Source organism: Rattus norvegicus, chromosome 7 (genome assembly GCF_036323735.1).
Source record: "Rattus norvegicus strain BN/NHsdMcwi chromosome 7, GRCr8, whole genome shotgun sequence".
Classification (NCBI taxonomy): Eukaryota; Metazoa; Chordata; class Mammalia; order Rodentia; family Muridae; genus Rattus; species Rattus norvegicus.
The window spans coordinates 102,134,179-102,206,267 of record NC_086025.1 but is presented as its reverse complement, the minus strand read 5'-3'; the positions used below and the strand labels follow the sequence as shown (position 1 = coordinate 102,206,267).

Genomic DNA, 72,089 nt, shown 5'->3' with positions numbered 1-72,089 from the left:
TACAAGAAGGAATGAATGAACAAACTAGTCAATCAATCAATTTTGAGCCAATCTCATTAAGTCTCAGCTCTGAGCTTGGGAATGACAAAATGTATAGTTGTCTGAACTATGTGATTGCAGAGAGATCAATAGCTCTTGCTACACCCCAAAATAGCTTCCCTCAAATCCCATTATGGTGCATGAAATTCTCACCACTGGTTTACTCATTTAATTCACTATGTATTGATTTCCACAAGAGTGATATAAGATAAACTTGAAACTGTAGTTGGATCTGGTCTAGCATTTTCCTATGAGCAAGGCTTTGGGAGAAGCAACTTTTCCTATAAAAAGAGACAGTTAGCTGTGGATGGCTTTCCAGATGACTTTCCAAAGCTTTGGATAATCTGTGGTCCCACTCTCTGGAAGAGAGATGATCTCAGAAGGTGTAGGTAGGGTGGATAGAATAAGATACTGAGTAGCTCATTTGGGATTATGCAGAGTTGAGAGCCTCTGCCCCATGGGAGGTGCCTACAGAGTCTGGAATTCAGCAACTGGAGCACAGAGGAAGTGTGTCCTGGAGACATTCATAGAGATGCTGCCCAGTAAGTCACCCAGACACAGACCATGCAATCAGGTAAATGCATTACAGGAGGAAAGAGTCAACATAGGAGGAAAGATGGCGCAGGACCAAGCATAGGGGAAAACTCTCAAAAGAAATACCTGGAACTTAAGATCTTCAGGGTAAGCACACCTAGTACTGAGCCTGACTCATCACCATGCTTAGTCAGTATCTGGCAAATGAAAGGATGGCTAGATATGGTGTTGAAATTACTACTGCCATTCCCATAGTCTTGCTGAGCCAATCAGAGCCTGGAAGACAAAAATGGTTTAAAAAGATTGCAATTAGAGGTGAAGTCAAAATTCAAACTTAGTCTTGCCTGACTTAAGGATTCAAACTCTTGCTGCCCTTAATGTGTCATTTAGGGTATGATCTGTAGCCACTCTGTGGGTTCCTGATCACTCCTTGAAGAAGTTGTTGTGCTGCACCGTTCCCGACAGATTGTCAATGCCAACTCCAATCCTGCAGACAATGACTCAAGGTAGCTGCCGCTGAGAGTATTTATACCACAGACATTGGCTAATGCTGCAGATCGTGGGGAGATTTTGTTTGCTTGTTTGCGTTTAGTTTTGTACCTGGCTTGCTTGAGAGCCAGTTTTTAAATATTTGCCTGGGCCCCACTGGAATGAAGACAGAATATAGTCTCCCATTTCACAGCTGGAACAGTCCTGTGGTTCAAAAAATTACATGCTCAGGCAGACAAAATGCGTGTCATTTGTTTACGTTATACATGAGGAAACTGAAATCTTCAAAATAAAACGACTCTGGGAATGTGACAAAGCTCCTGAGTGGCCCACTGCTGTGTACAGCTGGTATTCTAAATTTTCTTTGCACTCAAGTACCAAGATAGAGGGGTAGGAAAGAGATGGCCTCAGTCTTTGTCCCCAGTTGCAGGTAAAGAAGGGTTTTCTGTATATATTTTGATATGGACAGAGAGACAGAGACAGAGAGAAAAACAGACAGAGAGACAGACAAACAGAGAAACAGAGAAACAGAACAGAGACAGAGGGAGAGTGAGAGAGACAGAGACAGACAGAGACAGACACAGAGAGACTGAGAGAGAGAGAGAGAGAGAGAGAGAGAGAGAGAGAGAGAGAGAGAGGAGTAGAAAGAAGAAAGCATGTACAGAAGCACACAGAAAAAAAGAAATTGAAAATCAGATTTCCCTTTGTCTCTGGTCTCGAACTCATTACACTGCCCCATGCTCCTGAGTGCTAGGATTCAGGTTTGCACCACCATTCCCAGCTAAATAAGTGTCTTTAACTGTGTTTTCTTCCTGAACACACGTGTCCAGAGATGTCCGATTTGGATTTGATGACATGACTCTGGGTTTGTTTTCCATGCCACTCAGCTGTGTTTCTGTCATTACTACTCCATTCAGCTTGTTTGTCTGCTGTGTCTGATTCCTTTTATGACTTCTTAAACGCAAATCTCTGTGAAATCTAGCACTTGTAGTACAAGTATTTAAACCTAAAATTTATACCTCTCAGTGTCCATTTCGATGTATCCCATAAATGATTGGTTGAATATTTTCATCTCATCCTAAATATTCCTCCATTAATTCATGAATGGCATTAAAATAAGAGGTTTATTTTTTTGAACATGTAAGGTTTGGTTAGTTTGGCTATTGATAATCTCTGTGTAGTCTCATCAAAGCTGGAATACATGATCTTCAGGCCGTCTAGTATCAGAATTCCAGTCTTGTTTTGTAGTTCGATATGTGGTCAATTTCACATGCGTTCCTTGTATGATTAAAAAGTGATAACTTCACAATGGTTGGGTGGAATTCTCTAGGTGTCTCTTTTAGATGAAGGTGAATAACTGAACTGTCCAAATCTTGGCCTTGCTGATTATTTGGTTATTTATGTTATCAATTATTGAGAGAAAAGTGTTAAAAACATTCTCTTGTGATGCTGGAATTATCTTTTCTCTTCCAGTTCTGTCAATCTTGGTTTGAATATATTGAGGCTGTGTAATTAGGTGCATAAAAGTTTAATTGGCTGTATATCCATAGGAATGGAAAGTTATTCCTTTGTATAGTGAACCCCTTCATTTCTAACAAGATTTCACCTTATATTTTGCCTAATATTAAATAGCTGAGGCAGACTTAGTTAGCATTTCCCAGGAATATAACTCGGTGCATTTCTCTTTCATTCTTCCCATTGCTTTTCATTGGAGGTGTGCATGAATACAGGGCCAGTGGACATTTAAGTCATGCATGACATCTTTGTTCTTTAGCATTTCTCTAGTTATATCTAACCCACTAGCTTCTATGTCTGATCTATCACAGTACCTCATGCCCACTGACCTTGTTGTTTTATTTTTTCTTTTTCTTAAGTTGTTTACAGTTTTAAAATAGTTTTCAGTTCAAATTTCCATCTCGGACATTTCCTTGTCCTGGTTGGAGGAGATATACCATACTACTATCCTCTTGAGTTCCACCAGAGTAGCTCTAACATAGTCACAGGACGTACTTTCATTTCACAGTTCAAGAACTTATGGTGCAATATGGGTCAGTGGGACACTTGGTTTCCTTCACTTCCTTCCTAGCTTACCTTCTAGTATGTGTGTATATTCCAACTCTGTTTTCTTTTTTTTATATCTATAATTAGTTTTTATGTATATTCTTACCACTTCCCTTGCCACTGGTTCTTGTATCCCAGATATTTCAACTGTTGCTATCTTCACTCTATAAACATTTCACTAAGTATCAACTGATGATCAACCAATTCCCTCAGTTTCATCCACACAAAAATGTCCTTCTCTGGGCAGGAGATATGGCCCAGCAATTAAGATCACTGACCTTCCAGAGGTCCTGAGTTCAATCCCCACACCCACCTGGTGACTCACAACCATCTGTAATGTGATCAGATGCCCTCTCCTAATGTGTCTAAAGACAGTACTCACATATATAAAATAAATAAATAAATCTTTTTTTAAATATCCTTCTCTCTTTGGTTCTGATGCTTGAAGCACACTCTTTCTTGAACAGTGGTTTGAGATCAGTCATTTTCTTGAAGTTGATTCCATGTACTGCCCTAGAGAGGTTCACTGCCACTGGCCTCCACATTGTGTTGTTGCTACTGAGAAATCAACCCTTGGAGTAGATGCTACTTTTTGTGAGATGTGTTCATTTTCCCTCCTGTGCCTTTACAATCTTTTCTCCAACATTGCCATTCTGCTTTGATCAAGCTTTGCCTTCGATGTGGTTTTTATTTTATCTTGCTTGAGCTACCCCATGTCTTGAGAAGCATTTCTTCTGTCAGTGCAGGGAAATTCTCAACCATTATCCTCTCAAGCATTGCCTCCGTCGTATTCCTTCCTCTCCATCTGAAATTGCAAATTGACACATTACAGCTTTTCATTTAAACTCCGCCCACATTAATTTAGGTTTTTATTTTGCCTGATGTTATTAAAGCCACTCTACCTCTCTTGTGATGACTGTCTGAGGGTGTATCTTTCCACTGTTTAACTTTCGTCCTGTGCTCTGCATCTGAAGAAGCTCTTCTGTAGACATCACACGGCTTGATCTCATTTCATTTTGTAGCCAGCCACACAGTCTCTGCTTTCTATCTCAGGGTTTTAATGTAGTCACTGATATGGTTTGCACCACACGCATGTTACACTGCTATGGATGTTTGTCATGTATTTTGACATTTTATCACTGTTCCCCCTTTACTGCTTGCCTTCTTTCATAATAAAAACATATTTGCTAAACTCAGTTCAGGACTGCTTCCAATAAGAAGCCTTCTTTGACATAGCCCCCATCCAGCATGTGCCCCTGACCACTTTCAAAACTGTTCTCCGGATCCCATGACCTTAGCAGGGACACCATGGGCCAATGAGCTTCTCCAAGACAACTAGTAACACACTCAGAAATTCATTTCAGAATCAAAGAGATACAGGGAGCCAATCTTTGTGGAAAGATGGGAAAATGTAGAATTCCTTCACACAGGAAGTTTTGCCACAGCAGATCACTGTAGATGGTGGAAGAAACATCTTCATGTTTTATTTTTCACATTAATATTTATTAATTTTTTTCCTGTGAGTTAAAAAGCAGACATGTACACACATACACACACACACACACAAAACTATATCTAACCTATATCCTTTTACACCTATTGTTGCCAAATTAAAATCTGCTTTTAAAGTTAGAATTTTTTAAATAAGTATGCACTGAATAGTGGTATAGGCAGCCTATGAAAAGGACAAAATTGTGAAGGTGTTATCTGAACGCTTGGAGCCTGAGTGTCAGTGAGCTGAAGTAGGAAAGTGTGAAAAAGCACAGGGCAAAGAGGTGCTCCCAGAGAGATCTAAGGATGCCAAGGAGGAGGAATCTAGATATCTTGGAAAGGACCACAGTGTGCAAGGCTTTAAGTACTTTGCCAAATAGCTTGGGACTTTTCCCAAGAGCAGAGCATAAGGGGGGAGAGCAGAGACAAGGAGTTGCCAGGATTTGGTTCTGAGCAAATGCCACTCTCATTCCCACATGCTAAGTCTTTATGACTTCTGCCAGCTCAAAAAGTCAGAGATGTGAATCCAAACAATTGTCCAAAAGCATCTATGGCAGCACCATCCATGACAATCAAAAACTATGAACATGGTAAATAGATGTGCTAAGTGATGCAGACCTAACCACCCAGATACAGTAACCAAAGTCCTCTCAGAAAACTAACCTGGGAGGGGCTCACAAGTTTAGAAAATTCCCTGAAAACAAATTTGTATAAACAACAGGGGATTACATATGTTATATATATAGTGTGTCTATACATATATATATGAAAACAAATTGGAAGGTGGTACATGTATTAATATAATTATATCAATAATATATATCTGATAACATCCAAATTATAATTTAAAAACAATTCTTGGTCATTTCTACCACAAGTAATATACTACATTTTTTAAATAGAGGGGAAAGGCTGCTTTTTTTCAAAGACAGGGACATTTGCATAAAGATGTTGAAGAAGAAACACCAAATCCCTCCCAAAATAGAAGTGGATACAAAAGCTAAAAGAGTAAGTATACAGTACACTCAAAAGTACATGGAACAAAAGCAAGCTGCTACGTCACTGACACTCTAGCAAAGTAAGGGACTGTAGCTCTCGAGACAGCACAGATTTTTCTAAGGAGAGAACTGTTAAGAGTTAACAACCTTGACCACTAGTCAATCAAAATCGCTTCCAGTGGAACTGGCCGTGAGCAAGATCAAAGATAACATCAGGCTTCTGTTCATCATGGACCGTAAGACCAGTAAGGTCCAGATCAGACAAGCTCTTCTGAAACTCTGTGACCTTGGGTGAACAAGGTCGACCTTGATCAGATCTGGTGCAGTGAAAAGGAGTAGACTCGATTGACCCCGAACTATGGTGTTTCAGAGGGTACCCCCAATTTGGGATATCTAAAGTGCCTGTGAAGAACATTGCAATTTTTTTACCACCAAAACAAAGGAAAAGGAAGAAAAGGGAAGTTTCTGAGAACTATTCATTGCTACCCCTGTAATAATCTCCCCAGGAAAAAGAGAAAAGAGAAGATCTCATGACTAATTTTGAAAATCAGAGGATGTGCTAGAATTCTCTTTAGATCACCACCTCTTTGTCTCCTGCAGGCTGAGTACTTATACGTGGAGACAGTCTTTTGTTCCAAAAACCCCGGGCTTAGCCTCATCAATAATAATTTGTCAGAACTATTTTCTAAACCTAAAGTGGGAGTGTAGAACAAGGAGAGGATTTTCATCGGGATCATATGTTTGTCCTACACAAATGAACTGTTCCAGAGAACAAATGAATATACTCTGTCAAAATTTTGCTTCCTTATACTCAAATTAATTATTTTAATTGATGGCTTTGTTGCTATTTGTTGAGATATGGTTTCACTCCATAACTTAGGGACCTCAAAACTGAGATCCCTTCTGACTCAGCCTTCCAGTTTCTGGGAATAGGGATGTGTGCTGTCACGCCCAGCTGTCTGATCCCTGTTAAGCAGAAAGAAGATAATGCTTAGGCTTGGAACTAACATTAATTCTATTTTTTACTTTTGTATGATATATCATAAAATCTAGGATTTGAAGAGGCCTAAATTCATCTGTCCAATCCTTTTATTTTGTAGAAAGGAAACTAGAGCTAGATTCTGGGTTTAAAATTCTGTAAATAAATAAATAAATAAATAAATAAATAAATAATACAGAGATGAGAATAAAAGTTCAATATTCAACAGCTTGACATGTGTAGAGCTCTGCTTCTTAGCCATATGCACTTATAAGAAAAGTTTATTGACCCTGAGTCTCAACTATACAATTGGTACAATTGTACACTGGGATAATATTTCTCCTGAAACTACTGGAGAATACTGAGCAAATCCTGTGGCTGCAATCAAGTATTAGACAGACACCTACAAGCATGTGAAATACATGGGATATCACTCATGTCAAATATGTATCCCTTATCACAAGTCAGTAAGTCAGAATGACAAAGCCAGAAAATGCAAGGTTTACATTCGCAAATTCACCGACCGGAGCCATTAAACTCTGACAGTCTAAGAGCTACTTCCTTATATTCTAAAGTCAGTAGTGAACGTACCACGAATGCTGCCTCATGTTCAAATTTCATGAGGCACGTTTCTTTTATGAATCCACAATCTAATCCATAGAATACTCTGATAAGTGTCTTTGGATTGAATGAAAAAATGTCCCATAGACTTTTATAGTTAGTGGAGAGTTAGGTCTCCAGATGGAGGCACTATTTGGGGAGGTCATGGAACTCGTGGAACATGGAACCCTACCAGAGTGAGTAGTCACTGAGCTGTGCTCTGAGAGCTTCTAGCTTCGGCTGACTTCCTGCTTGTTCTCTTTGCTTTCAATGATCTCTCAGCTCCCTCAATTTGCCACCAGATCTTCCCTGCCCTTATGCACATCATGGTCTCTGGAACCATAAGCCCAAATCAATTCCTCCTTAAATTGATTTTGGTCTTGGTGTCTTATCACAAGATAAAAGTAACCAATACTCTCAGGTTGCTTTCTAAACTTACCTTCATTTTTCCTTTCTCTTTTTTGTGCTGTGATAGAATCTATGGCCTAGTACATGATAGGCAAACGCCCTACAACTGAGCTATGTCCCCAGCCTCCTGGGTCTTTTTATTTTTGAGAAAGGGTCTCACTAAATGTCCCAGGCAAGCCTTGAGCTTGAAATCTTCCTGTCTCAATTTCTCTGGTAACTGGAATTATAGTCCTACACTACCAGCTCTACAATCCAAGTGGTTTTAAAGGCTATTTGATTGTAGAGTTCTACCCATCCAATTCTCTCGATTGGTCCTACGCAGGCACATAGTGGACTGGAAAGAATCTGTAAATGAAACAGAAAACGTACCTATTAGATACGACAACTGAAGTCTCTTGGAGTAAGAAGTCCGGGATCTCTGAGGTCCTAATGCCATCTCTACTCCTCACCACCCTCATGACACTGACTTCAACCTCTATCATACCCATTAAATGGGAACTCATATAAAAAAAATAAAATAAAATAAAATAAAGCCAGAACCACCCAATGGGCCTCAGGCTAATAAGTTGATAAGGTAACTCCTGATCCACAGGTCACACCAACAGGTCTAGGGAGATAATGTAAGCAAGTCAACAACTGGAGTGAGATAGTAGGAAATGGTAGGGATTACAATAAACTAAGAAAGTCTTCCTTTTGCTCCAGCTCTGTGATGACTATGGACTGGGGTATCTAGATTTCTCCCATTGCAAACAGAGGCAAAAATGTAATGTTTTATGAAACGTACTCTGAATTTTAAATCTTAACAATCAATTCATGTGTTTTGGCAGTAAACATGTCCCAAATCATAGAATCTTAAAGTACAATGGTTCACTCCTTCCATTTTGTAGAAGGGAAACCAAAGCTCAATTCTGGTTTCATTAAACATTTAATATAGAAAGTTGTGTAGGGATGAGAATGAACAAGAACTGGAGTGCAGTAAATGGCTGTGTGGTTTGAAACCGTGCAGATTATCTTATTTCTTAGCCAGGTAAGTAGATCTAAGGGTGTGTGGGAACAGGACTAGGGGTGGGAGATGAGAGGCAAGAGATGATGAATCCTGGACTCAGACTCTAGAAACCAGCATCAGAGTGAAGATCTGGGTTTATTGTGAAATACATATGCTTATATACAGTATTTAAGACAATTCCAACCCCTAAATCATTGGCAAATCCTATCCCACCACATTGTCACCATGCCCCTAAGGAACTACCTAAGGAGGTTACTGAGAAGGAGCAGGGGCTAGGGGAGCATCATCACCTGTTAGGACTTCCCTGAAGACAGAGGAAGTGGCCAGTGCCCTGGCCTTGGTTCCTTTGCTGTCTCACTGGTGTTCTGGAGCCGTCTTAGCAGTAATGCTGTGTACAGATCAGGAATCTTCAAGGAGTTGCAAGACCATGTGGTGCTGTTCTGCATCCCCATTTTTCCTTCACAAAGTTGATTTTCACATCGCCCGCAAGGGTAAGATGTGATCCATGGGCCAATGATTTACACCCTCTGATTCTAACATACATGCTTCCACCCTGGCGAGAACTCAGAAGTTTGATGAGGTGAATGGAGTAGTAATAGAATCCGGATATACTGTTGCCTAGTTCTGGATTCCTGGTGGCATCAGGCTCTTTCCTTTGAGCCTCTGCCAGAGGATGAAAAAGGAAGATTACAATTCCACCTCATCCATGTTCCTCACCCTGGCAGTATGATTTGACCAAAGCTTAAGGCACAGAAGAGATAGCCACTGCCTCATATTTTGTCATGCTATTAAGTACCAAGAGAACTGATGCTGGTCCTGTAGAGAGAGACAGGACAATTGTGTTTAAGACACCAATGTATCAGTGTGTACATAAAGGACTTAATCTTACTTCAAGAGTGCACATGATTTCCTGTCTGCTTTCTTTTTCCTTTTTCTTATCTGCTGAGTAAAGACATCCCCCCCAAATGGCTGTGTTCCTTTCTCCCACAGAAAATGATATGCTGTTGCCAAGAGACCCAGCTTCAAAAGTCAGAGCTGTGAAGAATAAAAGGCATCAGGTTACACAGGAACAATTATGTCCAAGACCCTAATTGGATTATCAGTGGCCCCAAATTCAGTTTTAAGCAATTACCTAGTCTACACTCACGAAAAAAATAAAACTCAAGTCAATTCTTCATGGTCCTCTCCAGCAGGTGGGAGGAAAAGGTTCTTTCAGTGTGTGGGAGAGTTTCTATTAATGAGGCAGAAAACAAATTCTTGCAGGAAAAAAACCTGACATACATCTGCACAATCCATTGGTAAATTTTTCCATTATTAAAAGTTTTTTTCAATCGAAGCAAGCAAGCAATTTAAATTTCCCGTTATATTTCTGTACCAAGGACTGCAAATGATAGGCAATTTTTTCAAATTTTATAAATGACTTCTTGCCTACTAGGAATCACAGGATCTTCAATTCAAGGCAGAAAGGATGCCAGAGTCTATGTGCCAGCCTCTGGGCTGGGCACTGAGCTGAGTGAGATTAATGAGTGAGAAACTCCAAAAGTTCAAAATCTTCTGAGTTCAAAGTCTAGAGGGTGAAGACGCCAACACTGCCGAGATTGTCAAAGAACAATAGAACTCCTCCTACGAGATTAAAGGTCTGTGGTAAGTGCTGGAAAACAGAGAAAACACAATAGCAGGTTGTATGGCAGGGGTGACACTAAGGTGCACAAAAGTGTGAACAGGAGTTTGCTGGACCAAGATTCCAAGTTGTGAATATGAACAAAATGCAAGTGATATGCTATGTTGTGTGTACATTCTGTAGGTGCACTTAACCACTGGCTCTTACAGTCCACGGGGTGACATGTAGCGCTTTTGATTAAGCAACTCTGTCAATGATACTTTGTTTGATCCAAAAGAGCATGAAGCCCATTGGCTCAGAATTTGTACTTTGCCCTTATCACGTGCCAAGGTTCCAGGCAAGTGTACTGCACTGATCCCTTTATTTACTGTTCCTATGGGACCTTTGCAGGAGCCTCCCTTTCTAGCCCTACCTTGCATTTCAGAGTATAAGGCAACAGCAGATAGTAATTCATTACCTGTCTAGGACACAAAGTAGGAGAAGACAGAGCAGAGCACCACATCTGGATAGATGTGCTTCAAGGACCACTGCTCACCCCATGTCCATACCACTTATAAAACAAATCCAGGCTAACTAGGAATAAAACTTAAACTCCAGGAGACTGAAGGGAAGCCTCTGGACTAGGTTACAAGTCTAACTGTCCCAAGTGAGCATGCCTGATAAATGCCTGCTAAGGAATGATCTGTGCCTTCCTGAGAAACACAAGGGCAAAAGGTAATACAGAGGCAGAGGAGGCTGGAGTTAAGAAACTTGCTCAAACCAGTGGAAGGGGAAGCCCTGGGTCCTGCCAAGACTGAACCCCCAGTGAATGTGATTGTTGGGGGGAGGGCGGCAATGGGGAGAGGATGGGGAGGGGAACACCCATCTAGAAGGGAGGGGGAGGGGTTAGGGGGATGTTGGCCTGGAAACCAGGAAAGGGAATAACAATTGAAATGTAAATAAAAAATACCCAATTTAATAAAGATGGAGGAAAAAAAGAAGAAACTTGCTCAAAGAGCCAAGCTGGAAGGAGCTCACAGATCATAAGCTGGGGTCTGAGTTCATGGGGGTTCTTCATCCCTAATGTTCCTGCACTGACTGGTCTATCATATGGTTCAAAATGAGCAGCTCCAAAAGGGTCACATAGAGCTTCAATTCGTGTAGAAAGCAGTTTAGAAAAACAGACATCACAGGGTATCCCCTTAGGGAGAGGCATGAGGTGATATTGAGAGTGCCTGGTCTCCTGGGACATTTCCTTATACTCAGCGTGATCCTCTCCTTCTCTCCATACAAACACAACAATGTGCAGTCCCTAGATCTTAAGGGCAGGATTTGGGCAACTCTAGAAGGCCAGCAAATCTGAATCCTGACTCCATATTGCATTAACATCTTGGGACTGGAAATCTCACAGCTATAAAATGGGATTTATTCATTCCTCTTGTATTTCTTGAGCGTCTAAAATGTAGACAACACACAGAATTCACGGTCAACAACTCGAGCCTAGTCCCTACCTCATTAAACCTATAATCTTTCAGGAAAGAAAATATGAAAAATCCATTATTATAATCCATTTCTTTAGTGTTTGTACAGAGGACCTATAATTCTCAGGCCAGGAGGGAACTTTTCCAAGTTCCTGAGGGCAGGTCTGCATCTAACAGCTGAGAATAAGCTCAGAATGAAACTTCTAAGGAGATCAGCCTAAGATTAAGAAAGACCCAAGGGTCACGTTTACTAAACTTACTGGCGCTTGCCTCTAAAATGGATCAAATGGATCAAAGCCAAGACCTTCTTTCCAGGTTTACTTCCTTGTTTAGAATTAAATGAGATGGTGCCTGCTCTAACTACTGCACACAGCAGATGCAGTAGGTGTTTGATTCATCCTCATTCCTGCCTTCTGCAGCCATGCATGAAGATGGAACTCACTGTAAGGGCTGGACTTGGCACAGGGGTGGGGAGAGTAAACAGCTACCACGGCTGTTTCAATCTTTCAATCTTTCCTCTTTCAGTCAGTTGCTTGGCATGTATAGTAAACCTGATCATGCATGAGAACCAGGATGAGACCCTAACAAGCTTGAATTAAAACATAGAAGGATCTAGTCTCCATCACAACTATGTGGCCCTGAACCTGTCTAGCCAATTTTGTTTTCACTTTTGAGCCTGGTGAGGTTATTTGTCCTGTGTTAATTACTGTTGTAAAGAACAGAATTTGACAAAACAAGTAAATTACATGCAATAGAAAGCTACCGAGGTGAAAGTGATTAATGCACTCAGAGACCTCGTGATCACTATTGCTTAGAAACTGGGTGGCCACGATCAGTAATGAAACATGGCTGCCATGCCTGAGGACAAAAGCTACTCTCAGTCACCTTAGTGTGAGCACAACAGAAAAATAACAGTCACCCTGGTCAGAGAGATTTGGGTCAAAATCCCACCGTTGTCACCTGGCCTTGTCCCCTTGGTGAAGTTAATTAATGTCATTTGCCCTCCAAGTCCTTGTCTGTAAAGTGGGGCAGAGCATTGCATCCTCTGTAGATTCATCCTAAAGTGTTGGGAAAGACACCAGGTCAAATGCTTGAAATATGGTGTGAGCTGAAAGGTCAGGTCCTAAGGACTGAGATTAGACTCCTTGCTGCACATTTGATACATGATACCAGGAATTTTTTCCCCTTCATTTTTTAAAAGTGTATACACATTGCAGCCCAGGATGGCCTAGATCTCAACTATTTAGCCCAGGCTGTCCTTGAACTTGCAGTAATTCTTCTACATCAGCCTCCCAGGTCCTGGCATAACCAGGCATAAGCCACCAAGCTCCCCAATTCTTTGTTTGCTTGATTTATGGTTTTCACATTAAGCAAGTGCTCTACACTGAGCTGCATCTCTCGTCCTTCCATTTAACTTTGGGATAGGTCTTACTGAGTTGCTATGGCTAGCCTTGAACTTGTCTTGTACCCTAGACTGGTCCAAAATATAATCCCATAGCTTCTGCACCTCATACACTGGGATGAAAGGCACACACCCCATGTCTTAACTGTTGCCAGTTTCTTAGTGACTTCACCAAGCATTCCCTGGCCCAGGATTCATACTCCTCTCTGGAGGCACTGCTCTGTAACAAGCATCAGCAAGTCTGTCCCATCAATAGCAGTCACTTGGGCTCCTTCTTCCCCTCAGATTGTCCTTGACCATTTCAGGTAGGGCATCCTTTTTCCTGGCTTCAGGAGCCCTCAAGTCATGTCCTTAGGCTTGACTTTTTTTTTTAAATGTATCAAGCTATAATCATAATATTTCACATACATGTATCAACTATATTAACTATATATGTATAAACTTGAGAACATATCACAGTCAAAGGAAAATTGCCTTGATTGAGAGCTATAGAATTTACAACAATGCACCTTAACTTCATCAAAAATACATATCAAAGAGTCCATTCCATTGTATGATGAATAAACCCAATATAATTATTGTGGTAATGATTTTAATATGATAGCTGCATTACTAAGTCTTCATCATATATGTAATACATAATTTTAACTGTGCACAGGAAGTTACACAACACATCTACAGAACATCTTCTCATGGCTAAAACTAAAAAGTACCTATTCATATAATGTGGTGAGGAGGAGATAGGGTTTCACTTTGTAGCCCAGGCTATCTTTGCACTGATAGAATTCTTTCAGCCTTAGTCTTCCAAGTGCTGATATCACAGGTATGGGCTACAATGAGCAGAAAAACCAATAGTCCTGTTTTTAAGAACTGTAATCTTGAGAGCGACTCCGGATTTGCCTGTCACCCAACATACCAGTTATGAACTGAGTAACCATAAAATAGGAAAGATAAGTGCAATCTTAAAAAGGTCCCTAAAATTAATCTGGAAAAGTTTTAGAGAGATACTCAATATTAGAGATATTAAAGAAAAAACAAACTCTACCTTTAAATTTACATGTATGAGTATTTTGCCTGCACCATTTGCACACAGAGCTAATGGAGGCCAGAAGAGAACCTCAGGAGCCTGGAAGTAGGATTACACAGGGTTGAAAGTTGCTGTATGGGTGCTGGGAACTAAACCAGGTCCTCTGCAAAAACAGAAAGCTCTCTTAACTGCTAAGCCATGTCTCTAGCCCCAAGAAATCAATTTCTAAGCAATAAAGTTTATTAGAAAAGATCAAGAAAAAAAGAATTCTAGGTGGGAAAAACCAAATTTTCAAAAGAAGGTTCTCTATACTCGGAGTGCAGCCTGGCAGCACAGGGCCTTAGCCCTGACGTCTGATACTGACCTCAGCGACCTCCATGCAGCTTCAGACAGGTGACAGGCTCTCTCTGAGACACTTTCCTTACATCTAAAGTAAGAGTCACAAGCCCCATTATTTTTCTTCTAAAATAACAACAAAAGACTGCAGAAGAGGCATGTATCTGTCCATGTGTCCACTCTACTGACAGGCATCTCACACCCTCCCCACTCCACAGAGAGGACCACTCTCCTCATTGTAAGGATACAGAGGAAAGTCTCACCTTTGGGGCATGCACAGGTTAGTACAGGAGCAGGTGAATAAGGAAGTCCAGTCATATCAGTAGAATGTACTGGAGTAAAACCAGTAATGGAATTCTGGGAAGGGCCAGGGAATGAACACCTCACCTCTTTTAGCAGTGAAAGCTGAGGCTTGACTTTTCTAACGCAGTTCAGCCCATAAAGGCTGAAGTCCCATGTATAGGGCCTCCCCTACTACCTCATAGCCTCAGAGGTGTTCTGCTCCTGCTTCTGGGCTATGATGTCTCAGCTTCCTCTATTTGCTCCCAAAGACACAGCATACATTCTGCATTTCACACTGTTCCTCTGGGCTTAGTCTCCACACTTTTCCTTTCATCTCATTCTTTACCTAACTTAGATGTTCTAGATCCTTTGTTTTCAAGAAGCAAAAGGCCTGACCTGGTCTCTCCCCCAACAAATATATCTAGCAGTGCTGTGTCTCTATTTCCTGACTCCTGACAAGTATCTGGGCTTGATCTTCAACTCTGCTCCATCATACTTTCCCTGGGAGTTGACTGCATTGCACTGCATTAGAGTCTGCTCTATCCCACCTTATCTGAGACTCTACTATACCACTCACTGGGTCTCTGTCACTTGTAGTGGCACTTAAGAGTGTTAACCATACTCCTGATCCCTTAAAACGATTTCAAATCAGATAATGAGCTACCTACTTGTCCTTTTGAAAGAACATGAGTACTGTCCACATGAAGGCAGGGAGCCATCTGGCCTTGGGAAATGCCATGGGGCCAAGGGACCAGAAGGAAACTAGGTTCTCATCAGAACTACATATAAGACTGGAACCAAGAGAAAATCTGTAGAAAAGCATGGATGGAAAATAGAGATCTTTAAGCCCCAGGCCAGCTTAGACATCTTCTCAAGCCAAAGAGCCAGAAAGAAAATCTAGAGCATGAAAGTGAGGCCAGAAACATCTTACACACAGGAGCCAACTGCAGAGTGAGACCCAGGCAGCTAGGTTTGGGGGAGCCCACCAGGCCACTGCCTGCTCCTGGCATGTCACAGTATTTGTAAAAGTGGGCAAAGTTAAGATTCCGGAGGTAAGACAGCCTCCTCGTGGATAAACTCAGAGTCACTCTCCATGACACCTCTTCTCATGACTGCAGATTGGTCCTCACGACCTGAAGCTCTCTCCTCTTTGACATCCTCTAAGCCCTATGCTTCTTCATTGTATCCAATGTCCACAATTTTCTTTTTCCTCTAGAACAGTAGCTCTCAATCTCTCTGATGCTGCAACATTTAATACCGTTCCACATGTTGTGGTGATCCCCAACTGTAAAATTATTTCATTGCTACTTCATGACTAATTTTGTCACAGTTATGAATCATAATGTAAATGTCTGTGTTTTCCGATGTACTTAGGCAGCCCCTATGAGAGGGATATTTGACCCTTCACTCAGGGGGTTGTCATGCATAAGTTGAGAACCACAGCACCAGGGTTTCTAGAGTCAATGAGATCACTAGGCCAGCAGGTAGAGAAGCTAGGGTTCAGGTCTTCTAACCCTGGAATCATCTAACTTTGCTTGATCCATTTCTCTTGAAAACAGACTAGAAGCCACAAATGGAATAAGAATCCTGCATTTCAAAGAACAAAACTCACCAGGAATGGTAGCACACACTGGTAATTCTAGAACTTAGAAAACTGAGTTGGAAAGACCAGACTCAGGGCCAGCCAGAGCTGCAACACAGTGGCTTTAAGGGAAACCTGTATAAAGCAATAATGCATCAAAAATTATCAAACACCTTGCATGGAACAGGACCTATACAAATGCCACAAAGAACTCTAATATAATACCAGTAGCTCTCCCTACCCATGGGAGAGTTCTCTAGATCAAAACAGGAAGTCGGACAATTTTATATACAATAAAATTGGTATCCCATTGGGTATTAGATCACACAGAAGATCGTCTTCAGAGTCCTGATGAACATCTAATAGCCAATAGTTGTTCTCTCTGCTTCCACAGGAACTAGACATTTCTGTAGCTGCTGCTGCTGTATTTGCAAAACTATCGGCTTTCCCATCAATCCCCTAGGTTGTATGGTCTCTGAATTATTTAATGCTACATTCCAAGAGGCTGTGAATAATGGAATGGGGTGTAAATAATCTTATCTCTGTCTCTACATGCAGAGATTGTGAAGGGGCACCTAACAAGGCTCAGAGCTGCCAGATTCTTACAACACCTGCACATGATTAAAAGCCAGACCAGATACCCCTAGATAACTGCTATTCCCCAGTGAGCAAAAGAAATGAACAAGTGCCTCATCATATTTCCCTCGTGGAGAGAAGCAATTATACACCAGGTTTCAGGTTCAAATGCCTCCAAGATAATTACAGTTCTGCTTTTGAATTGTACAGAGGCTGAAAGATTACTCAATTCTTTTACCTGCCCGAGGGATGGGCAGGTTGGCTTTCTTAAGTGACACACAAGGACAATGAAGCCCAGGGAATTAGACAAGTAGCTAAAATGAACGTGGAACATGACTGGGTCCTGGGACTCCTGGCTCTTCTGCATGCTCTTCTCCCTTACAGAGCTCCATGTGCACCTATGAATCTTCATTTGCTGCCCAGTCATTGTGCAGTGTGAATGTGACCTGCCCACATAGCAGGTCCATCTGAGTCTCAAGCAAATTGTTGGGTGGGCAAGGGAATCCTGTTTCCTTCAAGTCCCATAATGAGAGTGCCAGACAACTTGACCTACTTAAGTAAAGTGGGCCACTGAGGTAACTCTCCTGAGGACACCCAAGAAAGTGGCCACTTTGTCAACAGAAAGACCCCAACACATTGCTGTGAGGTGAAAACAGGCTTTACACCAAGAATCAAGAAATCTGAGAACATGGAATGAGTTCTGACTTTAACATCTTGGAGAGTATCATCAATCTGAGGGCCTACATTCTTGCTCAATAAATGGACTAATAGCAATTCTTTGCACGGTGTTTCTCTGTGAGCAAAGGGGAACCATGTATGTGGGTAGAAGTGTTATATTCATTACCTATAGTCCTTGGAGTATAAGGCAAGTGTTCAAGGGTCTATAGAAATTTTGGAGTTTCTACAGTCATCTTAGAGACAAAGATTCAACAAACTCAGATGTGGCTCCCTAAATCCGACTCACAGAAAGCGTCCAGATTGATCATAATATTTTCATTTTGATCATGCCAAAAATCTCTCCCATTTTCAAAATTCCCCATTACAAAAACATGCTGATGAAAGAAAACGTGGTCAGAACTTATGGAAAGGATAAATGTTCATAGTACAATATTCATACTCCTCTCTGAGATACTGTATTAATCCTTGGTCTTCATTGTTCTCTGTGGATCTCTGAGTGTCCCACCATGAGTATCCTGAAATAGAACAAGGATCTGTGTCTCTGTAGACATCTCAGGTCCTCCCTTATGTCTACCCAAATAGGACATCTAACTCCCTAAACCACATAGGCATCACTAAGAATGTAGGTAAAGAACATTTAAGCTAATTAAGGAAAGCAGAGTTATTACAGGGGTATATATTCAAATAATAAGAAAATCCAGTATGGCAGAGGGATGAAACATCACTTAATTGGGAGAACAATTGGGAAGAACTATTACCAAAATAGATTCAATGCCAGATATCCTACTGCTTAAGCATCAAGACCAGAATAGCTTTCCTGAGCCTGAACAATGATTCTGCTTGCTCTATAGTGCTATGAAAGAGCTTTGCTATAAGATGGGAAAGTCCTATACTAAATGAAGGACTTGCTCTTCTGATTCTCCTCTTGCCCTCTTCCACTTTTACTGAACTGTGATTATAATGCTGATACTTCTTTGAACATCGTAAATGAACAAAGTGTATCTTATTTTTCTGTATTTACCCAATAATTTTTTAATCATCTCCATATCACTATAGTGATCTGTAGTTATCTTGAAAACAAACTATTTGAAAGTGTGTTTCTTCTCTGCCTCACGAACTTACTCTTCCTCCTAATGCTTCTTCAGATTATAAAACCACAGTGGTCTTCTCAGGAAGCAAGGAAGGCAATAAGGAGTTACCCTGAACCTTCAAAATCCCTCACATGTAATATGCATTAACCATAAATCATCAGTTTATGAGTCTTCAATTAGTTGCTTGATATCTATTGAGTTTCGTGCATGTCGTGAACTCCTCCATCTCTTGAGAAGTTGCAAGTTGGAAGTTGACTGAAATGAACCTAATACTTGCTTTCATGGATTCCAATACAACACCATTCCTTCTAGTTATGTAACTTAATCTTGTGGTTCTTTCTCCTGCATAACCCTTAGAGTTCTCATCTAAAACATAGAGAAACAATTTCTTTGCATGAAGATTAAACATATGTCCTAATCCACGTAAAACATTGAGAACACAGTATATGCCATGTACCTACTGTCAAACTAACATTAATTATGCTAAGGTATGTCCCATGTATTAAAGAATAGAGGCTACCTATGGTGCTATGGTGACCTTGGATATTTCTATTTAAACTCAGCATACACTCTCAAACTATGGCTCCACTGAGTTTTGGCCGATCTTTCTAGAACTCAAAAACCACTATTAGTCCATATTGCCTACCTGTCTATTTACATGGGATGCTACTGCAAAACAATGTCTCAGTACCACTTGAGTTATAGTCAAATTGGAAGCTTTCTAGAGTGCAGAGCAAATACTTTCTAACCATACCTACCTTTATCCACGGGCAGCCCACACTGTGGCAGAGGCACAAGTCATATGGCTCCTATGGTCTGGAACTTCTTCCCTTGATGCATGAAATAGGACCGAAAGATTATACCGTCTACAGTTCTTTTCACTAATGAATGCACATCAGTTTGGATGACTTGTATCTGACACACATTCACTTGAACCCTTCTTTGGCCTTGTAAGTAGCAAAGATAAGAAATGTATTTTTGCTCTCTCTTTTCTTCTTTCTTTCTCTCTCTCTCTCTCTCTCTCTCTCTCTCTCTCTCTCTCTTCCCTTCTTTGTCTCAATAAACCTCTTCCATGTGGGACTGTAGAAGGAAAGGGAAGAAAGAAAGAAAGGAAGGAAGGAAGGAAGAAAGAAAGAAAGAAAGAAAGAAAGAAAGAAAGAAAGAAAGAAGAAACCTACTTGTGCAATTAAACAAATAGTACAGGAATTTAGTCATCCCTCTATTGACATGGACTGGTCTCACAGTCCATCCATTGGCAGATATTATTATGACTACCTTTTCTGTATGTCAATTAGTTCTGCCTTGTGCTCTTGCTCTTTCCTGTCTAGCCTCCTTTGGGAAACAAGGCCTATTGTCCAAATAACTTGCTTTCCAAGTTATCATTAAGGAACTCCAATTATGTCAACTGACTCTAGTTCTTCATAACCTGTAAAAACCACCATGACCTGACTTCTGACTCACCCACTACTAACAGAGATTGTCTCATAGCAATTTTCCTGTTCTGTCATAAAAAATAACATTTTGCTCATGTACTCTTCTTCTTTCTGAGAAGACACAATGGCAGAAGACAAAACCCTGGATTCTGAAGAATGGAAAAGACTTAACAAAAAGGAATTCATATGGGCAACTGAAAAAGCAGATATTAACAAGAGGATAAAGCATGAGGAAGGGGGATTCAAGACTAGGAAAATGAAGGGCTTACAGCATGATGAGAGATAATTAAAATGGAGTCTCTCAAGGATTCAAGGTGTCACTATTGTCAGATCTAAGAGGTTTTATTAAGATATGTACTGACAGAGAACAGAGGAAGGACAAGTGCTATGTCAAAACCAGCCTATGATAGACCAGAGAGGACCAGGACAAGCGCAGTGGGAAAACCAAACTGAAGATACAGGAGGAAAGGAAACACCATTGAAGCAAGGTGAGAAGGAAAGAGAATATAGATATTATCAGAATCAAGAGCAGAAGTAGGTTTTATAGGAGACAAGCTCAGGAAAAAGAGTAAGAGTGAATAGGGAAGGGGTTGGGGATTTAGCTCAGTGGTAGAGCGCTTGCCTAGGAAGCTCAAGGCCCTGGGTTCGGTCCCCAGCTCCGAAAAAAAGAACCAGAAAAAAAAAAGAGTGAATAGGGATGGTGTCTGACTATCATTGTCTCATTCAGCAAAGCACGTCATGCTGGCATTCTCTTCTACAGGCTTCTGTGCTAGCCCTTCTTTTTTTCTCCCAACTCCTGGAGAAGTTATAGGCTTACTTTGAAGGCATACTGTCTTATTTTCCCTTCCTGTTGCTATGATCAAATAGTCTGACAAAAGCAACTTAAGGGAAGGTAGGTTTATTTGTCTGGCAATTCCAAATTACACTTCATCATTGCAGGTGTGTCAAGGTGGTAGGAACTTGAGGCAACTGATCACATCCCACCTGCAGTCAATAGCAGAGAACCATAAATTAATGTATGTATTTTTGGGTTCATCCTGCCTTTTTTACTCCTACAGAAATCAGACTCCCTTGCCTAGGGAATGGTACCATCCACAGTGTGCTGGGTTCCCCCATCTTAGTTAATGAAAGTAAAATAATCCTCCAGAGACACATCCTACAGGTCAACCTAACCTAGTCAATTATTCACTGAGACTCCTTCCCAGGTGATTGTAGACTGTTATAAGTTAAAAATCAAAACAAAATTAATATTGTACTTCATCTCTGAATTTCCCAAGTTTACTGTGTATAACTCCACCAGTTCCCTTGGCAGTTGCTTTATATTAACAATCCTTTCTTAATATTTTGATCACTGAGTATGAAAACTTTATAGGAGGATACAAACATATTTACAACTGCATCATAACTGTTGGTCAACACAGAATTGCCATGCTCCAAACACTTCATAAATGACTAAAGCCAAGCCCACAGGTTGAGTCATGGTCTCAGGATATTTTCCCCTTTGTAAGCAAAATATTTAATTGATCTGAGTTTTCTGTCTATATAAATACAAAATCCAATTGTTTGCTGATAGAATACTGGATGTGAAGGTGCTTTGGAGAATAAAAATCATGATTAAAACCCTATGTGCTGATTTAGCTGGAGTGCCAAACTGGCGGATCCCTGCCCGCAGCAGCTCTCTGCTCTCAAACCCCATGGGAGAGAGACCTCACCGCCTGGACAGGTAGGCACTCCTGAAGCTGCAGAGCGGAAGAGACCACCAACACTGCCCACCCCTGCCCACATCCCTGGCCCAAGAGGAAACTGTATATGGCCTCTGGGTTCCGGTAGAGGAGGGCCCAGGAGCAGCAGGTCCGCTGCATCTGAGACACCACCGGAACCTGAAGGGACTGACCAGATAAACAGTTCTCTGCATCCAAAACCCGTGGGAGGGAGAACTAAACCTTCAGAGAGGCAGACACGCCTGGGAAACCAGAAGAGACTGCACTCTGCACACATCTCTGACGCCAGAGGAAAACACCAAACGCCATCTGGAACCCTGGTGCACAGAAGGTCCCGGAAAGGGCGACGCAGATCTTCCTGGTGGCTGCCGCCGCGGAGAGCTCATAAGCAACACCCCACAAGCAAAATTGAGCCTCGGGACCACAGGTAAGACCAACTTTTCTGCTGCAAGTGACCTGCCTGGTGAACTCAAGACACAGGCCCACAGGAACAGCTGAAGACCTGTAGATAGGAAAAACTACACGCCCGAAAGCAGAACACTCTGTCCCCATAACTGGCTGAAAGGAAACAGGAAAACAGGTCTACAGCATTCCTGACACACAGGCTTATAGGACAGTCTACCCACTGTCAGAAATAGCAGAACAAAGTAACACTAGAGATAATCTGATGGCGAGAGGCAAGCGCAGGAACCCAAGCAACAGAAACCAAGACTACATGGCATCATCAGAGACCAATTCTCCCACAAAAGCAAACATGGAATATCCAAACACACCAGAAAAGCAAGATCTAGTTTCAAAATCATATTTGATCATGATGCTAGAGGACTTCAAGAAAGATGTGAAGAACTTCCTTAGAGAAAAAGTAGAAGCCTACAGAGAGGAATCGCAAAAATCCCTAAAAGAATTCAAGGAAAACATAAATAAACAAGTAGAAGCCCATAGAGAGGAGCCACAAAAATCCCTGAAAGAATTCCAGGAAAACACAATCAAACAGTTGAAGGAATTAAAAATGGAAATAGAAGCAATCAAGAAAGAACACCTGGAAACAACCCTGGATATAGAAAATCAAAAGAAGAGACAAGGAGCTATAGATACGAGCTTCACCAACAGAATGCAAGAGATGGAAGAGAGAATCTCAGGAGCAGAAGATTCCATAGAAATCATCGACTCAACTGTCAAAGATAATGTAAAGCGGAAAAAGCTACTGGTCCAAAACATACAGGAAATCCAGGACTCGATGAGAAGATCAAACCTAAGGATAATAGATATAGAAGAGAGTGAAGACTCCCAGCTCAAAAGGCGAGTAAATATCTTCATCAAAATCATAGAAGAAAACTTCCCTAACCTAAAGAAAGAGATACCCATAGGCATACAAGAAGCCTACAGAACTCCAAATAGATTGGACCAGAAAAGAAACACCTCCCGTCACATAATAGTCAAAACACCAAACACACAAAATAAAGAAAGAATATTAAAAGCAGTAAGGGAAAAAGGTCAAGTAACATATAAAGGCAGATCTATCAGAATCACACCAGACTTTTTGCCAGAAACTATGAAAGCCAGAAGAACCTAGACAGATGTCATACAGACCCTAAGAGAACACAAATGCCAGCCCAGGTTACTGTATCCTGCAAACTCTCAATTAACATAGATGGAAAAACCAAGATATTCCATGACAAAACCAAATTTACACAATATCTTTCTACAAATCCAGCACTACAAAGGATAATAAATGGTAAAGCCCAACATAAGGAGGCAAGCTACACCCTAGAAAAAGCAAGAAACTAATGGTCTTGGCAACAAAACAAAGAGAAGAAAAGCACACAAACATAACATCACATCCAAATATGAATATAACAGGAAGCAATAATCACTATTCCTTAATATCTCTCAACATCAATGGTCTCAACTCCCCAATAAAAAGACATAGATTAACAAACTGGATATGCAACGAGGACCCTGCATTCTGCTGCCTCAGAGACAAAGACAGGCACTACCTCAGAGTGAAAGGCTGGAAAACAACTTTCCAAGCAAATGGTCAGAAGAAGCAAGCTGGAGTAGCCATTCTAATATCAAATAAAATCAATTTTCAACTAAAAGTCATCAGAAAAGATAAGGAAGGACACTTCATATTCATCAAAGGAAAAATCCACCAAGATGAACTCTCAATCCTAAATATCTATGCCCCAAATACAAGGGCACCTACATACGTAAAAGAAACCTTACTAAAGCTCAAAACACACATTGCACCTCACACAATAATAGTGGGAGATTTCAACACCCCACTCTATCAATGGACAGATCATGGAAACAGAAATTAAACAGTGATGTCGACAGACTAAGAGAAGTCATGAGCCAAATGGACTTAACAGATATTTATAGAACATTCTATCCTAAAGCAAAAGGATATACCTTCTTCTCAGCTCCTCATGGCACTTTCTCCAAAATTGACCATATAATTGGTCAAAAAACGGGCCTCAACAGGTACAGAAAGATAGAAATAATCCCATGCGTGCTATCGGACCACCACGGCCTAAAACTGGTCTTCAATAACAATAAGGGAAGAATGCCCACATATACGTGGAAATTGAACAATGCTCTACTCAATGATAACCTGGTCAAGGAAGAAATAAAGAAAGAAATTAAAAACTTTTTAGAATTTAATGAAAATGAAGGTACAACATACCCAAACTTATGGGACACAATGAAAGCTGTGCTAAGAGGAAAACTCACAGCGCTGAGTGCCTGCAGAAAGAAACAGGAAAGAGCATATGTCAGCAGCTTGACAGCACACCTAAAAGCTCTAGAACAAAAAGAAGCAAATGCACCCAGGAGGAGTAGAAGGCAGGAAATAATCAAACTCAGAGCTGAAATCAACCAAGTAGAAACAAAAAGAACCATAGAAAGAATCAACAGAACCAAAAGTTGGTTCTTTGAGAAAATCAACAAGATAGATAAACCCTTAGCCAGACTAACGAGAGGACACAGAGTATGTCCAAATTAAAAGATCAGAAATGAAAAGGGAGACATAACTACAGATTCAGAGGAAATTCAAAAAATCATCAGATCTTACTATAAAAGCGTATATTCAACAAAACTTGAAAATCTGCAGGAAATGGACAATTTCCTAGACAGATACCAGGTACCGAAGTTAAATCAGGAACAGATAAACCAGTTAAACAACCCCATAACTCCTAAGGAAATAGAAGCAGTCATTAAAGGTCTCCCAACCAAAAAGAGCCCAGGTCCAGATGGGTTTAGTGCAGAATTCTATCAGACTTTCATAGAAGACCTCATACCAATATTATCCAAACTATTCCACAAAATTGAAACAGATGGAGTACTACCGAATTCCTTCTATGAAGCCACAATTACTCTTATACCTAAACCACACAAAGACCCAACAAAGAAAGAGAACTTCAGACCAATTTCCCTTATGAATATCGACGCAAAAATACTCAATAAAATTCTGGCAAACCGAATCCAAGAGCACATCAAAACAATCATCCACCATGATCAAGTAGGCTTCATCCCAGGCATGCAGGGATGGTTTAATATACGGAAAACAATCAACATGAACCATTATATAAACAAACTGAAAGAACAAAACCACATGATCATTTCATTAGATGCTGAGAAAGCATTTGACAAAATTCAACACGCCTTCATGATAAAAGTCCTGGAAAGAATAGGAATTCAAGGCCCATACCTAAACCTAGTAAAAGCCATATACAGCAAACCAGTTGCTAACATTAAACTAAATGGAGAGAAACTTGAAGCAATCCCACTAAAATCAGGGACTAGACAAGGCTGCCCACTCTCTCCCTACTTATTCAATATAGTTCTTGAAGTTCTAGCCAGAGCAATCAGACAACAAAAGGAGGTCAAGGGGATACAGATTGGAAAAGATGAAGTCAAAATATCACTATTTGCAGATGATATGATAGTATATTTAAATGATCCCAAAAGTTCCACCAGAGAACTACTAAAGCTGATAAACAACTTCAGCAAAGTGGCTGGGTATAAAAGTAACTCAAATAAATCAGTAGCCTTCCTCTACACAAAAGAGAACCAAGCCGAGAAAGAAAGTAGGCAAACGCCAACCTTCATAATAGACCCAAATAATATAAAGTACCTCATTGTGACTTTAACCAAGCAAGTAAAAGATCAGTACAATAAGAATTTCAAGACTCTGAAGAAAGGAATTGAAGAAGACCTCAGAAGATGGAAAGATCTCCCATGCTCATGGATTGGCAGGATTAATATAGTAAAAATGGCCATTTTACCAAAAGCGATCTACAGACTCAATGCAATCCCCATCAAAATACCAATCCAATTCTTCAAAGAATTAGACAGAACAATTTACAAATTCATCTGGAATAACAAAAAACCCAGGATAGCTAAAACTATCCTCAACAATAAAAGGACTTCAGGGGGAAATCACTATCCCTGACCTCAAGCAGTATTACAGAGCAATAGTGATAAAAACTGCATGGTATTAGTACAGAGACAGACAGATAGACCAGTGGAACAGAATTGAAGACCCAGAAATGAACCTACACACCTATGGGCACTTGATTTTTGACAAAGGAGCCAAAACCATCCAATGGAAAAAAGATAGCATTTTCAGCAAATGGTGCTGGTTCAACTGGAGGTCAACATGTAGAAGAATGCAGATCGATCCATGCTTATCACCCGTACAAAGCTTAAGTCCAAGTGGATCAAGGACCTCCACATCAAACCAGACACACTCAAACTAATAGAAGAAAAACTAGGGAAGCATCTGGAACACATGGGCACTGGAGAAAATTTCCTGAACAAAAGACCAATGGCTTATGCTCTAAGATCAAGAATAGACAAATGGGATCTCATAAAACTGCAAAGCTTCTGTAAGGCAAAGGACACTGTGGTTAGGACAAAACGGCAACCAACAGATTGGGAAAAGATCTTTACCAATCCTACAACAGATAGAGGCCTTATATCCAAAATATACAAAGAACTCAAGAAGTTAGACCGCAGGGAAACAAATAACCCTATTAAAAAATGGGGTTCAGAGCTAAACAAAGAATTCACAGCTGAGGAATGCCGAATGGCTGAGAAACACCTAAAGAAATGTTCAACATCTTTAGTCATAAGGTAAATACAAATCAAAACAACCCTGAGATTTCACCTCACACCAGTGAGAATGGCTAAGATCAAAAACTCAGGTGACGGCAGATGCTGGCGAGGATGGGGGAAAGAGGAACACTCCTCCATTGTTGGTGGGATTGCAGACTGGTAAAACCATTCTGGAAATCAGTCTGGAGGTTCCTCAGAAAATTGGACATTGAACTGCCTGAGGATCCAGCTATACCTCTCTTGGGCATATACCCAAAAGTTACCCCAACATATAAAAAAGACACGTGCTCCACTATGTTCATCGCAGCCTTATTTATAATAGCCAGAAGCTGGAAAGAACCCAGATGCCCTTCAACAGAGGAATGGATACAGAAAATGTGGTACATCTACACAATGGAATATTACTCAGCTATCAAAAACAATGACTTTATGAAATTCGTAGGCAAATGGTTGGAACTGGAAAATATCATCCTGAGTGATGTAACCCAATCATAGAAAAACACACATGGTATGCACTCATTGATAAGTGGCTATTAGCCCAAATGCTTGAATTACCCTAGATGTCTAGAACAAATGAAACTCAAGATGGATGATCAAAATATGAATGCTTCACTCCTTCTTTAAAAGGGGAACAAGAATACCCTTGGCAGGGAATAGAGAGGAAAAGATTAAAACAGACACAGAAGGAACACCCATTCAGAGCCTGCCCCACATGTGGCCCATACATATACAGCCATCCAATTAGACAAGATGGATGAAGCAAAGAAGGGCAGGCTGACAGGAACCGGATGTAGATCTCTCCTGAGAGACACAGCCAGAATACAGCAGATACAGAGGCGAATGCCGGCAGCAAACCACTGAACTGAGAATAGGACCCCCGTTGAAGGAATCAGAGAAAGAACTAGAAGAGCTCAAAGGGGCTCGAGACCCCTTATGAACAACAATGCCAAGCAGCCAGAGCTTCCAGGGACTAATCCACTACCTAAAGACTATACATGGACTGACCCTGGACTCTGACCTCATAGGAAGCAATGAATATCCTAGTAAGAGCACCAGTGGAAGGGGAAGCCCTGGGTCCTGCTAAGACTGAAGCCCCAGTGAACTAGATTGTTCGAGGGAGGGCGGCAATGTGGGGAGGATGGGGAGGGGAACACCCATAAAGAAGGGGAGGGGGAGGGATTAGGGGGATGTTTGCCCAGAAACCGGGAAAGGGAATAACACTCGAAATGTAAATAAGAAATACTTAAGTTAATAAAAAAAAAAAACCCTATGTGTTACCATCCTACAGGGCATTGGACCATTCAATCCAATTAGTCACAATGAGAATATATATGATGCAAAAAAGCTTTTATTTGGGTTTTTGGACATTTAGCAAGGTGTTGATGCGGTAGAGTAATGCTTGGAGTTGATATGAAATTCGTAAACACTCTTGTGGCCTAAAGTAAAAATCACTTAATTCACCAAGTTGGCCATGAATGCTTAGTTGTCACCCACTCTGCATCAAGCACAAGGGATACAAAAATAAGGAAGTCAAGAAAGAGAAAGGAAGAGAAAAACTTGTAAGTCAATGATGACTAGCTAATAGTGGACATAGTTGGGGGGGCTGCTAAAAGAGGTGAACATTGAACATTGTTGTGAGGGGTTCAAGAGATAGTCATACATAGGGTGAAGGAACAGCAAGGACCAAGTTACGGGCCTGCATAGACTTAATGGTGTTCCAAAGACATCATGGACAGGCACAGAACAGATAGAGCCTATTCTAAGGAAAGTGTTGAATTTCCCTCTTACAGTTGGATTACAGTATATGAGTCTTCCCACTTAGAGATTTGCTCCAGGGTCTTATTTTCTGTCCTTGCTACCACTAAAGAAACAAGTTTCAGTAAATCCTATAAATATAAAAAAATGAGTTGTGCCAACAATTAAAATCTCAAAACTGTCTCTCCATTTAAGTCTAGAGATGAGAATGCAGAAGCACAGATACACACTTTTGATTACAGGCTGGAAAAACTCAGAACCCAGGGAACACTACTGAGCCATATAGGGACTGGCAGCTTAGAAAAACTATGAGATAATTTAAAGCTGCTACATTTATATGAATCTGTTCTGTAGTAAGAGAAAACTCATATAAAGTAAGAAAGTAAGAGTCAAAAATTGAACACAGTTAAGGACATAATGTCTATAAGTCTTGGTTTTCCCAAGACTGAACTTGAAAGCCTAACATCAGGTCAGACACATCTACCTCACAGGACCAGTGTAAAACCCACTGAGATAGCTTTGAAAAGTTTGTCAAATATTAAGTGCCATAAAGTTGCTGGTTATTAGATACCTGCTGAAATACAAAGTTACAATGAGTGTCACATACACGTTGAGAAAGAGTAAGGCATTGAATTAATGAGGGAGAGAGGGAAAGGGAGAAAGAAGATGGTAGATAGATATAGATAGTGATGATGAAGAAAGAAAGACGATGGTGAAGATAGATAAATAATAGATGTTACACAGATCATAAATAGATAAGATTGATAGAAAGAAAGGAAGGAAGGAAGGAAGGAAGGAAGGAAGGAAGATAGATAGATAGATAGATAGATAGATAGATAGATAGATAGATAGATAGATAGATAGATAATATACAGAGAGAAATGACAGATGATATTTAAGTGTGAGTGTGTATTCCAGTCCTAAAGAAGAACATAGTGTTTGCTGGAAAAGGTATCAGGCTAAATTCATCATATTAAACAAAGTAAGCAAGACCCAGAGCATTTGATTTCTCTCATATGTGGAATCTAAAACCAAAATGACTAGAAGGTAGAATGGGAACTATTTGCGAAGGAAAGGGGGATCAGGATGGAGAGGTAGTAGACTAAAAGAGAGAATCAAAGAAGTGAATGTGATCCCACTATTGCATATAATTAATATATACTAAGAAAGAAAAGGTAGTTGGCAAAGTGGGTACAATCATAGCATTTTATATATAATATATATATATATTATATAATATATATACACATATATATAGATAAACTACACAGTGAAGCTCATTAATATGTACAATGAGTATGCATGAATGTGGTAAAAATAAGTTCCATTATTATTTAAAGAGTAAGTATTAACCAAGCTATTTCTACATCCCCAAAATAATGTCTTTTCTTATTTTGGGGCCTTTATCATCCTGCCTTTATACATCCCCACTTCTCATACTCTTTCCTCTCCCAGGATCACATACTAAACAGTGTGAGCAGCTTAGCCTCCCGTGGTATTCTATTCTAAACTTCATCATCCTGTACCATAATCCCATAATCTCCCATTGGCTTCCTGGTCTTGCATCTCACTTACTCGTGAACCTTTTTAAAGATAAGAACTATGCCATATTCTCCTTCATGACCTGATATCTAGCATTGGGTTCAGTGTGGGGAGATGAGATTACACTTATAACACACATACATACTTAAAGGCTCTCTAGCCTAGAGAGCTCTGACATGAGAGCAAAGACTACAGAAATCTTCCCCCAGGGAAGTATATCCATTTGTAATTTTATTCCACTTAAGTAGAAGATATGTGGGGGACTGTTCAAACCCTTTGCTAGAAAAAATATTAAAAATAAAAGATAGAGCCTTTAGTTCTCTTCCAGACATAGGTAGCCCTCTGGCTTGGCACCCCAAGCGACTCCTGGGAAATTTTCGTGGCTGTTTTGAGTTGTCTTCACTTCTGAGTCATCACTGCCATGGCTTCTGAGCAGTCTTTCTGAGCAATGGAAGAAGAGGAAGTGGCTTTGACAGTGTTTGGATGGAGAAAGAGAAACTGTAATCAGACTGAGATTGGGACCTTTCCCTTTAGCTTAAAGCACAGCAGAAAAACAGCTGGGAGTGAGGAGTGTGCATTACAAACCAGTATGAATCCCCAGAGGGCCCTAGTAGAGCTGAGGAAAGGGGGAAGGGAGGTCAGTCACACCCTTGTGTTTCTTCCTCTCCCAAAAGACCTGTACTCTTCGTGGGTGAAGCCATATAAGTAAGCCAACATCATGCACCTGTTACTGAGAGTTGGAGCGTAGAGCTTTGCAATTTCAACTCAGATTCTATTGCTTGCCAGCTGTGTGGCCCAAGACACATCAACAAGTCTTGCAAAAATTCCATTTCCTATCTAAAAGTAGGACTGACTATCTTTGCTTTGGAGAGTGTAGATACACAAGACAAAGTCTGCCTAAGGTCTGGTGGATATTTTGAAATATCAGTTCCAGGTCTCCCTGGTAACTTCTTAACACTACACAGCAGCCACGACAACCTAAAGGCAAGCTCCTTCCTCAAAGAATCCAGCTGCTGCATGGAATAGTGCTCTGAGGTGAGAAAAACTCCGATGTGTAAAGTGTGATCACACTGGGGGAAAGAAACAGAATGAAGAACACCAGCACTAGACAGGAAATTGCCATGCCCGGGAGCCTGCTGTGTTACTGGTGTGTACATGTCTACAGCACCCCAGAGCCTCAGCATCCAAAATTCAGAAAATATTCATGTTTTAATATTTTCTCCTTGGCTCAAATGAGAAAGCCGGGGATGGTACTGTAATGGTTTTGCCAGACTGCTCCAAACTAGGACTAATGGGAGAGTGGACATTACCTCTGTCTTTGTAGAATTACTAATTTATCAGATTCCACGTAGGATCCCTTTGATCATTCCAGTCAAGGAAGAATTATCTAGACCAGAGGTTCTTAACCTGTACTGTCACAACCCCTTCGGTGACTGAGAGGGATCACCTAAGACCATAGGGGAAACATGGATGCAGCAAAATTACAGTTATGAAATAGCATTGGAAGGGGTCACGACATGGAATTTTTTTAATGGGTTGCAGCATTAGGAAGGTTGAGAACCACTGATCTAGACTATCCGAATCTCTTGCCCTATGTGTCTGCTCTCCTACAACCATCAAGCTCATTATCCCACACTGACTCCCCTAATTCTAAGTTAACAAAGCAATCCAAACATACAATATAAATCCAAACCACTAACTCCTAAACTGGAGCTGTGCAGAGGTAGCTGAGATCTAGGTGTAGCTAAGTCCAGGTGTGTATGGATGATGTCAGGGGGTTAGGATTCCACAGTTTCAGAAGCTCACATTCATTTCTTTACTCCCAGTCTGAAGCCTCCCGAGGCAGAGCCAGCACCTCCCTGTCCCCTTAATTCTGAATAAATCCCCAAGCACACATGGAACACTGATACTGTGAAGAATGTCCTAAAGAGGCTGTTCTGTGAGAATCCTTTCCCAGCATGCCCTCTTCCTGAGGCTTCTGATGTAGATCCATAGCCATTCTCTTCCTTGCACAATGGTCTCTACCATAGCCAGAAACTGCGGTCTTCTAACCCCCCAAAGGACTGATGGACTCTGATGGGGTAGACCTGGAGTTTTGTCTAAAAGTGAGAATCTGTTTCTGGGTGCAATTGGTCTGCTGTCTTGAGTGAGTGAGTGACTGAGTGACTGAGTGACTGAGTGACTGAGTGAGTGTTCATGTGTATGCAGGGGCATATTCATGTGTGTCAATATTGTTCCTCAGGCATTTTCCACCCTTCCTGCTTTCTTTGAGACAGGGTCTTTCTACTCATCTGGAACTAAAAAAGTATGTCAAGGCTGTCTGATCTGTGAGCTCCTGAGATCACCCTGACCACCCTCCCCTGTTCTATAACTACGATCTACCCAGATTGTTTTAATGTGGGTGCTGGGGATGGAGCTCAGGTCCTTACACTTGTAAGACAAGCACTTTATCAACTGAACCACCTGCCTGGTCTTGCCTTTGTCTAATTAACCAATCCAGAGATGAATATCAGTGGTAAAGCTGTGGCTAAGGGTATTGAGGAGAAATAGGGACAGCATAGTGTGTGATGGCACATGATGACATTCCAATTTGACAACACTGTTGCCCTCCCCTGAGTAGGACACAAGTATCATATTCAGAAACCTGGATCATCTCTGGAAAACAACCAAGCTTCAACCTCAATTTAGAAACTGCTGATGTTCAATGGTTATAGGCCTTGTCTGATCTCCATGAGTTGTGAGATGGAATTGACTGGTGGACACCAGCAGGCAAGCTATATTATTGGGTATAACTTGCCAGTATTCCTGTCCCACCTCTGGTGTACCCAAAAGCTAATAGTTCTCCTTGTCCTTTGGTTCTCAGCCCATGAATGAACAGGTGCATAAGGCAGGGAACATGTGGGCTTGGGTTCTCTGTTCTAGGCCCTGAGTGGGTAGATAAGTCATGGCCCATGTGTTCAACAGGCCATTTTTCCTTTTATTCGTGGAGAAGGGGTAAAAAGATCCACTTTGATCTGGGTTAGCAGCCATAGTCTCCAGCTAACCTTAACAAAAGCCTCAGTTTACAGATGACAGAGTATATGTCCACATTTTGAAAAGGTGCTTTCTCACTTGCCTTCTTTGACCTTTACCAGATAACTCCACAGCTGGAAATATGAAGACTCGTGAAGATGAAGATAAGATGGTGCTCAGGGCTGCATTCCCAGGCCTCTGCCTTATTATCCTATTTTCCGTGGTAGGCTGGGAACAACAAGAGCAAAGCCCAGGAGAGCCTCACTGACTAGTATTTGCCCAAATCTGGTAATGTCTGTCTAGGCCTAACATGACTTGCAGTCTCGGACCTCCTCAGCTGCACACTGACATGCCTATTCATGAGGTCCTGATTTGACCTAATGGAATTGGACTCAAAGAAACTATGCAAGGAGCTGAGGGCATAGTGTGTGTGAATGTCCATATTCATCTTCTAGCAAAATCTCCACAGCCAGGTCTAATCTGAGGTGGTATTCATTTGTATTATCCAGGAGGTAGAAAGGTGTGGTATGACACTGCTTCTGACTTGTCGCACACTGGCCCTGATGTACAGTGAAAGAACAAGATTTGTCTTTAAAAATAAGTAATGTTTATGTAACATTTGGAATGTTGTTCAAGAAAGCAAGCAAGTCCATGTTTGTTCAATTAGGAAGATGATGCTGTCAATTTTTTTCACGTCTTCCTGATCCTTCCAACAAAAATAAACTGAAATGAGGACAGAGAGCTGGGAACTTCACCCTGGTAAGCCTACTTACCCTCAACTGTAGGGACCCTTTCACTAACACCACTGACGGGTGGACCTGCTGTCACCTCCCTGACTCTTGACAGCCTTGTACATTATGCTTCACTAGATCTGTTTGCTGTTTTTCTTTATCATGGTCTCTGCCTCTTTTCCTCTTCCGTGTCTATCTGCACTATCTTTGCATTTATGTATACACATAAATCCACTTTATGTTTCATATATAAAAGCTAGAATCTTGTATAGTGTGGAGGAGGTGCTGTCCCGAAAAATAAATGTTACAATTCCACCTGGGAGTTGTAATGTTTCCTTGTGCCGTTAAAATCGTTTCCCTTCTGTATCAAGGGGCCATTCCCTGAAGAGCAAAGGTTTCTGCTCAGGTCTTGAATAATAAAGTATTTTCTGTATAATAAAGTATTTTGTGTTTTTCCTCTCACAGCTTCTCTGGCCTTCAGGGTCTAGCTCTTAGAGTTCTGAACCTCCCAAGAGTCCTGGCCTCACTTGGCCTTCCCTGAGCTTCAGGCATCTCAAGTTAAGTGAGATTTTTGGCTCAGAGCAACAGCATGTTACTCTGTGTAAAGTATGGCCTCAGCTGCAGTACATGGGTAGAGAAGCTGGGTATGGAGGGGAGCTGAGCCTACACTGGTTGAAGGGCTGTCACTGTAAGGACTGGCTTGAGTAGGACTTTTCATTTGTTAGAGCTAATGATGTTCACCACCAGCTGACACCAAGGTGGACCCCAGGGAATGTACATCTCAGAACCCAGCAGTTGCATCTACAAGTGTGACACATATGATCTCAGAGTGACAAACCATCTGTCACCTCACCACATCTGTACTCTTTTACCTGAATGGTGAGTTTTTTTTATTCTTTACTGTGATTGGACTCAAGGATACATCAGATACACACACACACACACACACACACACAAACACGTGCGCACGCACACGCAAAGGAAACGATAGTCAGCGTGCTAATGGGTGCCTGTGCCAAACCTGGTTACAAGTCCCAGGATGCTATGGAAAAGGCTCATGTTTGGGATGAGACATCTCTGTCACTTTCAGCTACATGAATTGGCCATTCACTTGGTCTTGGTTTCCAGATCAGGAAACCTGAAAGCTGGACCTAATGGATTTGCTAGCATTCAGAGTTGTTCCATTGTGTAGAACATAACAATGCCTAACATGCAACTTAATTAATTAATATTTAATTCAAAATCATTCAGGTTGACCCTCCTCACTTGCATCCTGGGGAAGTGTATGTAACTGATCCTGAATGACAAATGAAGAACTTGGACTCTGATTATTTGCTCTGCCATGATAGGCGAACCATGACAGGATGTGAGCCTCACACATTCCCATGGTGCATCATTCATTCTACATCTCACACCTCCAAGAAGAGTATAATGCATATTAGTCTTGTTTTCTGACCTATCTCAGGGATATGGTGTCTTTCTCTATGGTAGACACTGGAATGTTCTACTTAATTCTACTCAGAACTCTTTTGTACACACTCTTCCTTGGTTTTTCCTGACCAAAACCTGAGAACTATTCAAAAACAGATTCTCCCTCAGGATGTGAGAGCCACTTTATTCTGTGCTCAGAAGAAGGGGGATGTTCTGAAAGGGCACATATCCCCATGAAGTGGGAATTAGCCAGTGAACACAGGACTTGGAAACTCCCAACTATCTTCTCTACCTGGGCTTGAGTAGGACAGAGCTGAGATGCCCAGAGCTTCCTTTGGTGTCAAGCTGGAACTGAACTTAAGAACTGTATGAGGCGCCACCTGTGCTTGGCTTTTCCCTTCTTCACCCCTCACTGATTTGTTCTGAGCACTTGTATCTATACTCCACCCCCACAAAAGTCAGCTCTAAAACTATTGCTGGGAAACAACTCAAGACATCCTCTTGTCCCATAGCCTCTCTCACAAGGAAGGGATGCCCAGACTAGATGGTCTCTGCAACTCAGAACAACCTTATTCCACACTGGATCTTCTGTGAAATGACCCTGTTTTCAAATTCAAAAAAAATATTTGCCATATAAACCCATAAGGACCAGCAAAATGCTGGTATTCCTGACTGCAGGTCCACTGACACAGGCAAAGCATACAGCATTTTCTGTCTGATGTGTAACATTCACAATATCCCTCGAATTCCACCTCCCTTGATGGTCCATGCAGATTTGCTATCAGAGTTTTAGTTCTTATTTCAGCATTCTAGTTAGACCTTATCTGCTAGAATTTGACTTGAATAACACAGACTTTCATCATCTATAAAATGAAAATAATATCAGAATAGTATCTTGGAAGGTTTAGAAGCAAGATGCAGGCCCGCGGAAAGCTGCTGAAATGAAGTTCCCTTGGTCACTAAGACTTTGCAGGGATCTTCGTAAGCAAAGAACTAGTTCTGACAGTGCATTGCCAAGCTCCAGCCTTAGTGTTGATGCAAAAAAGGTAGGAAAACACATTGGGCCTGTCCTCTGGGAGCTCAAATGGTATAGGTATCTAGTCACACTATAGTAAAAGATAAGGAAGCTCCAGAGAAAGTGGGAATTTAGAGAGGTATATCCTGTATGGAGGAGAGGGGAAAACAAAATAAGCATTCAAGAAGCTAGATTATCTGAGCAAGCCTGAAAAATTTATAGGCTTTATCCCAAGAGCAGAGGGGGAGATGGGTCCTGAACAGACAGCCAGCAAATCTGCTCATATTACAGAAGTACAGAGTGTTTTGCAAAGCTGGAACTGAGGACCAGGAGTGTCCCCCAGACTCCATCTGACCACGGCCACCCAGAAAGGACCAGTATCCCTTCATATGCCTCCCCCATAATACTGCCAACTCGCAGAACTTGAACAGCTAGATTTGTGGGACAAGCAGGCCTGTCACTTTCATTGTACTGCTGTGTGTGGTCATCACTTGTGGATGTGACTTAGCTCCTTCCGGAAGACCCTGTGATGTGACTTCCTGCACTAGTCACTGACTGCCACAGAGAGCTCAGAGAAGCACTGCTATTCCTCTATAATACGTTCATTCCTCTTTGTTCTCCACAACCTCCCTGGCTTCTTGCATCACTAGTAAGTTGCTTCTACTGAAGAGGCTGGGGCAGACAAAAAGTCCAGGTGGCTTTCTTCTCTTTCCTACCCAGGCCCCTTTATTAAGATGTTCTTGTTCTCCACTATGGGTCCAGGGATGGCTTCTTTCTCCTTGACCAGTGGGATGCTGAGGAGAGAAGTAACCACTGTTGCATAATATATCCTGGGCACAACATGTCACACAACAGAATCACATTTTTGGTTTACAGAAGTGAACTAGGGATATGTAGCCATGCTGCCACATAAGGCATTTCTCTTTACAAAGCTCATGGAGGATAGAGCAAAGAGGGCAGTGCTGACATCTGGCTCCAACGTATTAGTTACTTCTATACAGAAATGTCGCATGTAGTCTACTCCTGGAGAAGACAGAAGGAAGGGGATCTCTGAAGAAACCCTTCTAAGCATCAGTAGTGAGTGGAAAGAACTTGTCGATGGCACCTCAAGGCAGAAATCTTAGGAAGCCTGTAACTGGTAAGTTGTAAGATCTGATTCTCTTCCTGAAAAGAACATACAGTGCAATGTGTACAAGAATAGATTCTAGAAGACAAAGCAGGCAGTCCAGCAAGCCAGTAGAATAGTCCCAAAGGTCTGAGGCATTTGGAGCAGCAGGGAAGTAAAAGAAAAAAGTGGACAGATTTCCACTCACTCCTAAGGAGAAAAACCCACAGTTCACACTCTGTGGGCTGGATATGGGGGTGAGGCAGTGAAGATAATTTAAGAGGATTCCTGGGGCTTGAGCTTGAGTGATTTGGAGGGTGGTGGTGACATTGACTCAGACAGAGAATACCATAGGAAAAACCACTCTGGAGGTGAGGTGAGAAAATTAAGACTTTTCTCCTTTTGATGTATTAAGTTGAGGTGCCCATTAGTCATCTAAGTGGGCTGTCAGGTAGCAGGATAGACGAGTGTGTAGCGGGCACGGCAGAACTACAGATATAAATTTGGAAGTCATTATGAACATGATATTTAAAGCCATGGCAGTGGATGGGGTCAGCTCAGGAGATGGTACAGGTAAGACAATGGAATCCAGAACTGAACTAGCAGTGAGTGGATAAGACCCAGACCGAGAACAGGGGAGGGGATGCAGTAAAGGAGACAAGTGAGACGAGCCCAGGATGGGCTAATACACTAAGCACTAATATACCCAGCTTACATACATTGGGTGCTGGGAGCGAGGGTGAGCCAAAGTCATTATCATGAGCAATGTACATGAAATAAAGTTCTAGCAGAGAACTAGGCCATCAACCCTCCAGATCAGGAGAGAGGTGATCACCTGAGGAGGTAGATTCCACGGTGGGAGGAGGGATAAGATTTAACAAAACTGGAGTAGGAAGCAGAGGACACAGGGAGGATAGGAGTAAAAAGAACAATGGTGAGGGAGTCAGAAGAAGAGCAAAGAAACAGGGGCAAGAGGATACATTGTGGTATGAGGCGTTGAGATGTATGCATGTTGTTATAAAATAACTGACTGACTCAAGGTGCAAGAATAAAGTCCAGCGATACAGAACTCAATGGAAGTTGGTCCTCAGGGTGAACTGGGACCATTCATTCACTGAAAGGACAGGAAGTAAAAGGAAAGAGCAAATAGATGCAGGCCAAGGAGCTGGGGTAAGAAGAGGATTCCTGATCTGAATTCTTTTCATCAATTTTCTAAGTGGTAAAACTAACTGAAAATGAGGCTTGGAAGGGCAGTGGAATGATTGGGTGAAAACGCTTTTCCAAGTTCAAGGAATTTTAATTCTATTAAGGTGGTTAGCCATAGTTGAGCATCCATCTGAAATGGGTAGCCATGGTCATGTTCATCCTGCAGAACCAGTCAGTGGGATTAGTCTGCAAGGCTGTGAATATCTCACCAATGCATCTAGATGCATAGAATAAGATGGGAGGAAGAAGGAATTCCTTGATGTCTGGCTGAATTGGTTATTTGATAAGGAGCATGTGGAAACAAGGAGAAATTGCAGAGGGCCTTAGATTTTGTTTATTTTTCATACAAGCCTGTGGTAGTATATGAATGTATATATGAGGGTGTGTTTGCATATATGGATACATGAGTTTAAAGACCATTAGTCATTTTTTTGAAATGGGGGTCTCTCACTGAACATGGAGTTTACAGATTTGGCTATTCTGCCTTGTCAATGAGCTCCAGGGAATCTATTCCCCACCCTCAGCACTTGGGATTACAGATGCATACAGCCATCCTTAGCTTTTATATAGGTGCTGAGGTTCTAAACTCAGGTCTGGCACAGTAGGGACCTTATGACCCTAGCCATCTCCATATCTCTCGCAGAATGTTCTTAGTGCTGGCCTTCTCCACATAAACTAAGCCACAAGGGAATGGGGAATAGCAGTATTTGATTCATGCCAGTATTCATACCACATAGATATCAGTTAGATGGGGCTTCTCTGAAGCATGTCTTTGAGTGTATGATCTGGGAGAATGGGTGTGGGTGAGTGCTTGCTAACTGAAGAGCTGGGAAGAAGTGAAGGCATTCAGAGGTCTGTGGATACTCAGTATTCTTTATGCATGGTGCTGGACTCTGCCTGGAAGACTCTATTCCCTTGATGTCATCCTGGAATTGCCTGGCTTCCTGCACTCAAGGCTCATTCCATTCAGACAGCCTTTCTCAGATGTTGTTCCTGCTATATCATGGACACTGTAAAAATGCTCCTATCACATGGGGCTCTCTGTCCCTTCTATCACAGTATAAAGCCATTTTTCCATCATCATGTGCAATGTTTGCAATCACTCTGTTTCCTTGCCCTCTACTCTTGCCCTACTGCAATATCATCTCTGTAAAATCAAGACCTCCATTCTAACATGTGTTCCATGCACACAATTCACAGTGGATGTCTGATAAATTAATAGAAGTGTAAAGTTGCTAGCTGGTGACTCAAGCAAAAGATTTACCTCCCTTCTGAAGTTCCATGCCCATCACTCTTCCTCACTAGCTGTCTCAGAGCTCCAGACATGGGTGGGAACCTGACCATTAGTCAAAGTATGTCACAGGCAGACACAATGTACTGACAGTGTCAGGGCCTGCTCAACTAGATACCTGAGCTTGTGGCCCAGGTAGAAACTCTATGTGACCTTGACACATGTCCCCACCCAACTCCTCAAACAGCATTTACTGTCTGGTAAAGGTGAGAATTGGAGTTGATCTATACTTTGCCACCTTCTCTTGTTCCACAAACGTAAAATCTCTGAGAAAACCTGTAGAGCCACTCTGAGCCAGGAAAGAGGTCAACAGGTCTAACCAGATCAAGGGGTAGGCAGAATTTGCCATCCATCACTCAACTACCCTACCATCACTGAATTCATTCCTTAGATCACTTCCATGGCCCTGTATCCCCAAGAACCATCTTTCAGAGGCCTCTTAGTCTCTACACTGGAGCATCTCTGCAGGGACAGCCACTCAAGGATCCCTCAGACTCCTGAAGAGATTTTTCTCCTAGAGACAAGAGCTTAGCCCCAAGGTCCCTGTTGAGACACTGTGTTCCCTGATCCTGATGGATGCTGACAGCAATTAGCAGAGAGAGATTTCCCTGTAGAAAGGTGGGAACATTTATTAGGTACTTCACTCCAGGACTCATTAGTATTTAGGGCAAGCCAGCTGTCCCATTCTCACCCAAGGGTTAAAGGGAAATCCAAACTCTATAAATAAGAGTGACTAGGGTCTTTTAAATCTTGGCTTGCACCAGAGTAGAGTCTCCATCTCTTTAATTTGTAGCTGTATTCCCTGGGCATGTCAGGGTTGGTATGAGTTTAGGGTGCAGTATTAAATCAAGCACCTGTCAGGTAGACTTTGGCTTCACTATCAATGCCACAGACAAATCAGGCACTGGCAGGACCAATGGGAAGTTCAAGTGCATGTCTCCTGCATAGACTGCTTCCTTGAGTACTTGACAGTCTTAAGTTTTTAACAATTTACACAGAGGTTTGTGGTGTGTTGAAATCTGGCATTGTTGTACCTGTCTTTCATCTCTTTGTCTCATTCTCCATTCACCAGGGTGTTTGTGATTCACACAGTGGATTTGTTTTGAGCACCTTCTATGTAGCAGACACTGTGCCAGGCCCTAGGGATGCACAGATATTTTACTCATAGCTAAGAAAGTGGACACTAAATGTGATGTGTCTCAGCAAAACAGAGCTCTTCAAGAGAACACCAGGTATGGCAGGACCAGAGTTTCCTCACGGACATTTTATAGGTTAGTAAAAAGACCACCACCAAGCCAGTTTCAGTGAACTTGGGAGAGCTCCTCCAAGCAAAAGAGCCAACACCAGCAAAAGTCAGTGAGGGAGGGTGAACCTTTCCAGAGTAAGAATGACATTGCAAATCCATCAAGGAGGAGACAGCAGGACAGACCCAGGGCACTGTACACAGAAAGGCTAGAAGCAAAGGGCATGTGGACATAGAGCGATGAGACCAGTGAACTGAACAAGAGTCTAGTAATGGGCCCTGGAGACCTAGAGAGGTGATTCCAGCTTTAGCTTGGAGATGTCTAATGTGATATTGACACAGTGTTTCTCTATATAGAAATAATCATTGCTTCAGCAGACTCCAATTGCAATTTAAAGAAACATTTGACTCTAATTGGTTCAAGGAGGAAATCCTAGTAGCATCTTCAGGCATGAATGGCAAGATACCTGAATGATAATGTGGGGAAGTTTCTCCATGTCTTAGATGTGAGCTGGCTTTGCTCGTACATGGTCTTCTCACCTGTACCTGCTGGAAATTGTAGAACAGCCTAGCAACAGGTATTAGCTAATGCTCATTTGTTTGGCAGCATTCCAAATTTTTTCTAAGCATTCAGCCATTTAAAACTTGACCACTTAAGTGAGGTGTCTCTTAAATATCTCCTAATAGATGATACAGTTGAATCCCTGACAAGTTATATAACCTGTCCCAAATCACAGAGCTCATGCTACAGATTCAGTGTGTTCTCTCAATATCCACAGGTTGCAATGTAACTGTATTAAAAGGTGCAGTTCCTAACAGTAACCAAGTGAAGAGGGTAGAGTCCTTACCAACTGGATTAATGACATTATAAAAGAGAAGTGAGTAAGTGTCCATCCCTTTTGCACTTCTATCTCGTCTGTCATATGAGTTCACAGAATTTGTCCCCTTTGCCCCTTCAGCTATGTAAGGATGCTGCAAAGCGACCCTGTCTGTAATGAATGGGTCCTCAATAGACACTGACTCTACTGGAATCTCAGTCATGGGCCTTCCATATCCCAGGCCTTGGAGAAATACACTTCTGATGTTCAATAGCTGTCTTAGTGTAAGAACAGAGGCAACAAGCACAAAGAAAATCTGGGATGAGAGCCTAGGTGTGATTTCCGAACCTCCACAAGTAACCACAATTTAAACTAGAGCCTACCCCTACTAGAACATTATAGAATATCTTCTTAGAATAAAGTCTCTTTCCAGATTGTTAAGTATTAATATTATGTTTCATAATATTAATGATTTGGACCCCCATACCTGTCTGTAAACTGCTAAAACAAAGACACAGCATTTGAAATCAGCCAAGCCTGGGTATCTTCTGCATCCAAAAGAGCAGAGTCGCCTACTCCAACCCAAATACATCAGTGCAAGAAAGAGTGGGCAGGGAATTCAGCTCAGTGGGTTGAATAATTGTCTAAGAAAACATAAGGTCCTGAGTATGGTGGTGCAAGCCTGTGGTCTCAGCACTCAAGAAGGAGAGGTAAAGAAGATCCATCAGCTACACAAGTTCAAAGCCAGGCTGTGATACATGAGGTAAAAAGAGAAAGGGAACAAAGGAGGGAGAGAGGGACACAGGAAGGGAGGGATGGAAGGAATAAGGGAGGGAGAATGAGGAACAAAGACCCAGGGCGCTGCAGAAAGGAAGGCTAGAAGCAAAGGGAGGTCAGCAGCAACAACAAACTTTAACCTGCATCTCTAGCACATTTTACAGAAAACTCTCTTGTTCGTTGGGCCCTCTGATCACCACGCAACTCTAAAAGCCACACAACAAGAACCTATTAGATCCAAATATAAAAGTAAACCTTTTGGGCTGTGGCGCAGCTCTTTCAACCTCATAGTGAAGGACAGGGTCTGTCTCCAATAAATTTGCCACCTCCTGCTCCCTGCTTCCCATCTTCCAGACACATTGCCTACCCCTTCACCTCCCTGAACAAGCAGCAAGCCAGTGAGGTGCCAGCTGCTCCCCCTGCTCTTTCTAACAACCACAGAAACAGGCGCAGTGGATCCCACGGTAGGTTCCCAGAAGATCCAAGACTGACAGGTGAGTTTTTCTCAGGTCACCCAGTAGGGAAAGTCAGAGTACCTCCACTAGACCACTGCCTAATCAGGGGCCATCATCTCCACCTAAACTTCCCCAGGCACCGGCCATGGGTTCTCAATCCCTAAACCTCATTTTCACTACACTACATACATGCCATAGTATGTGTATTAAAGGTCCAGTTTCTGGCAGGAAACTCTTAAGGCTGGGATGTATTCCGAAAGCAAGACCAGGTCTCAGATGTAATGCACTTACAAAATAAAAACATAGACAGTGCCATGCACAGAACCAATCATGTGCTGAGACCAGCACAAGGTATTTGAAGCAACTGCCTTATGCCCTCATTCTGTAAGGTAGAAATGAATGGCCTGACTTAGCCATTTTTATAGCAAACCTATTGGTCAGGCCTGCCCCAGGCTCCATACACATTCATCCTTCACAGCAGCACAGTGATGTTAGAGTCATCTTAGGGACCTCTCCCTACTAAAGATGAGGCTCAAAATTGAGAGACACTCCCTAACATGTACCCAGCTGTGAGTGCAGAGCCAGGCCTAGAGTCCATGTTCACTGGTATCCACTCCATCATAGTGTCAACTCGCTCTTTAGTCAGAGGGTATGAGAAAAAAATGGCAGAGGAGAGTTGGGTCCACTCCAGGAACTGGAAAATCAGAGCCAGGCAGAAGACACTGAGCAAGCAGTGCAGATCAGGATAGCTAAATTGAGGCATGGCAAGAGAAGCTAGAACCACTTTAGTGAGGGATTAGAGGTTGACATGGGGCTGGGTGATAGCTTAAATTGTCTCTCCTCTCTCTCTCTCTCTCTCTCTCTCTCTCTCTCTCTCTCTCTCTCTCTCTCCCTTACTATTCCTCACAGCCTAACTAGGCCCCCTCCTCTCTGGAAGTTACCTTGCTTCTCTAGACTCTTTTGAGTTCTGCATCCATTCCAAAGCCTGCTATCACTGTTGTCTTTGTCACAACAGGCTAACATTGCACCATTCTGTCATTTAGAGGTCATTGTTACTGCAGAAGGCTTGGAGTTGTGAATATCAGGACTGGAGAATTCATTTATACAAATGATGTGCAGCACCTTCTACAGGGGGCTACAGAGATGAACGAACCAAAGTGGCCACTGCTACAGAGCCTCATTAATGGTCTTCTGCCCTTCCCTCAGCCCACCCAAGGATCCCCCTCACGTCTATGCATGGGTGCTCCCTGGTCAACAAACACTATTACTCATACATGGGACCATGTCTAGGAACAACAAAGGCTGAAAAGGGAGACACAGCAATTGAGAAAATAGATCCCTGCTTCCTCAGCCTGCAATGGGACAGTTTTATGGTGTGTTTGAAATAGGTTCCTAGAGGTCCCCCATGAGACAATGTTCCCATTACCTGCCTGGGCAGTAGTCACTCATCAATAGCGCTTTAATAGCTACCCTTCCTTTCCTTTTCCACTTCCCATTGTCTCGGGGTTTCCTATTATATTAAATGCACCCAAACACTTGTTTCCCATCTACTGGGGACTCAAGAGTACTGTGTCAAACTTCACAACCTAGTAATAGAAAGAAGAGCTATAAGTAGTCATTTGCTCATAGCCTTGAACAAATACCTAACAGAAATGACTTAAGAGGGAAAAGGTTGACTTTGCCTCATGGTTTCTGTCCATCTTGCTAGGAAGGAATCCCTGGGGTCTTGGCAGACTAGAAAGCATAGAGCTCTGGTTAGAATCATGGGCAGATATTCCCTGCAAGGCCCATCCCCAGTGACCCACTTGTTCAAACTAGGTTACCATTTCCCAAAACAGCACCAGCCAATAGGAGGGACCAAGTGTTCAAGCACAGGTACCTGTGGGGAACATTTACACTCAAGCCATAACAGACTACAACCAGCAAAAGTCCTAGGTCCTCAGTTTACATAGGAAAGAAGTAAGCATAAGCTTCCTTGTTGTTCTCCTCGAAATTTCGTATGGAGAGGAGAGACTTCTGAAGAGCTGAGGTGATGCTTGACTTGCCTTTCTTTGGTGCTACTTCCTTATAGGCACATGGAATGAACCTGTTGAATAAATAATGTCACTGACTTCTCTCCAGTCCCAATGGGAGACTCCGAGGGTATACACATTAGCTCCATCCCAGCTAATGACTCTTACCATCTCCAGTTCCCAGAAACTAATATATTTGGCTTCTTCTTCTTGGCATAGTCATACAGAGAGCTCGGTTTGATTATGGCACCCCATACTGGGTCAAGTCCCCATTTCATTTATTCCATACACTAGAAAACCTGGTACCATGAGACATAACAGACAACCAGAGACATAATAATGAATCAAATCTTTAAAGTCACCACACATAGGGGTTTCTACCCCTAGAATAGTGAGGAAAGATAAACAAACAAGTAAATGTAAGTGATCACTTCAAATCTTCATTTACTGCATGAGGAAAATGGGTATCCTTAATAGCATCCCAGAGAAGAACAAATAAATAAATGAACAAACACCTGGCTTCTTTCCCTTTCCCACCTCAGGTTTAATGCTAAGAAGTTCTAAAAGAGAGCAGGGCTGGAATCTCTATTCTATACTCTAGATTTCTTTCTGCCCCTACCCTGTCCATCTGTTTAAAAAGGAAAATGATGTCCCATCTGGTTTGGAAGGTTCCACTGTGGCAGGTAACCTAGCAAGTGATGGCTATCTGACAGAAAGGTTAAAAGTCGGGACATGAATTAACTTCTATTATCTTTCTTATCAGATTCCAAAATGATAAGAGCTAGGGTTGGTCCTGTTGGTTCGGGGTCTAATTGTCTCTCTATCCACTGGGCAGTGTGAGCCTTTTCAGGACTAACAAAGAACAGGCTATTCTTGTGCTTGTTCTTTTTTTATGGCATATTGGAGTCACTCTCCACTCTGAGGTTTTCTACATCAAGATAACAATGCTTAGAGGTTAGGAAGATAAGCTTTGGACCACACTTCTAGTCCCAGCCACTTCTACTACTGAGCTCCAGCAACTGACTTCCCCTCTTTGTAACCCAGTTGTCTCAGCTGTAGAATGGGTACAATAGCAGTGATTTCTATGACTAAAGACGTTGGTCTCCTGCTAGAAGAAGACTGAGCGTACAGTAAGAACTCTGTGAGGTAATTGAACGAGAAGAGCGGGTTGAGGACACAAACTATTATCAGGGACCAGGCATCCCCAGCTTCTCAGAACTTTGCACTGGGTTTGTGTCTCAGCCTCAGAAACTACAACCAAATAATCCACCTTCTTGTTGTCTGTGCTCGTATTATTCCGGATACCCATTGTCCTGGATAGTGTCATTATCTCCATTCATAAGCCAATGTCTAGCACAGCTCCTTATCTCTGGAATTGAAAAACACTGGCTGTGATTTTCTTCCAATGGGACAACTCAGCATGCTAAGGAATTTCTTTTCTCTCTCTTTCTTTGTCCTGACTTGCCTCAGACTGAAAAACAATCACACTTTCAGACAAGGCTCTAAAGCCTCCAGACGTGGCTACCCCCACTGTGGCTCACACGGTTCATCCCAGGCTTGGAGGGCTGCTCATTTCCTCAAACCTCCTCTGTGAGGCAAAGCTTTGACCAAATTAATCTGAGGACATCTAGCCATTCAGCCCAAAGGTTACTTGCAGTCCAAATTTGACAATTTATTCTCTAGGGAAAAGCAGAGTCCCATGGTGAGTCAATGGATTTGAGTTCAGTGAACATCGCTTTGGGCAAATAAGCAATTTGATTTCCTCTTCCCCACCCCCTTAAAAACATCAATGAAGTGTTTTGTGGTGCTGCTGACAGCACATGTCACTTCGAAGCTGGAAATAAAATCTTCTTTAAGCTATTTATAACTGACTGGCAAATGGAAGCTAGCAGGAAGGGAATGAAGACGGAAGCCCACAGTTGCAGGGTGCGTGAGGGCTATGAAGACCGAAGCCCACAGTTGCAGGGTGCGTGAGAGCTGGCCTTTCTATCTCCATGTCTGTGCCATGCTGGTGAGCACAGAGAAGCGCTGTACTGCAAAAGACAAAGGAGGGTGGAAGGCCCATAGACAGAGATAAAGAGGAAATACAGACAGACAGATGGACAGAGTATGGAACTCCATTCTCAGTAGACACAAACCTGGGCCATCTTGAAGCCCAGTTTGATTCTGTACCCAGGCTGTTCTTCAGAATTGCAGAGGATTGGACATCCTCTTTATGAGGCACTGGAAAAAAGTTTCTTGTTTCTACACTAATCAATCAAAGATAATTAGAGAAGTGTCACTGTGGTCAAAATAACCTTCAGGGAAGAGAAAGGAGATATCAAAACTCTTAACCTGTGCCAATTTTTGTTCTCCTGGTCCCTCATGCTAACTACTTATGGTAACTTCTGAGCCATTGATCCTTTTGTTCCTAGCTCCCACTTTAGGACCCCGTGTGCTCAACTGCCTTCTTATGTTAAAAATAAAATCCGTTAAACTACTAGTGCTAAGAAGGGTTCTATAACCCCTACCCCCCAGATAAATCTACAACTTGACTCGTGCCCATAAAGCCTATAGGGAAGGTAGCAGATCCCCAGAATTTAGCACAACAGACACCATGATGGCTTGGACCATTCAGACATAAGCAACAACACCTGCCAAAGTGAGAACCAAGACTTAGTCCATCAAAAACCAGAGTTCTCAGAAACTCCCTAAATGTGCTAACCTTACTTTTGGCTTCTACAGTTCTGCTTCTGACTTACTATTCTTGCTATCTGGGGTCTGTGAACCAAGGATGTGGGTTGTGTGCTTAAAAATCCCATCCTGAGAAAGGCTTCGATCCCCAGCACCCAGTGTAATTGCAGATCAGCTCATAGAGACTTTCTATTGGCGTGCACCCTTGTCTGAGTAAGTTGTCTTCTCTGGTGGACACCTCACAACAGTAACTATGCATGACAAAGGCAGTATAAATTAATTAGATGGTGATAATCATTATCCAATGTGAGGATACATCAAATATTTACATTGTATCCTTTTAAAATATGCAATTTTAATTTTTTAATTATACTGTAATAAATCCTCATTGCAACCTCAGAGGCATCTAAGGCTTGAATCTGAAATTCCATGGAAGACAAAGGTCTCCAAATTCATGCTCCTGATGCATTCAGGTGGATAAGCTAGTTTAGAAGTCTGCAGAACAAACAGACCCTTGGGGATAGTAGCACACACAGACAAGTGGGAACAGTGGCACATATTGAAAGTCTCTGCTCCAACAAAAGAGTCACTCAGCTCCCAACAGTTGTGGCCAATCAGAGTACAGGGCCAGTGAATCTCGATTCTGTGCTTGTAAGGGGGGAAATGGAAATCTAGAATCTATGTCATGATTCTCCTCTGCTTTTTGATTTTTCTACAGTTGATTCAAGGTATTATAGATTGTTAAATGCAACAAAACATGTCAGATTACATTGAGCCAGAGGAGCCCCACTTCGTAGATCCTGATTAAGAATCACTTGGTGATTGCTGTTTTGTCCTAACAACAGTGCCCTTTGCACAAATGCTTGAATTACCCTAAATGCACAGAACACATGAAACTCAAGAAGGATGACCAAAATACAAATGCTTCACTCATTCTTTAAAGGGGGAACAAGAATACCCTTGGCAGGGAATAGGGAGGCAAAGTTTAGAACAGAGGCAGAAGGAGCACCCATTCAGAGCCTGCCCCACATGTGGCCCATACATATACAGCCATCCAATTAGACAAGATGGATGAAGCAAACAAGTGTAGGCTGACAAGAACCAGATGTAGATCTCTCCTGAGAGATACAGCCAGAATATGGCAAATACATAGGCGAATGCCAGCAGCAAACCACTGAACTGAGAATGGAACCCCTGTTGAAGGAATCAGAGAAAGGACTGGAAGAGCTTGAAGGGGCTTGAGACCCCATATGAACAACAATGTCAAGCAACCAGAGCTTCCAGGGACTAAGCCACTACCTAAAGACTATACATGGACTGACCCTGGACTCCAACCTCATAGGTAGCATTGAATATACTAGTAAGAGCACCAGTGGAAGGGGAAGCCCTTGGTCCTGCCAAGGATGACCCCCAGTGAACGTGATTGTTGGGGGGAGGGTGGTAATGGGGGAAGGATGGGGAGGGGAATACCCATAGAGAAGGGGAGGGGGAGGGGTAAGGGGGATGTTGGCCCAGAAACCGGGAAAGGGAATAACAATTGAAATGTAAATAAGAAATACCCAAGTTGATAAAGATGGAGGGAAAAAATACATATATACCCTACAAAAAAAAAAAAAGAATCACTTGGTGAGGGAAACACCCATGCGGGTGCTCACACTCATCAGTGAATGGAACACTCTTGAAGATCTTCACACTCAGGACCAGTGTCTTGACTCCTTCGGTCTACACATTGAGTCCTTCTGAACACTTTCTTGAAACACTGAAGATACCATTCTTACCTGCTCCCTATGCTAGGGACCTGCATTCATTTCTAATTCCTCCATTTAGAAATTTCCACCCACAGACTCTGAGCACCCTCCCTGACTCAGCCCCTTACACTGCTACCAAATCAGCTAACTGGGCCTTCCTCACCAACTTTCTTTTCATATATAGAGGGAATCAGAAAGGTGGCCAACCCCTCCTGTCCACCACACACATAAACAAAGGAGACTACAGGTGCATGCCTCTGGCACCTCCAAAAGCATCCCCACATATTCTTGATTTAAAAAAAAAAGTTTTGTTTTCCTTTTTTTTTTTTTTGCAGTTCGTAGCAACTCTTATTCTGATTAATTATTTAAAGAATTTGAAAGTAGAAGTCCCAAAACATGGCTCCATGTCCCCCATGTCCACTCCAACATTATTTTCAGTACCCAAACTATGTAAACAATCTAAACATCCATCAAAAGATTGATTAAGAAATGAAATGGGGCACATATGCATAGTGGAGTATTATTCAGCTATCAAAAGGAGATTTGCATCTGTGACAACATGAATAAGTGAAGTAAGCCAGAGAAAGAAACACAAACATCACTGGAGCCTCTTGGGAGGCATGGCTTCCTGCAGTGCACCAGTAGGATGTGGCCTTGACTCAATGGATTTACATTTCAATCCTATAAAATACATGGAATTAACCTTAACATCACCCAGTCTAAGTTCCCTTCCCTTAATCACGAGGTCAAATTCTTCACACCATAGTATTTCTTTAACTTGACCATGTACTGGCACTTTAGGGACCTGGAGGCAGGAGAGGGATTGCAATGGTGGCTGCTGCCACTAGGCTTTGACTGAGTCCCCAAGAAAACTGCTGATTCTTCATCCCAGGATCCACCGCTCTCAGCTAGACCTGCAAACAGGATGGAGACTCAGCCAGACCCACACCCTGAACCAGGGCCACCCAGCCGAGCCCAGGAGTGTATCTAGTCATCCAGAAGGCTAATGAACAGGACAAAGTGAGCGGAATTGATATTTCAGCTTGTTTGTTTGTGTTGTGTTGTTGAGATTCAGATTGCTCCGAAGCAGAAGAGGCTGGGTTGCTGCTGAACTGAGAGCAGGCAGCAGTGGTTCTGATGGATGCTTTACATCATGCTCTGAATCAGAAATCACAATGGTGATGGAATTCTTCCATCCACAACAGCATATGCCAAACGTGGGTTGTTTATATTGTTATTGGGTAAATAATCCAAATGTGTCTCTGATGTAGTGAAAAGTGGAAGATGACTGAATGTAAACAAAGAAGGCAACATGAGTTATCTTACTCTCCCACTCCACTCTGTCCCCAGAGCTCCAGTTACATAATTGCTCTACTTGAAACCGACACTTGAGGTGTCAGAAGGCAGCTTTCAAAGTGGTGGCTGCATCCTGCCTCTACTGTGTCTTCTCTGGTTTCTCCCGACTCCACTAATGTCTTACTATATACTTCTAGTGCCAAATTAGGCTAAAAATGGTTTCCTATGCAAATAGTTACAAAATCATTCACACTCGGTTCAAAGACAAGCCATCCCAAATATTATGTCTTCTTTGATCTGACCCTGCTTCTATGAACAGAGTCAGCCACTCTTTTATCTTCTAGAAGGCCTTGTGCATAACCTCGTGAACATGTTCCACAGTCATTGGATGCCTTAACAGTCACTCAGTAAAACACTCTCCTGGCATGACATCTTTGTGGAGACCTTTCCTACTCACGGGTCATACCAAGATTGTTGTCATTGCCTCAGCTTTAGAACCAACCCTTAATTTAGCCTGATGGTTTGACTTCCTTTCCATTGGAGGTCCCTCTAGTCACCATGTCATAGGCCAGGCCTAGAAACCAGGTAGAGACTTGCATGCAGAAGAACTGAAATCAATCTGCCAATCCTGCTAATCTCTAGCCAAACCTTCCAATGATTCATTCCATCTAGACATCCAGAAGTTCTAGCCCCCATCCAGCTATTGGGAAAGACTGGAGGTGACGCTAAATGCACAAACCCCAGGAAATGAATAAGAGGTTCCTTTACGTGAATGAGTTTGAAAATGTTTTATTACAAAGCAAGGTTCCCTGTTACAAACCACAGTACCCATCCATTCTTTCCTTAAGGAAACTTGAAAGAGTGACTATCAGAGAAGACCATAAAGCCCAGCTTGAAGGCTGTATATCCCGTAACAAATATTAATTAGCACTTAATTGTTCCGATTGAGAACCTTTTCTTATGCTGCAGAGCATGGATGCCACGCCTCATGGTATACACATCCTGACTCAGATCTATACTTAGCTATCCTGGAAGTTGTCTTTCCACCATCACCACGAGGATGAGTGGTTCCAGCCTCCATCCCCTCCTTCACACCCCATTTGAAATACAGGTTTGTAGTCGCTACCTCTGATGAACAAATTCTGCATCTTTTTAGCTCCAGCCTACATTTAGAACAGTGGTTTTCAATCTTTCTACTGCTCTGAGCCTTTTATACAGTTCCTCATATTACGGTGACTCCCCCATCCCAAGCATATAATTATTTTGTTGTTATTTCATACTGTAGTTTTTTTACTGTTATACATTGTAATGTAAATATCTGGTGTTCAGGATAGCTAAGGTGCAACCCCCAAAATGGTCAGGACCCACAGGTTGAGAACCAATGCTTTAGAGAAAGCTCAGAGTGAAATTACATTTATTTTTATTCTACCTGCTAGTACACACAATCACAAACATTGTAGCTTCAGTGAAACAAACTTACAATTTTCCAGTCTGCAGGACAGAAGGCTTGCTAAGCTAATAGGGTATTCACAGACCTGTGCTGTTCTGTGATGAGTAAAGAATAATTTACCTATGCTGTTCAGATGCTAAAGGTTGCCTCCATTCTTCACCTAGAAGCCCCTTCTCACCATCCTAATGTGCTTTCTCACATATTTCAATCTGCTTTTCCTTATAAGGACCCATGCAGCTAGGTCTACCCTAATAACCCAAGCAAGCTCACCAACTTGGTATCCTCAGCCATGGTTCAACAATATGAACAGTGGGTAAGAGTGTCTGCTATTAAGCCTGATGCCCTGGGTGAGTTCCCCAGAACCCACACAGAGAAAGGAGATAAGAGACCCTTACAAGTTATCCTCTGATCTCCACATGTTTACTGTGTCCCACATCTATACACTGATTAATCAATTAAGCAATCAAGCAATGTTAAAAATGTTAGTTTTGAACCCCAATACACCTGCACAAGGTATGTGTCAACACTGAATGTTGTGCATTCACAGGTTCCAGGGACTACACTGTACACATCTTTGGATGGTCGTTATTCAGCTAATGGTAGGAGGTTTCTGACTTCAGTCTTAGTAAGATTGACTGCAAAAGTAAAACACACCATTCAAACTGGAACAGACCACAGACTGCTGCTCCCAGGAGCACTATGGTTCTCTCCCTGGATCATGTAGTCTACTTCCTTGTTGCTTATGCAAACAGTCACATCCTTTGGCTGACATCCTTTAGATGAAGCACTCCAAGTACCCCTGCCACTCTGGGCAACAGTAGCACTGTTGGCAGCATGAGAGTCCTTGTTGACTTTCTTCTTTCCTTCTGCCACAGTCACTGGCAAAAGACAGCTTCTCCACCACCTGAGCTGTTAAGGGAGACAAAAAATCCAGGGCCCATGATGGAGCTGCAGTGATTTGTATGACCCACTAAGATTCAGGAGCATAGACCTACCCACCCCTAGATTTACCAGGTTTGGAGAAGCCAAAAGCTTGTCTACTGTGACATTCTTTTCTGACTTTCCATGTCTGTATTTAAGAATTCCCTTCCACTGAGCCACTGACTGTCTTGTCCAAGATCCAGTAACTACTAATCTAAAGATTAGTAATTTCGCTAAAACCTTCTACATCCAACCTGATTATTTCCCTACAACTTCTGAATACATATGTGTGTACGTGTACACACACACACACACACACACAGGGTAAAGCTTTCCTTCTCCCCTCCACTGCCTTCTCCTATGTTCCCAGTCACTTGTGCAACCTCGGGCCAGGGCAGCCAGTGGAGCTCTGCAAGGAAACAGAAACATTAGCTCTTACTCACTACATAGCTCAAAAGCCTAAGTGGGGATGAAAAGCCAAGTCATCTGACAGCCAAGAGAGATGCCCAGCTGGACAAATAGACCTGACAAGCTGGTTATAATCGTGTCTGCCACCGCTCTTCAGCCCCAGGAAATAGAAGAAGACAGATATCCAGGCAGCTCCGGTTTTGGTGAAGCAAGCTAGTTAATGGCCAAGGCAATCCTCTCACACATGTGTACTTGCTAGAAAGGACTTCACTGAGTAGGCACTTTGCCACACCCAAAGCCAGGTTGCAGGAAAAGGTCAAGATGTATGTACAAGAGTGTGGGGTGGGGGGTTGGGGATTTAGCTCAGTGGTAGAGTGCTTGCCTAGCAAGAGCAAGGCCCTGGGTTCAGGCCTCAGCTCCGGGGGGAAAAAAAAAGAGAATGGTGTGGTATGTCTTTGGATTAAGCAGGGAAACACAATATGTCTTAAAAATAATTCCAGAAACTCCTCTCTAGCAGCGTGCTTAGCACAGGGGTCCTTTTTGGGAAGCAGGTAATTTAGAGATGATAAAAAGTGAACAATACATAATTGTCTGTCACTTTATTCATTATTTAGGAACGATGCTTACCCAAGCTCAGATCTAACCCTTGCAAACAAAGGATCCAAGTTAAGTTTCATTCTTCCTCACAGCTTATCCAGGTTTCCCTTTCTTACACTTACTGCCATGTTGAAGTCTAAATGTTACTCTTCCATTACATCACGTTTGCACTCATCTTTTCTTTCAACATAAGTGGGGGAGGGAGAGAGTTTCACAGGGAAGTTGCTTGCTGCGTACGCACTAAAACCTGAGTTTTATCTAAGTACCCATAAAAGAAAAGTCAAAGTATAGAGATGCATAGTTATAAGCCCAGAGCTGAGATTAGCAAGACTCAAGTTCCAATATCAGATACTGTCTCAAAAAAAAAAAAAAGTCAGAAAAGAAAACAGATGAACAGCTCTTGAGGAGCAAAACCCATGACTGTTCTCTGATGTGCACAGACATGCATGTGCACAAGCATGCATGCACATATACACACAAATACATACATGAATACAACCTTAATAGATTGATTTTAGGGGAAGTAAATATGGAATAATCTGCATCCCTAAAGATTCGGTAGCTAGTGCAGGAACATAAAATGTTGACCTGTGACCAGTAGCCTCCAAAATGGGAGAGGAAGCATATTTGCTGGCCATACAAAATAGCCATTAGGATAGAAAAAGGAAATGTTAGAACTTTTTCCATTTACTTTTCTGTCGTATTTTCGAAGTTTGTGTTTTATACCTGTTTTATATCACACAATAAAGTCCTAAGTGGCACTTGTAAATAATAAATAAAGTGGCAGAGCAAGCATATATTTTGAAGCAATGATCTGAAATATGTGTACTGACAAAATGTATAATCAAAACCCCAGAGGTAGCTATAGATTCTACATTTCCTGGTTAAGTGGACAGCGAGATAAGAGCACCTGATTCATCTTCATTCACCTTCCAATGGAGTTACTTACAAAAATAGACTCAAGAGAATTAAAGGTGCAGCAATACTGGAATCCAGAAATAATGTCCAATTATCCGTCAGCACCCAGGAGGAGTTTCTACTAAATGGAAATGACTGGGGCCGTGAAGCAGAACAGTAACACTAGTGGGTTTTGAGAAGACAGGTGATTTCTGAACATCCTCCTTTCACACATACCTGAAACCTAGCTTCTTAGCCAAGGTGAAGCTCAGCAGGAGAACTATATTAAGTAGTGGGTAGCCTGATACATAATGGCTTAAGACAACAATAATCATTTATTCTTTCCCCATCGGTCAGAACACAGCAGCAGCACAGTGTGGATAGAAATCTCTCAAGTCCCTGTTGTTAGACACTGGTGCTGTGTCATCTGTCAGAATCAATTGGGTTAATTCACAGGCCTGGCCAACCTGAAAGCAGCATTTTTTGTTTCATCTGTGTGCCCTACCTAGATCTACTTGAACACCCCTGCAATATAGCAGTTAACATCTCATGGAGAAAGTGATGTAAGAGGCTAGGCTGGTCACTTTTGCATTGTTGTAACTCAAATACCCAGTGGACCATCTTCAAGAAAGAAAGGTTTTTGCTTCATGATTCTACCAGGTCTGGGCCTGTGGTAAGGACAAACCTCATGGCAATAAGAGTAGATGGTGAAAGATCTTCAATTATAGCATACAGAAAACAGAGGAAGAGGTCACCAAGGACCAAGTATAAGAACCTAAAGAAAGATGCTCCCAACCACGCCCAACATCCTAAGGCTTCATCATCTCCCCCAAATGATGCTGCTAATGTTATAATAGCACCAAGTCCTCCCAAGGACTTTTCATATGGAAACATGGGTCATGGTGGGAAATCAGAATGTATCTTAGATCTACCCCAGCGAATGATGCTACCTTCATCATATCCCACAGGTCACACAACAAGTCCGGGTTCAGTATGAGAAAGAACTCCATGGGGCATGCACTACTGGGGTCATAGAAGCCAGTTCTCATGGATCATCTCACAAGTTGGTCTTCTTTCCATATCTGCCACTTACATGCTCATACGTACACCCTCTCTGTATGTCTATGTCTCCCTGTCTGTCTCTTCCTCACTCTCTCTTATTGATTCCTTCTCTTCCTCTTCGGTAACACATGTCTTCCATTGGTTTTTATATATTTACATATTTAATAAAAATGAAATAAAGGTTTCTAAAAGATAAAATATTTTATTAGGTTTGATCTTATAAGCAATGAAATAATAAATGGAAGACATACACTTCCATTTCTTCTGGAATTGAAGAAAAGTTAAGGCAACAAAAATGACAGCCACAACAGAGTCTTAGACAAAATAGGAAAGCTAATTTTATTTTTGCCTACATGTATCTAAGTATACTCCATATATACCCGAAAGGTTGCCCTGAAACTTAAGTTAAAAGTGGTTGTAAGTCATCATATAAGTATTGGGGAGTGAAGTCAAGTCCTCTATAAGAGCAGTAAGTGCTCTGAACTGCTGAGCCCTCTCTCCTGATTGTGTTTTTGAAGATTCTCCTTTGTAGTCCCCTAAAACTTCATAGACTCTCTGGCCAGAGGTCACTGTCTTAAGAGCCAGCAGACAAGGGACAAGTTGTGTGAATTTGCAAACCCAAGTGATGCTATCTTCCTTCCAACTGGCAGTAGATGAATTTTCCCTCCTGATGCCTCTCTATTTCAGCTAAGCCACTTCAAAGCAATGATGACATTAGGAACCCATTCCAGTTTCACTCCCTGAACCAGGAAGGGATCATAATTGCAAACAACTTCATTTATCCCACCTAATCTATACCTGAGGGGAGCATATTAAAAATGATTCGACAGCTCAGAGCATATTTGAAAAGAGCAGAGAACTAGCTGAGTCTATCAAGTATGAATTAATGGGGGGTTTCCAATAGAAGCACCACAACCATCACGGAGCAGTAACTGTAAAGCCAAGGGACCCCACCACATTTAGTATAAGAATCTTCTTGGAGATGGAGAAAGATCTCAGTGAAGAAAGATCCTTGCTGTGCATGGCTGATGATCTGAGTTCCATCTCCAATGGAACTATGAAAGGAGATAGCTGAATCCCTAAAGTTGCCCTCTGACTTTCCCGAGTATGACTTAGCACATGCACACATGAGTATCATACACACAGAGTAATAAATAATAATAATAATAATATCCAGGGACTAAGCCACTATCCAAAGACTATACATGGACTGACCCTGGACTCTAACCTCATAGGTAACAATGAATAGCCTAGTAAGATCACCAGTGGAAGGGGAAGCCCTTGGTCCTGCCAAGACTGAACCCCCAGTGAACAGGATTGTTGGGGGGAGGGCAGTAATGGGGGAAGGATGGGGAGGGGAACACCCATATAGAAGGGGGGGTTAGAGGGATGTTGGCCTGTAAACTGGGAAATGGAATAACAATTGTAATGTAAATAAGAAATACCCAATTTAATAAAGATGGAGAAAAAATAATAACAATAATGCATATAAATTAAGCAAAATGTATTTTCAAAAAAGGAATTTCTGTCCTGATCCCAACCTGGCATTGCTCATTTCTGATCCCAAGCCTCTAGCAGGTCCATCTGACTGAAGAGACTCTGGTTTCCTGTCCTTATGCAAATCTCCTGAGTTGAGAAAGCAGGAGTCATGATGTGAAAAAGAATTGAGATATACCGTGGCCACTGAGAGGATGGTGAACAGCTGCAAATGACATGTGTCAACTGTGGAGACAAAATGAGCATACAGGATATAAATTAGTGAGAAGGAGACGGCATGGTGCTCTCTGCCATCAGCCACCTACTCACACGGTGAAGAAATTACCACGACAGATAGTGGTCTTGCTAGCATTGTCACTGACTGTCACTGGAAGCGTATGCACATGCCTACTGTTGTAAGACACATTCTCATCCATCATCCGATCAGGCCTGATGAAATCCGATAAAGCTAACTGGCTCAGAATTGGGAGCCTCGAAGAGAGAAAAGATGAGAGGGCACCAAGAGACTTTCCAAGAGAGAGCAGCACTATGTAGCTGGGATACAGCGAAGGAAGGTGTCCCCCAGCACCCATATTTGCAAATTTATAGAGGTGCCTCTGTGGTTTAGCTTGCACTCTTACAGATTGCACATGAGCCTGCCTTGATCGGTAGCTATCTTTTTGTAATTTCTTTCACATAGAATCCAGAAACACAAATGTTTTTTTAGATATCAAAACACCTAGGGCTATGGAGATAACTTAGTAAAGTGCTTGGCTTGAAATCTGGAAAACTTGTGTTTGAAACCAGAACTCATGTTAAATAAAAAATTGTTTGGTGGCATCCACCACTGGGACCACCTGTGATCCCAGTACTGAGAAGACAGGACAGACAGATCCTGGAGATTGCTGGACAATCAGGCAAGCCTACCTACAGAATTTGAGGTTAGTAAGAAACTCTGTGTCAAAAAAGGAAAAACTGGACGACATCTGAGGAACTTGACCCAAGGTTGTCCTGTGGCTGTGTACACATGTGCGCGCGTGTGCGCACGTGCACACACACACACACACACACACACACACACACACAACTATGTGTGCTAATTTACTTTCCCCTTCTTCCTCATAAAAGCACCCATGATTACTGAGCAAATCTCTAGATAACACAACCACAGAAGTGTTAGTGGGTACTGTGTCCCTTTGTCATTTTCTGGCCAACCAGACTCAAACTTTCCTTTCTAGTTCAGTGATCTCTAAACTGTCCAAGGAGAACAGATGGCCCCACCCCCACCCACCATCTGGTTAGTCACACCTTAGGAAATTTGTCAATCCTTTAAGAGGTGTTTGTCTAAATTCAGTAACACAGGGTTAATTAATAGTAAATTTCCTTAATTTCTCTTCCCTCCTCAAAGCTGATATCATCAAAGTAGAAATGACTACAGTATTTTCTTTTTTATATAGTTTAATGTATTTTAATAGCAAACTTACAGGAACAGCACAGAATACAGACAACATTAAAAACATGTTCTCGCACATAGGACGACTCCATTAGAAAAGTATAGTGAATGGATGGAATCTACTGTATGATAAAATGCTACAAACACCGTTTAGTTGCTGTCAATAAGAAATTTACTTATTTAAAAAAAATCCAAATGCTGGCATTGTCCAGAAAATTTTAACAGGTTTATTTATAATTGTTATAAAGTTGAACTGTTGAAATGTGTTCACTGAAACATTTGCTTGCATTAATGGTGTACATCTTGCTTTTATATTAAAAATTCACACACAAATGAATGTGGAGAAACTGCCAATACCTGATTCTGTCCCCTATGTTTCCACTCGCAATCATATACTTAGGTACCTTTGACCCATAGAAAAAAATATCTAACATTCAGAACTACTGAAAACAAGAAGAGGAGGGAAAAATATTTTTTTTGAGAATGAAATGTTTCCCCTCATAGTGGACTCTTAAACACGTTCCCCACGTATGCGGCGTGCTAGCTGAATATTTTTTGACCTAATTGTTACATGTTTGGTATGGACAGCACACAGGTTGGTATCTTCAAAAAGGCCAACCAGACAGGCCTCACTTGCCTCCTGCAAAGCACCAATAGCTGCACTCTGGAAGCGCAGGTCTGTTTTGAAGTCCTGAGCCATTTCTCGTACCAAACGCTGAAAGGGGAGCTTGCGAATCAGAAGTTCAGTGGACTTCTGATAGCATCTGATTTCACGGAGTGCCACAGTACCAGGCCTGTAACGATGAGGTTTCTTCACCCCTCCAGTAGAAGGTGCACTCTTGCAAGAGGCTTTTGTAGCCAGTTGTTTCCTGGGTGCTGTATCACTGGTGGATTTGCGGGCAGTCTGCTTTGTACGAGCCATGGAATGGGACCTCCTTACTTACCCTCCTTCTTCTTCGGCTGGAGCTCAGCAAGCAAAAGGCGGCGCTGGTGTTAGCAGCAGCAGCGCGGCGAAGGCTGCGAACCGACTATAGTATTTTCATGAATTAGAGGGACTTCATAATCAACAGACGATCAACCACGGTTTTATAATGTCCTGTCATAGGTCATCATGGAGATGACAGAAGTCTCTACGGAGAGACCAAGTTATTACCACATACTTCCACACTGTTCCTCTAACCAATACGCCCCCCTCTTTCTCCTTTACCCTCTTCCTCCCTTCCTCTCTCTCCTTCCTTCCTGTCCCACTTCTTTCTCTAATTCCCCTTCCTGCTCATCCTCATCGTCTTTCTCTTCTTCTTCCTCCTCCAGATTGTATGTCAAGTTCCAGGAAGAACAGGAGAGTGATTTTTTTTCCCCAGAGATAAGGCTCATCCAGACGTGTTTCGCCCAGACTGACTATCCAGGCGTCTGGTTGTCTTCCCCGCTGTGTGTCCTGAAAGCAATTGTCTTCCCATTTAGGGAAACCAATTTCGGATGCTGGTTCCCCTATTGGATGGATATATTCTGGACGAGAGAAACACCGCCTTCTGCTGCAAATGCACTGAGGAGCTCACTAGGCTCCCATGCTAATCTCAGATGCATCATCACACGGATGGCCCTTATTGACTTGAGGGCTCAGAAAGCAAAACACGAAGACGTGAAAGGAGGAAATGGACTTGTAGGGAGGATGTGTCGGGCGGGGGATCAGAGAAGGTTGAGTGACAGTGATCAGTGCACAGTATGTACTAGTATGAAACTTTCAAAGAGCAAATTAAATAGAAGTTTAAAAAAACCATGAGGTTCCTTTGTTCCTTTGAGTCTCTGGATGCTCAAGTTAACCAGTGATCAAATCTGACTTATTTGAATCTTTAACTCAGACCCTGGATTCTAGTAAACTTGTGTTTCAACAAGAGCGTAGCTTGTATGCTCCACGCCACGATCAGTCTCTGTCCTAGATGACAGAGACTCAAAGACAAAGGCAGTAATCAGCTTTTATAGGACTTTGCATCTGGAAGGGGCTCCGACCTGTTTTAATGTCCACCATTACCTCTGCAGACACCTAGAAGAAAGCTACAAACTGTGGATGTCACCAGTGTCCGCGCATGTGGGTAAGAATGAGAAGAATCAGAGAGGTAGGGAGGTCACCAAAACTCTGGTCACAATTTCCTCCATCAGAACTGGAGCTCAACTTGCAGAACCCCAGGCCAGAGCTTGTCCCACTCCATCACCCACCTGGCTGGGACATAAGCCGTGGAGACATCATCTGCTTTCATTGATTTTTGCCAACTGGTTTGACACTGAGATGCTGGAAGGATGACGAGTGCATGCCCAGTTAAGCCCAGTCGGGGTCACCTGCACAGCCACACAGTGGCTAAGAGAAAAAGCGGTCTTCTAGAGCCACCGGGAGCCACTGAAGGACAGGCTTGGAGCACCAGGTCCAAAAAGAAATGAGAACAGCAGCAAGCGTGGGAGCACGGCCGTCTGCCTCTCCAGCGTGCCAGCCCCAGGAGCATATGGCCTGTAATTAGCCACCCAGGAACTGGTTATTGAGCCACAAATGGAGAATTACAGCTTCAGGTGGGAAACAGCAGCAGGAAACTGAACCCTGGAAGACAGGGAAAACCCTATTTTCACATGAATGCCTTCAATAATCATAAGCAGAAAGAGACAGCCAGTGTTAGGGGTGGCAGACAGAAGGCTGCTCTGGGAAGTACAGGTCTGGAAGGTCTGTGAGGCCTCAGTCTTCCTTGTATCCCTCATAGTCCTTGAGAGTTACAATAATGTTGGAAGACCCCAACCTTCAGACAACAGAGTTCTGACCCCAGTGACTCCTTTTTGTTGCTGGGAATCCACTTACTTTGTGAATTGATCCAAATCCTCCAAAAGGCAGTCATTGGGCCTCTTTCTCCACAGAGCTCCATTCCCTTCTACTCTATGCTAAAAGGAGAGTTCAGAGTGGATGCCCACATATGATTCTAGAACTGTCTTCTTGTTGTCTGTGTCCTGTCCCCTTTGAGTGTCCCTTTGCTTGCCCAACTTCCTAAATTGGGGCCAATGCTATAGGGAAAAATGTAAGTGACTCTTCGAAAGCACTAAGAAGAATGTCTGAGAAGACCATATGAACATATTAGGGTGTAGTATTCTCTCTCTTATTTTTAGATTTTTAATTGACACACAAAAACTGTGTGTATATATTCAAGTGTGTGTGTGTGTGTGTGTGTGTGTGTGTGTGTGTGTGTGTGCATGTGTATGGTACCACGTGGTAGTTCGCATTACATAATAAAGATAAAATGAGGGCAAGTCTATCCACTGCTGTAGTTGGATCATTGCTTTTCTGAGATGAAAATATCCAGTGTCCTTCCTGCTAGTCTCTGAAATCTCTAGTATGTTGCCATGATCTACAGTCACTCCAAGGTAGAGTGGGAGAACAGATTTATTTGTCCTGGCTGACTGCAACTCAGTATCCACGAGCTAACCTTCCCCCATGCTCTCCACCTGCCTTCCTTCCTCAGCCTCTGTCAACCACTGTCTTACTCTCAACCTCCATGATATGAGCTGTCTCAGAGTTCATGGGTGAATGATGTCACAGGCTAATTGTTTATCTGAGAAAGAGACAGCCAGTGTTAGGGGTGGCAGAGAGAAGGCTGCTGTGAGAAGTACAGGTCTGGAAGGTCTGTGAGGCCCCAGTCTTCCTTGTAACCATCATAGCCTAACACAGTATCTTCTGGTCCCACTCATGTTGTTAGAATAAACAGTATCTGCATAGTATTCCACTGTGTGCGGACATTTTTCTCATCCATATGGTTGCTGATAAATAGATTGGGATAGGTTGCTTCTCTCCCTCTCTTCTTCCCTCTGTCCTTTCCTCCTTTCCTCTCTCCATTTCTTGGGGACCTAAAGGGGTTATGTTAGGTCTCACTGTCCTAAAATCTGCTGTATAGCCCAGACTCAAATTAGCAGTCCCCCTGTCTCGGCTTCCCAATTATTGGAATTTTAGACATTCAGTACCACACCCTGCTCCTACTTTTTGACTCCTGTCATAACTGCAGTGAGCACAGTTCTGTTCCCTTTGTGTATATGCTCAGATTGCCAAGTGAAGTGGGAGTTTAATTTTAATATTTAGGACCTGCCATTCCATTAAGCATAGTGGCCACAGGGCCTCTATTATATTCCCCACTTTTCACATCCCTCTACCAGGGTAGCATTCAGGGGGTCAACCACCAGGTTCCTTCCAGTTGTCCTCTTCCTTCACTCACATGTCTAAAGGCTTTGCTGTGGATTTGATAACTCCACACTGAGAGCGTCTTCCTCTCACCTCCGTACATCTATAATGAACCCCTCACTCCAGACTCAGATCTAACCATAACGTTTCGGGTGGAACCACTGCTAGATGCAAATGCCCAATTTTTCCTCTCATGATGAAGGTCCTCCACAGGGCTCTTAGCACTCTCCATCCAACAACTTATGCTCACAATCCATATCACTACCTGCTCCTCCCACGTCGTTAAACAGCAGAGACCCAGTCAGCAGTTATGGAGTAGGTAATAAGTTGGGTAAAGGAGCAATGTCTACTCCACATGGTCTCCAGTTTCCTCTGAGGTCCCATCACCCTCCACCAGACATTCAGTGTGAGCGTGACCTCCCCCTACTCTCTTGCCAGCAGCTAGAGACATTACTCTAGGAGGTCAGCATCAAGGTAAAGTGAGAACTCTGGCAGGCCTTGACTTGTCAGAGAAGAAATGAAGAGTATAAAGAAACGTCGAGTAAAGACTCCAGCATCAACACAAATGAGGATGGCACATGGCATCCACATACTGGACAGTGAAACCTTTGACAACATCAATGCATAGAAACTCAGAAGTTTCATTGTCCTCCCTCCTTTCCCACCATTCTCGTCAAGCTCTTTCAAGGAATAATAACAAGGTTCACATCTCCCACATGCACATGTCAAGAAAGACAAGTCTGGCTTCTCCTCTACGACAGGTCCCACAAGTTTCTCCCTCCTTCGAACCCAAACCCCTTCTTTTTTACACAACAGGCTTTCTTGATCTCTTTTTAAAAAATTGATCTCCTTCCTAAGGGTTCCTAAATAAGAGGAAAATGTGTGCAGCTCATTATTCTTACAAAGTAAAGAGAAAAGCGCCCAACACCAAGTTACCTATTAAACTGTCTGAGAATAGAATCTGACACAGATAGCCATGCCCTAAAAGGTCCATGGTCTACTTGCAATGCTTCAGTGCTGGGGGAACTGAACTCAGATGCCAGCATGGCCAAGCGCAGTGTCTTCTGGCACTTTCCAGACACATTGCATATAGATTCATCTCCAGTTTCCCCTTTTCCTTTCTAGGGATAGAATGTGATGTCTGCCCTGCCACACCACCACCACCCAGTATACCCATTCATGGCTCATCTATTCCAGTCTGGTATTCCACCAGTCCCAATGGGTTTTACCCTTAGTTTCTGACAACACACCATGTTCAAATGCCAACCCCATTTCCCCTCTGCCTGTCTTTATTTGATCCAATGTACACTTGCCCAAACATCTGTTTCTACAAAGTCCACCTGCTGGTGCTTCCAGAACTGACCTACCTGGATCCTCTATGCAGCCTCTCTTGGGAATGCCCTTACACTAGGAAGCCAACATGAACTATCGGAAGGGAAAGATGGTGTTGTTCAAGGCCTGCCAGCTCTCCCAGGACTCACAGCATTGCACACCTGCCTCCTGTCCAAGACCGTCTGGCTTCTGCCTCCTCCAGTGAAAAACCTCACTGCAGAGGGCAGCAGGCTTTATCTAAAAGATGTCTTGGGTTTTGCAGGCCACAGTGATTTACTACAAAGATTCTCAGTATCACTGCTGTGATACAAATGCCCCATGGACAATGAAGAAGTCACAGAGGTTCCTATGTGTTTTATTCATGTGCAGTAATATTTTAATTCTGCATAAATTTTAGATGCTACAATTTTTTAAAAATATTCCTCTCAACCATCTAAAATATAAAGACAATTATTTATCTCTTTTTTGAAGCACTCCCAAGCCTTACAGAAAGAGAGTGCTAGTCACATGGTTAAGAAATAAGTACTACAAACAAGTACATAATAATAAGTACATTCTTGATGCTACAACTTCCTGACCGTCAAACATGGGACAAGTTACTTGAGGCTTGTGAGTTTGTTTTCTCATAAAAATAAAAGACAACATTAGAATATAACAGTGAGCCTTCACTGAGATATGATGCCTACAAGTACCTCAAATGACCAAGTCCATGGTAGGACAGCCATGACTTTTATCATGACAGAAAAACTGGTAACCTGGAAAGCATGAACTCACCTGAAAGATACTGGTTCTGAAATCAGAATGGTCTCAGGTTCTAAGTTCACACTAAGCCACTTAGAACTGCGTGACCTTAATAGAGTTAAATGAACTTTAAAGTCTTCATTTATAAAAACAGCATTATCATGCCACCATAGCAGGTAAATTCCTGTGTTAAGAGTCAAAGACAAGTACACACACACACACACACACACACACACACACACACACACACACATACACACACACACACACACACCACCCCCAAATGCTTGGTGCTTTATATACACAAACATGTGAGCACTGGTGAGCACTGAAATAGTAGGCACTATGTATCTGTCCCAGTACTCACTGATCTTTTTCTACTACTCCCAATTGCTTTTTGCAGAGAAGGTTCCAAGTTCTTTAAGAGAAATGCATTGCATCACTGTCTCCACCACACTTCTGATGGATCCCTGTGCTCCATCCACACGGTATGCTCCCTCCTCCCACAGGGAAGTTCACTGCTGAAAACTAGGCCAGCCCTTTGAAGCAGCTTCTTTCTCCCCACAGGGAAACAGCAGCAAGCAGCAGGTGGAGATGCTTTGTCTGATCCTTGGAGTTGCTCCTCTGAGTGTGAGACTGACAGCGACTGTCACAGAGAGAGACCACACCCTGACACAGCCCAGTGGCTGAAGGGTGTCAGGCCCCATTAGTTTTATGGGTCAGATTGATCCCTGTTTAAAGTCTATGAAATTCTGACCTGACAGAGATGGGCTGGACATGGGTTGCAATTGGACTCAGGGCAGTCTGAGAACAGAACAGGCTCTTCTTGCTGAGGGGGTTTCTGAACCTGACAATGATAGCTCTATGAATCTGAACGTCTACGATGCATTCATGGAGAAAGTAGGGTACCAGAAATGTCCTTTGATTGTCTGGGTAGCCTGCTCTCCTTTAGGAGATATCTCTCAGAGTCAGGTGGCCAGGAAGAGCAAAAGCCACAGTACCTAGAATGCAGAGAGAGCTGTGGCAAAGGCAAAAGGCTATGATTAGTCACCATGTCTGATAAAGGAGGACAGAACCCAAAGTCAAGGCAAAGCCCAGGAGGTGAATGCCTCTCCTTCCTTTGGTGGCCAGCGCCATCCTGACCAAAACACTGCACCAGGTCCTCCTGCAGTTATGTGTCAAAGGACAGTTCAGCCCTTTAGGGAACTTGCTGTGTGAGCTGATTTTGTCTTCATCTATAGACACTGGCCATTAGATAAGAAGAAATTCATTTAGGGAAATTGGCTCACACATTACAGGGGCTAGGGGTCTATCCTCAGGTCATCTGTAGAGAAGAGACTATAGGGAGCTAGCAGCATAGCTAAGTTCAAACCCAAAATCTCAGAACTAGGTAAGTCAAAAATAAATCTCAATCTGAGATCAAGGATCTGGGGATCCTGGGAGTCACTGCATGAGTTCCTGGAGTTCCAAGCTTGCTGGGTCTGAAGGCTGAGGTTGAACCTGAGAGGAAAAGAACACCTCAGAGGAGATAGGGGCAGGGAGTAGCAAGAAAGTAAACAATCTTCCCTCCCTTTGATTTTGTTCTCTTGGGGACCCTAAACAAGTGGATGGTGCCCACTCATTTCAAGGTTGATTTCCATACATGTTGTGGATAAATCCAGAGATCATGTGCACCAATTTGCCCATGCTCCTAAATCCAGTCAAGCTGACACATAAAATGAACCAACACAGATGTGTTCACATAACCATGGCACATATTCCCAAATCCACATCACACAGACCACCTTCCTGAGTCCCTTGCAATACAAGATGCATGGCTCAGTTTTAGTCTGTGGGTCCTCATGATGGAGATATAGCCAAACAAGGCCCAAAAGATGTCTGCTATAATGCTACCTGTTTGCAATCTCCTCAAAAAAGCAATGTTTTAAAGACTTAGTTAGACTTTAGCATTCCTGATAGGCAGGCCCCTTTGGAAGTTGGGTCTAATGAGAAGTTATATTATGAAGGTGGATGATCCTAAAGAGTGATTGGTCCTCTTCTTCCTCTCTCCTTTTGCTTCCTGGTTGCCATGAACTGAGCACCCTCCTCTATCACATGCTTCTACCATGATATCTTGTCTCACCAAAAAAAGGTGCCAACTGCCAATGGAAAGAAATCTCTTGAACCAGGAATCAGAATAAGTGTCCTCATTTTAACTATATTATTTCAGGTATTTTTTAAGAGTATCAACAGCCTGTGTATATGGCCTATTGCTCGACTTGATGAACAAATGTTCTTTTACTGTGAGATGCTGGGCCCAAAGTAGGGTTGAGTTATAAGACAGAAGGAACAGAGGGAACTAGAGTTCCTGAACAAACACCATGAAAAGTTACCTGCTTTCTAGGAACATATGTAAAAGAGCTGAGTAAGAAAAACTTTTAACACATTAAGCCATTGAGATTGGGAAGTTGACTTCCTAAAGTTAATCTCTCTTGACTAATAAGCATGCTTGGAAAATACGCAACAGCAAGAGAGTCATAATCCTATAGGATAAGATTGCCAGAAGACAGAATCCATCTTTTCCTGCTGAAGCGCTGCAAGATTGTAGCATTCACCAGAGCCATAGTTCCAGTCAAACATGGGTTATTAGATTTGTTTTCTTGGGGTCCCCCAGTGAATCAGCCTGCTACTCCTGATCTTCCCAGCAAATCACTTCCTTATATCTCTACTGTCCCAAAAGCTTCCAGATAACTGGATTATTTCCCAAGAGTCTCTTGGACCTGCTCAAGGTGACCTTCCTTGGCCTGTTAGACTTTCCACATCCCCATGAACTTCTAAAGGACATAGCAATCTGTGATTCCCTCCAGTCTGAGTGGGAACAGAGAACCAGGCAAAGTTTAGCTCTCTGCTAAAAGATCAAACAGATGGCCAAGGTCTATGCCCTCAAGCACTGCTCAGGTGGGCAACAGCCTACTTACGCCACTTGCCATGGGCCATCCAACTCTCATGGCCCCTCTATTTAGGCTGAATAGAAAGCATATTAGACACAGATTCTATTCATTTTCTTTTTGTTGCCTCCTTAATCCAGATTTACCAATTAGCTTTAACTGATAGGCTAAAGTTTCTTATGACAGCTCTGTGACAGGCTGAGATTTGAAAAGTCCATGTACACTGAATCTTGTTCTGCACTGCTCCTCAGGAACCTTCTGCATATGTGAACAAACCAAGGGATAGAGAAAATCTTTCCTGCCACAAAGAAGTCTTGACACAATGGAAGTCCTGGTCAAGTGAGGGATGACATTCTAGGCCATTCCAGCCATGTTGGATCAGAATAGAATGCTATACAGTTAACCTTTGGACCACAAAAATAATGTTTCTTGTCTTAACCATATTTGGCAATGTTTGCTAAACCTGCAAAATAGCAGGTACACACACATACAGACATTAGTCACGTGAGACCTGAGAACCCCGTAAAAATCCATCTGAAATTTTCCCCAATTTTCTCACCTCTATAATGAGAGCCCTCCCACCTGTGAAACTGGAAGCAAGTGAATGGAAAGGGGACCGTTTACTCTTCTTTTAAAATCATACATGGAGTCCATCAGTATGAAAGTTGGATTGAAGTATGTAAATCACTCACTGTGTCACCAAACTTTCATCCCTGGAAGAACAAGAAATCACAGGTCCGGTGGGCTTCTGCCAGCCCCTACACACATGCATAGTCATGCATGCATGCACACACACAAACACACACAGAAATACACACAATAAATCCACCAGGAATCTAAGCAAAATTTTACAATAACATTGGGCTGCAAGATGAACATTTGGCTCTAATCCTGGTTCTACCCCACTGTGGGGAATCCTTTTCTTTTGCTGGGTCTAGATTGTTGAACTGGAGGTTTGTCCTATCTATGTATTCTACAGTTCTAAGGGCTTCAATTCGGACTTTCCACTTGCATTAACAAATCTTCATTCAGTATTACTCATGCAGTTGATAATATGCTGTACAACATGCACTCTGATAAAAAAAAAACATATAAAGATTCTAAGATTCACCGGAACACAGTAACAGTGGGAGGAGGTCAGTGACTTGTTCCCCTCCTGCAGAAGAGAAATCTGAGATTCAGAAAAGCTAAAACATTCCACAACCCAGCCTCAGCCCACCCCTATACACCCTTCACTAACTACACCCACGCCCACCCGACTCCCACTCCAGAGCTCCAAAGACTTTTCAGCAATAATTCGCTCTGATTCTCTGGCACTTCTTCCTGTTTTCTAAAGTGAGATGCTGCTTAATAGAATCAGCTAGACCTTGGCTTGGAAAACCAGGGTGTCAAGATCTAGATCTACCCTGATATCCCTCTGTGACCTTGACTTTCTCTGAAACCATTTAATTATCCCCAGGAGCATCAAGCCTGACTCTGAGACCTCAACAGGGGTGCAACAGAGATCAGATGTGTTTTCAGATATAAAAATGCTTTAAAGAAGGAAACCATCCAGCCAATATGATTCGGTGCTTATCCTGTGTGCATCAAACCTCAGTCAGAGCAGAATTCTAAAGCTGTCTGAACTCTCTAAGCCTTTAGAACTGTGGACAGGAAGAACAAGGTATGTAATTTTTTGTTGTTGCTTTAGAAGCTCAAAGAAGGGCTAGGAAATCGTGACTTCCAACACTCACAGCTTTGAGTTTCTGTGGACAGCTGGGCCTAGAGATGACGTCATCTGGCATGAGTGAGAAAGCCTCCCTTCAGCAAGAAAGGGATTTGCAGAAAGGAAATATCTGTCATCTGTGTGAGAGCAAGAGGTGATTAAACACTCTGCACTTGATTATCCACCTGTAAAATGAGACTCCATACCTCAACTGTCCATGGGAGAAAGGACAGGAAGCCTCAGGAGGCCATGTCTACCACAACCCTAGATTAAGGCTTTATGTGTGATCTCACTGTGGAAAATACCATAAGGCAAAAATCCAAGATATAAAGATTTAGAGGCATGCTTTCCTGTCTCTGTTCACCGTGTAGCACAGCCTGACACAGAAGAGTGAGAGGATTCAATTGATGGTGGTGCATCTGATACTAGAATATGGCGGTGGTATGAAAAGGATGTCTTCTGGGACTTTTAACGGTCTGGGGAATTGTTAAAGATGCTGACAGTGCTGGGAAGGCACACGAGCACCTGACTCATCCCTCAGAAGCCACATGGATGACTGAGAGGAAGATGAAGCATGAGACTGGCAGACCAAATGAGGAAGGAGACCTCCTGTTAATCATCTCTTCATAATCTTGGAAGGCTAAAGTGGAAAGGGGCCATCAGTGTTCGCATAGTGAAGGGGACGAGCTCTATACTAAGACACTGTGTCATGAGGTCTTTCCAATTCCAACGGGGAAAAAATAAGTCTCTCGACGGGAACCCGCAGACTACTTTTGGCTGAAATGGTAAAATCAGAGTTGCCTTCCTGGCACCATGCTTGGGCAGTTCCCACAGCCGGGGCAGACAAAAAGGTGAGGAGACTATAAAGGCAGAGAAAGCCCTAATGGGTCTATCGCCATTGCAAATGATTCCATTCCATTTCAGGGAGGTATCTGAGCCCTCCAAAAATAGGTCTTCAGAATAATAACATGGATTGATGGCATCTGCGGCATTAGAGAAAACTAAACAAAAGATAAATAAAAACACATAAAATAAATTTTAATATGAGAAAAATGGAGTAATAGGATGCTGTGCAGATAAGTTGACTGTACATCATCACGGTGTAGGTGTTACCCTGGCACCTCCGAGGAGCAGATGCTATAAGATCCCATGAAGGTCAAAGCAGGTGGGGCTCAAAGCCACTATACACCTGTGACATTAAAATGCAGTTTGCAAACTGATTGTCATTTGCCCAGTCCAACAGGGACACTCCAACAAAGCATCTGACTATATAAATGAGTCCCATTCCTGGCAGCATCTAGTAGGAAGGGGCATGGATTAATTGATGTCCTCATGGCCTGAAGACAGGTAAAGGAAAACTGATACAATGTTGTTTCGTAATGCATAGCAGCATAAGATCTGGACCTGTGAGCAAAGGGAAGCTGCCATGTAAATTTTAGCCAACCCTGAAGCTATCAGGAGAAGGGAATGGGGAAGAAGAATGCTGTGCAGATAAAAAATAAATAAAGCTCCTGGTGTCCTCTACATTTATCACCCTCCCTGGAAGTTGGGTGAAGGTCACCAACTAGCAAAAGATGATGGGAGCAGAGACCCATGTTTGGTTCTAGGGCAAGAGACAATGTGAATGTTTCACCCATCACTCTACCTCCCTGCTCAGCAAGGTTGAAAAAATAGGTTGTTAGGGAGGCAGCATACCATGGAACTAGTTCCGGCTGTTGTTACTAGTGAAAAGGAAGTCTTCCTTCCAGATCCACCTATTTTCCCCCAGGACCAAATTTGGCCTCAAACCAGAGCACCAACCACTACTTCTGAAAGCTGCCCTCAAGAGGCTTCTCTACACCCTGTTCAAACAAAGATCAAGCCACTCCATTACT

The 72,089-nt window shown here is 42.4% G+C and overlaps 1 protein-coding gene across 1 annotated transcript; it reads right to left on the bottom strand.

Moving 5' to 3' along the window:
* Positions 1–59,584: 59,584 nt before the first annotated feature.
* On the bottom strand, positions 59,585–60,352 carry H3-7l (H3.7 histone like). The gene has a single exon (XM_063264442.1). The coding sequence runs from the start codon at positions 60,226–60,228 to the stop codon at positions 59,818–59,820; it is 411 nt and encodes a 136-aa protein (XP_063120512.1). The 5' UTR covers positions 60,229–60,352; the 3' UTR covers positions 59,585–59,817.
* Between the last annotated feature and the right edge of the window lie 11,737 nt (positions 60,353–72,089).

What these genes read in the sequence shown, in the direction of transcription:
- H3-7l (XM_063264442.1), bottom strand. Translation starts at nt 60,228, where the DNA reads ATGGCTCGTACAAAGCAGACTGCCCGCAAATCCACCAGTGATACAGCA.